General features: G+C 36.3%; 1 protein-coding gene across 1 annotated transcript; it reads left to right on the forward strand.

Annotated features, from left to right (window-relative positions):
* The first annotated feature begins 17353 nt into the window (after positions 1 to 17353).
* Positions 17354 to 39783, forward strand: Isoc1 (isochorismatase domain containing 1). Its single transcript, XM_027949375.3, has 5 exons — positions 17354 to 17715; positions 27512 to 27631; positions 27729 to 27932; positions 29708 to 29824; positions 36679 to 39783. Exons 1-5 carry the CDS (start codon positions 17407 to 17409, stop codon positions 36823 to 36825), a joined length of 897 nt encoding a protein of 298 aa, XP_027805176.1. The 5' UTR covers positions 17354 to 17406; the 3' UTR covers positions 36826 to 39783.
* The last annotated feature ends 32306 nt before the right edge of the window (positions 39784 to 72089 follow it).

The following is a 72089-nucleotide window of genomic DNA, read 5'->3' on the forward strand; positions in this document are numbered from 1 at the left end:
GACCACCTTGAATAACAAGGGTGAGCCTCTTTTACTCACTTATGTTTAAAATTCCCTGGGATTTTTTCCTTTTTAAAACAATTATATATATAATTTTTTTTAATGTGGCACTGAGGATCGAACCCTGTGCTTCAAGCACGCAAGGCAAGCGCTACCTCTGAGCTACAACCCCAGACCCTGGGCTTTTTCCTTTTTAACTGTTAGTCCCCTTTTCTGTGTAGCATTCTGTACTTTTCCCTCAGCTCCTTTCATTACTTCCTGATGGTATGCCTTTTGAAATGTAATCACATATTAAACGACAACATCAATGTGTTCTCATTTAGAATTTATTTTTCAGACAAATGTGTCGTCATTTATTGAAAACAGTTGTGACGTGGTAGTTTCCTTCAACCAACACTTTCCCTCTTTATGAAAACAAAGTTCTTTCTCTTTATAGATCTATCTTTTGTAAGAAGTCTCAGTTGGGACAAAGCAAAGCAAAGAAGATGTCAGAAGTGCAGATATTTGAGTTCAGTCCAACTGAGCTCAAGGGCTGCAAATGAAACCAGTGGGAAGAAAATGAGGTGAGAATAGATGAGAAATGCATTTGCTAAAAGAGTCCTTGAGTTTAAGTTTATTCTGCACAAAAGAGAATTTAATTTTACATATCTAAGAAATAACAGGCAAGTAATAAATGTAAATTGTGTCACACCCTAGTGCCTCTCTGTCTTGATATATGCTACACGGAGTTTCAACTTTATCATATTAGTTTGGCAAAGTACTGAGTAGGGGAAGTTCCTTCTGTCTGTCTTTTCGACCTATCAACTCAGTCCTTGTTTTTATATATACTAATATATGTGTGTGTTTGGGGGGGGGGTGCTTGTACACATATATTGGAAGTTATTAACATGTCTTTTTTAATGCTAGATTTCCATAGCAAGAAGTAACACATTCAAATCGAGATAGAGGCTGATGAATTTAACACAGTGGTTCTCAAAATTGACTTATTCCGGCGACTAAGTAGGATTCTGGAGTTGTCTTTCGTGGAGCGGGGATAGATGCAATCATCGTGGAACCAATTGAATCAATATCAGATAACCAGAATGGTGATCTTTGGTAGTCACTATGCTATTTACAAAATATTTTAAGTTTATGTCTTTCTAGGCACATCATTGAAGGTATTTCAGTTCTCCTTAAAATTATAGCTGGCCATGATATTTGTCTTGAACAACCAAATATGATCAGAAATGATATATATCAATTAGGGGAAATTTTCTTAAGATCATGAATTTCTAATGATCCTTCTACCTCCTGAGTAACTACACTGGGCAAGGCCCTTTTCTGACCCAGGCTGAACATACAACATATACAACTAAATTGTTTGTTGTTGCAGTATAACTTAGCACCTCTTCTGGCTAATGCAGATTTCGTTTTGCTCAATCTCTGTAGTCTTAGTGGGTTCTGATTCTTCCCATAGGTCTTTCATCTCTCCCCTACCTCCTTCAAACATTAGTGCTCCTTTCAGTCTATATCTCATAGTTTGTGATGGACAAATAGGTTTTGGCAGAGGCCCTTAATGGTTAACAATATAAATAGCCACCAGTGTCTATTCTAAAGATCTACCCTGGTAGATGTCATACTGCTCAAATAGAATTCATACTGACAATATGAATTATCTCTGTGCCATCTGGAAATGACTCACATTAGCTAATGACTGGCCTTCCCAGTACTGGCCATATGTTTTTGTTGTAAATACTATTAACTGATGGACTGCAGCCATTGCCTAAATTAGCAGATATTTAAGACTAGATGAGCAGTATGAAAATCTCAACAATTGGCTTGCTTAGATTCTGTTGTCTTTAGCTTCAGGGAAGGTGAACTGTAAGAGCTCTAGGACCTTGTCATTCTTTGATCCATATAGAATATATATTTGCCTTCAGAAATCCCTTTAGTGAATCATATGTATTAATCACAATAAAATCAAGTTGAAAAAAGATTATAATTTGCCTCCAGGGTTACCAAATATTAGTTTGATTTTTAAACTTTGTTAAGCAAAACAAAATAGGCAATAACACATGACATTCTTATATCTTTAAATGAATTTAGTTTTGAGAACATATATAACTGTAAAATACATATGTGTGTGTGTTTAATCCCTGCAAATCATTAAATTATAGATAAACACAAAAAACAGAGGCAAAATAAGCAGTTAATATAAGACACAACTTTAATGCCCAATAAATATATGAAAAATGATTACAAATTAATTGCAAATATAATCAGTGATAGTAAAATTGAAACCACAGAGAGGTATCATTAAGCACCATAAGGTTGGCCAAAAAAGGGGAAAAAGTTTAAAAGAATTGGCAAAAAGATACATAAGATTGGATCTCATGTATTCCTTATGGGATATAAACCCAATAAGAGAATAATTTGGCAATATATAATATACCTCATAATATCACATTCTGTGACCCTGAAATTTCACTTCTGATAATAAACTCTAGTGAATCTATCACATACATTCACTAAGAGATGTATAAAGGAATGTTTATTATTTTCTTTGGAGTAGCAAAAAATTAGAAACACCTTAATATCCATCTTTGCTGAGTGAAACAATGAATGAATTATATTATATTCATCCAATGAAAGATTATGGAACCATTAAAATAAATAAATTAGAACTAAAAAAATCAATGTGGATAGATACTGGACATATAACGTTTCTTGGAAAAAATAAATCAAAGATAGATATCATTCATCAAATTTTAAAAGTTGTATATAATCATATATTTTACTTGCCTAGCCAGAGTATTCATCCTGATAGCTGATCAGGAAAGATATATACAAACTGAATAAATCAGATTCTTTGTGCTAAAGGGAGGAGTATCAGGTGAGATAGTAAAAGGAATTTCAACTATTTCCAATATTTTATTACTTAAGAAGTTTTTTTGATAAGAAACAGGATAACAATAAAAAGAAGGAGAAAAATAGTAAAATAGTCACTAAAGTTTCAAGATTATAAAAAGTAAAAAATATATATGGATAACAGTGGTGAAATTTTTGTTTTAACCTATTTAATATATATACTCTATAAAATTGTCTTTTTCATTTTTTGGGTATTTTTTTGGTTTTTTGTTTTTATTTGTTTGGTGTTTTTTTCTTAGCTTTGGGGATTGAATGAACACAGGGGTGCTTTACCATGCTACATACCTAACCCTTTTTATTTTTATTAATTTTGAGGTGTGGCCTCACTAAGTTGCTTAGGGCTTTAACTTCCAATCCTCCTGCCTCTGCCTCCTGAGTTGCTGAGATTATAGGCATGTGCTACAGTGCCCAGCTATCCTGCTTTTTAAGTTTGAAATAATTTATAAATATTTCCCATAGTATTATGTAACTTTGCAATAACTTGAATAGCTGTAGTATAGTTTGTTGAATGTGTATGCCATGATTAACTTACTGATACAGATTATTTGAGCTTAATAAGAATAATGGTAATAAATAAATTTGCATATAAAGTTCAAAATACCAATAATAGTAATGATTCATTAAATGATCACTATGTAACAAATAATTTAGTAAATGCTCTAAATACAATAACTGAGTTAATCTTCATCAAATGCTTTAGAGATGATTATCTGAACTGTAATATGCAACATTTTGTAATTTTCCAAGAGCCCCAGCCTCTGGTCCCTGACTGGCAAGGACTTGAAGAAGGTCCAGAGACAGCATTCAAACTGGAGTTCACCTGTCTGGCCCTCAAGCTTGTGTGCTCTCAGTACTGAGTCTACATTATCTTTGTACTGTGCTTTCAATGACACTCAGCTTATTTCTTTTGGAAGGTCTAGCTGGCAGAGATTGTTAATTAATCAACAAAGGATTCATCCTTCTTCATTCAGGACCTATAGCTAGACTTCCTTCTCAGGCTCTCTTACAGTTCACCAATGGGATGTGAGGGAATGATGGGTGTTACATCTGATTAAAGCTTTGAGTGAGTTTATCTTCCTCTTTGCTCTCTTTCCTCTTCTGTTTGCCAAATGTGGATGAGGTGGACGACAGGATGGCACAGTTTCAGAAGGAAGAATCCTAGTCTCTGAATCAGTATGTTGAGAAAATTCTCTCAAACAAGGCTGTGACATGAGAAATAAACCAGTATAGTATCTAAACAATTTAGAGGTTTGGGTCATTTGCAGCATCTTATACAGTAGAATTTATAATAGATTATTCTATTTTAAAAGTTCTTGATATATTATGTCAAGTTGCTATTTACAAAGAGTATGTGCTCACTGGAAATGTATGAGGCACTGTTTCATTCCATTTACCAACATATAATATTTTTATTATTTGATATTGTATTGAATTGATATAAATTGCATCTTTGCAATATTTAGGGGTTTTGTTTTGTTTTGCTTGTTTTATTTTTAAATTTTAGAAATAGGATCTTCCTGTGTGGCTTGGGATGGCATTAAATGCCTGGAATCAAAGTGATTCTCCTGCCTCAGCTTCCCAAATAGCTGGAGTAGCCTGTGGTATATGCCACCATGCCCAAATTTCCAGTGTTTTCAAAAATAGCAATGCTTTGTGGTATCCCATCCACTGTGGAATACTTAAGGTTATGTACTGAGAGCATGTGAAGTATTGTGCCAGTTTAACAGAGAGTGAGAGTCATATAAAAGGAAGATGTGACCTTCAAGCCATATAACTTAACCCTAAAATTGTGGTATTATGAAGATTTATGAAAATTGTTCTACTGATACTCGGAGAAAAACACAGAATGACTTTTAGGGATGAAAATAAAGAATGAATTGGTATAAATAATGTAGATCTGGGAAACAGCATAAATACAGAGCTGTCAAGAAGAACCCCTAAAACCTGCAATCAGAGGTGACCTGCCTGAAGTGCTGGGGAGTGATATTGGCCAAATTATATTGTCATATTATGTGCATGTATGAATATGTAATAACAAATCCTAACATTATGTGTGAGTATAATGCACCGATAAAAATGTAGAAAACAAAAAAGAGGTGACCTGCCTGATGAAAACAGTCTGTTCTAAGTAAAACGCAGAGATATGTAGATCAAACATTTCAAGGGGCAGATCCTTCAGGGATCCTTAGCTCAAAGGTCATGGATTGTCTGCCAGGAGTTTGACAAGACTGATGCCACAGGATGCTCAGTTTAGAAAACTCTTTCCTGGTACCTAGGGGATGTCAAAAAATGTTTTAAGTACAATGGAATTTGGGGCACATAGAAGTGCAGAAAGCTGTTCTAGAAGGTTCTGTATTTATAAGTAAAAGGTGATAAGCACCATCTAAAAAGACTTGTTTATTGCTTGTTGCCAACTTCAATGTGTTCTTTTGATGAATTGGTTAAAATTTCACCTCAATCAGCAAATATCTCCACTGCACAGAGTTTATACAGCATGCTTTTCTCATATTACTCTAAAAGCTCTGTCCTTACAGTGATTGTGTTTGTATAAGATGATAAAGTACATGATGGAACAAGGAGCCCTGCCAAAAATGGGAAAGTAGGAAGAGTCCATCACCTAAGGGGACTGTTTTTTTTTTTTTTTTTTTTTAATTTGTTCTTTTTAGTTACACATGACAGAATGTATTTTGACATATCACAGGTACATGGAATATAACTTCCTGTTTTTGTGGTTGTAGGGGACTGCTATTAATGAAGAAATTCTTTACATTTGACTTCTATCTTGGCACACTGTGCTGGTGAGTTATTCTATATGAATTATTTTTCATTTACTTCCAATGGCAAGTAGCTTTTCTAAAGGCCACAACTTTTCTCGGTTCAAACCCAGAAACTACTAGTTAATAATTCTTTGATGTTGAATAAGTTGTATAGCCTCTCTCTGTCTGTGTTTCCTCATTAGTAAATAGCAATAATCATCATACTCATCTCAATGGCTATTTGATTATGTGAGATGTAGGTATAAAATGCTGCAGTCAGCTGAAACACAGCTCCAAAGATATCTGGCCGAAATCCCTGAAACCGATAAATGTTACTTTATATTTATAAAAGGGCCTTTGCAGATGTGATTTAATTTAAAGATCTTGAGATGAGAAAATTATCCAGATGAGTCCTAAATGCAATCATATGTATCTATCTGAAAAAGAGGCAGAGGGAGATTTCACCACAGACAGATAAAAGGTGATGTGAAGATGGACACAGGGATGGGAATGATGTGATCACAAGACAAGGAATGTGGGCAGCCTCCAGGAGCTACAAGAGACAAGAGGCAGATTCCCCTCTCGAAACTCTAGAAGGAGCATAGTTGCTGACATCTTAATTTTGGCCCAATGATACTCATTTTGTACTTGTAGTTCCTAGAATTGTGAGAAAATAAATTTCTTTCCTTTTAAGTCACCCAGTTTGTATTATTTTGCTATAGCAACTAGAGGAAACTAATACTAATATTTAGACCCAAACCAGCAAAGTTTTAAGTATTAACTATTAGCATTCCCATGAAAATGGCCAGAAGTTCACAATCTGAATTACTGAGAACTAGGACAACTCATGGACCATTAACTACATGTTCAAGGAACTTTTATGGTTGAATATAGGGGGAAGTTCCAGATAGAAAATTATTTTGATGAGGTATGTGAACAGAGCATGCCATAAGATGATTCACCACCTTCCACCAGTAGAACTATTAATCAGATGAAGCAACGTAAAAGCCACTGTAGTGTTAGAGGGAGGCAGCAGCCAAATCCCAAAGCACTCTCCTTAATTAAGATATCATATATCTTTATTAAGATATATATATATGTATATATTACATATAGGAATATATAATCTATTTCTCTTCTTTGTGCTTCATATATATATTCATATTCACATATCTATCTATCTATCTATCTATCTATATTCCTGAGCAATGGAATCTCTGGAGGTATTATGTAAGATATTTTTCAAGCCTAGAAAACAGTGGCCCTAAACAGTATCTGAAGTAAATAGTTGCTTCCCCAATACAAAATATATAAGCAAGAGAAGGTCGCCTACTATAACGATTAAGAGCCTTTGGAATAAAACTAATGTCCTCTTGAGTAACTGTGGTTACAAGTTATATGAATCAAGTAGGCCATTTCACCTCTCTGAGCCTCTATTATCTCTGTAAACTCTATGTGTTCACACGTGTGTGTGTGTGTGTGTGTGTGCGCGCGCGCGCATGTGTGTGAAAGACAGGGTCATTGATTGCCTTGCTGGATTACTGTATGAATCAAATAATGTCTACACACTGCTAATTCTTAGCTTGGTTAACAGTAAATAGGCAATAAAGAGTATCCCCAAAAGATGAGCACTAATTTATTTAGAAAAGTAAAATATTGAGTAGATAATTGAAGGTCAAGATAATGTAAATTTGTGCAAAATAGGCCCTATTAGATTTTGTTTGTTTTAGCTCCAAAGATTATTTATACCCTAAATCTGAAAAATTTAGTAGCACAATGTTTAGGTTTTAAAAATCTTGCCTATGAACATAGATGCTGGCATCAAAACCATATTAATGATAAAACCTGCATTTTTGCCAAATTTAAGTTGCAGAAAGGAAATTCTCAGAAATCATTTAAACTCTTCTCAGCTAGATTTTAAAACTTAATAGAGGGGACAGAATTTACAAGATAAAATGGCCACAGAAGCCATACAGAAAAATCAGTCATGTATTACTTTAGTAGAGAACATGCTAGGTCTCCTATACTTTTAAGTATCAGGGTACACTTGTGACCTACTTCTGGCCCATGACACACTAGAAGAAGGTAGATGTTTCTGGAAAATGTATGTTCACTTCAATAATGGAAAAAAGCAGAGAAAGTTTCTCTCATTTGTGCTTCCTTTGCTGCTAACCTCTGAATCCAATATCTGATGCTTGGAACTGCAGTGGCCACCATGGGATTGAAGAGGAAGAATAAATAGAATGAGATGCTAACCTTACACTATGATATTGTTGAGCTGCTAATCGCATCGAAGTCATCTTGCTCCTCTGGACTTTTGGTGATATGAATTTAGATGTTGTAGCAGGTAAATCATGGGAATATTTCATATTATTTAGGGACAGTGGGTAGAGAAAGACGAAAAGAGGACTCAGGACTAAGTCCTATGACTACTGACATTTAAAAGGCAGATAATGGAAGAATAATAAGGTTAAAAAAAGAAAGTAAAAAACTGGTGAAAGAAGTGAGTGAGGGGAAAATTCATGGGATTATAATGCAAAGGTAGCTATGACAGAACAGGATTTCTTACACAAAGAGAGTGTCAGAGGTGCACTGAGTATCTTTGAATATTCTAATAAGTTGAATGGATAGATACAGCCCTTAATTGTAGACATGATCATGATACTGGGTAATAAAAGGTCATCGGTGACGAGAGAAATTTTAGTGAACTAAGGAATGCAAAAGTCATACTGGATTGATGAAGGAGTTAAATCACTTTTTTCAAGATTTTTTTTTAATGGGGAGCATAGAAATGGGTCGATGTTTGTAAAAGCGAGAAAATAGAGTAATTTTATTATCTTATCATGAGAAAAAAAATGCATGCCTGATGAGAAAAATCTAGTAGAAAGGGAGAAATTTCTTATGTAGGAGAGGCATAGGGATAATTGCAGAAGAAAAGCCCTTGAGCGACCGAAGCATCCAGAGTCCAAGTAGAGTCTTCAGTGGGAGCAGGGGTGATTCATCTAACTCTTGATGAGGGAGGGCATGGACGCTAAAAATGCTGTGTTAACCTGACTTTCAGACAAAGAATGACAAATCACAAAAATGAGTTTACTGAGGGTGACATACTCACCTGCAGCAGTGCAGCAATGAGAGTTACATTGTGACTAGAAATTGCAAACCAGTAAGAGCTGACCCAAGAGAAATTAAAGCCAGGCAAAATGTGGTAAGAGAAAATGTTGCTAACCTGTCTCAGGCTGTATAATTTCAAGATCTTAAGATAAATTTTGGAGACAATGGGAGTTCCCAGTTTGGGAAAGAGTTTATAATTTTGTCTCTTTTCTTTCCACTCTAGGAGTCCATTTATTGAAAAATGAACCAGACGGTCCTGGACAGAAACTTCCTGATGAGATCCATGGAAATTCTGAAATTCAAAATATAATAAATTATAAACGTCTTTCTATCTCTTAATGATGGTCCTGGTGAAGTGAATGTACTAAAATAGAAATGTGTCTTTGGAAGTATATTCTTTTTAAAGAAAATAAGACTGAACCAGGAATACCAGAACAGGTCAAAATTATGGCTGCCTTGACTGTAGTGATGCATATATAAATTATACTGAGAAATAAGGATAACAGACAGTTAAAATGGTATCCAAAGTTAAGTAAACAAAAAAGAAAACATAGACAACTTCATAATTTTCATGTTCGAAACTTAGTTACAAACCTGTAACTTCACTCCCATTGTCTGCTTTTCATTTTCAATGGAAAAAATGTCCCTCATCCTTCAAGAAGCCCAAACTCTCTCCTGTGCTCTGGATTGTGTCCTTTTTATCATTCAAAGACTGAGCTCTTTCAGTTATCCTCTCTCCCAATATACCAAAAATCTCTCCCTTTCTTCGGAGTAATTTTCATCAGCACAGAACACTACTGCTTCTAGCATTTCCTATTTTTAAAGTACTTTTTAAGTACTTCTAATTTAAAGATTTAGTTGACTCACTTCTTAGTAGCAACTTTCTCATTGAATTTGGTAAAACTGGGCTTCTATCCCCTCTGTTATACTGGGACTGCTCCTGTCAAAAGCCACCAACAACCTTTATGCCAACATATTCTCTGTGGTCATCCCATGGTCTTGGATCTCTCAGAAGCAGTTGATATAGGACTATTATATCTACTAGTTTGAAACATAAAATTAATTATATTGTAGGTCTAAAATTATTTAGGCAATTTCACTTGGCTCAATTTAAGAGTAAGATTTTTTTTCTTAAGTTCTCTGATTCCTGGTGTTTGGGTTTTTTCAAACCTCAATATCAACAGCTTCTCCAACTCATTTCTACCTTTGCCTCCCTTATTCAATCTTAGTTCTCTGTAACTAATTCTATATTCTACTCTATTATCTCACACCAGATGATCTCATATGTTCTTGTAGTTTAAAGCTTCTTTGTGCCAAGGTCCTTTATATTTATTTCTTGAGCCACCTCTCCTATGAGGTCCACATTCAAATATGAAACTACCTACCACCATCTGCTTTTGATATCTAATAAGTATTTCAAACTTGACATAATGGAAACAGAATTCTTTGTTTTCACCCCCACATGCTTCTTTCCTATTACTTATCTCAGTAATGACACCATGGGACTGCCAAAGACTCAAGCACAAGTCTAGAATGCATACTAGGTTTCTGTCTTTTCCTGACCTCACACTTCAAATCTCTAGAAAGTCTTTTTCTTGCTATTATATCTGCACTAATGACACATCCATTCACTATTCCCACTTATAGTCCCAATTACTTAGAGTAGTGTTTTTCAACCTTGGTACAAATGATATTTGGGGCTGAATCGGATTTTTGTTATAGAAAACTATCTTGTGCATTGTTGGGTTTTTAGCACTATGCCTGGTCTTACATAGTAGACATCAATAGCAGTCCTGTTCCCGATTGTGACAACCAAAAATGTCTCTAGACAGTGTCAAATATGCTTTAGAGTAAAAAATCAGTCCAGACTAAGAACCACTTTCTTCAGCAATCTTCCATCACCTCTTGCTTATAATAGCTAGCCAACCAGATCTCTTTTCTCCTATTTTTACACACTACATGCAAGTTTCCATATAATAGTAAGATGAGTCCTTTAAACTCATAAATAAGTTTACCTCATTTCCCTGATTAAAGCATGTCATTCAGAATAAAACCAAATTATTTACATGGACTTCAATGCTTTCTGCATGATATGACTATTGCTTACATCTCTTGTCTCAAGTCATGCATGTTCCAACCCCAACATAGTATGTTTCTGAAACATACTAGGTTTGTTGCTAGAATAAATAGATGAAAAACTCAAGCAGTTAACTTTTATATTAAAGCAAGTTTCAATAGCAGGATGCATGACAGTTATAGCTGGATAGGCCAAAAATCAATGGTAAGATCTTTAGTATAATAAAACAACCCAATAAAATAACAATAGAAATTCCTAGTAATAATTTTCTGGTATATGATCTCCACTTGATGATTATAAGATCTTTCCTGGTTCTAAAATGTATCAGGTAGTTCTTCAAATCACTTGATTGCATCACATGCAATCTAATATAAAATTTAATCTTGCCTCTCTTCCCTGCATTTAAAGAATATTGTCAGAATTCCCCATGGACATGAATGTGAAAACCATTTTGATACTTGGCTTTCTTTCCTGCCTTATCACAGAATTTCAGAAAATACAAATGGAATTAGACAATCTAGTTTGGAACCTGCTGGGTAAATCCAATAATCCTTTAAGAATAGCTACCCCAGTATTAATTCACAATGAAGACAAAGAATTTACCTTGAAATAATCACATTTGACTGAGACTATTCCTTTGATCTTTTTAATATAGTTAGCTTGAAGATATATTCAGTGCAACAACTCTTCCAGTATTTGGAGTGTCAGTGTTGCAGGATTTGTGACAGCACTGAGCAAAATAAGTCTCTGCATTCATGATGTACACAAATGGTGAACAATGTTAAGAGGAAGAAGAAAAATGAAGCAGGAAGTACATATAGGTTGTGATTATAGTAACTGACATTTTAGGTAAAACTGTAAAGGTAGACCTCTTTGATTACAGGAAAATATTTGAACAGAAACCTAAATTAAATGAGGTACCTAACGCTGTGTGTGGCTATATGAGAAAAGTATGTTTTCAGGCAGAAAGAATGGCAGGTACAAGGGATGAACTGCAAGAGGCCAGTGGGGCTGGAGTACAGAAAGTAAGTAGCAACATTTAGAATCAGAGAGATGAAACATTCTTTTGCCAGGTCCCTGACTAGCTGGTCAAACATTTTCACTGCCCATGAATTTCTGTATTTTCTAAGTTCAATTCAGGCATCTTTATTTCCACACAAAGTAAATAACCAGGTTACTGCCCCAAAACTTTGTCCACTGGGAGGATTTCCCCTCTTTTCTGTCTTTTATGGCTTGCACCAACATACTGAACCAATCCACTTGTGAATCAAGCTCAAATTTTTTCCAGTCAACTGGTAATAATGGATCCGCCCCCCCCACCCCGTAACCCAGGGGAGAGGCACTGGTCCTTATGTCTTAGAGGGTCTTATAGTAATCATCTCAGGATGGGCATTGCCATCTGCATGGTCCCTTGCAAAATAAATTGCTGCTGAAGATGGCATCACCTTGTTCTAAAACTGATGGTGTCTGTGTTGTAATTCTTGTCTCAGGGCTTGCCATATTCTAGTGGCATTTTTTTTTTTTTTGTATCACTGATATTTCCAGTGATTATCAGGTCTGTCAGGTTATGTGGCCTAATTGGCAGGGCTGCTTATACCATGAGCTGGTTCTACTGCAAAATGCTTTCTGTTGTTCCAGGCCCCAGTCAGAGCTGGCAGCACTTCACGTCATACAGAATGAGTCATAACAGTATTCTCAGTTGTGGTAAATGTTGCTTCTGTGATCCAGAGGTTGCCTAAACATTGTGCTTCCTTATTCACGGTAGGAAGTGAAAGTGTTAAGAAACAATCATTTGTCCTAGACTTAGGAGGAAATGTCTTGGAAGGCCAGGGCGGGGGGGGGGGGGGGGGGGGGACATGAATTCCTAAAATTATGCTAATGTGGTATTTCCTTGAACCGTAGAGATTACCTCTCTCCTCTAGAATGCTTGTGTCTTAACAAGGCCTTCCATGAATAGTTACTTTTTGACATGACATTTTTGGGATAGTGGTCAAATGTGGTGTTTTACAGGATGCCCAGCTAGTTTATGTCTCTTCAGAATATATCATGACAGAAGGCAAGACAGTTAATATAACTTATGGGTAAGAAAGTATATTCATGACCCCTTTAGGAGCATCCCTAGAAGCACTGTGTTCAGACCATCTCACTGTAGCCTCATCAGGGTGTAAAATCCTATATTCTATTAGAGTGTCCCTGAGTTGATAAATTTATGTTCCATATCCTTGATATGCATGCTCAGAATTCAGTGCCATACATAACCTCTCAGCTCCTCAGCTCCTGCTGGTGAGTACTGACAAGATTCTGTAGTTTCTTTGAGAGATACACCCTTTCCTTTCTTGTTAGCTCCAGTATATCTATAGCCAGGTTTTGTGGTTATCTAAATCTTCTCATGGTCTTAGGTACCATGATGGAAAGTGTGAGAAAATCCTAGACAAGCTAATGTCTTGCTGGGAAAAAGGCCTGTATTGTTTTCAAGAAATCAGGTAATGCTAGTCCTCAAGAGAAGACTAGGCCACTTCTGCAAACCAGATCAGTTAGAGGAATCTGCAGACTCCTACTATCAGCATGATCAACACTATCTCATGAGTCCTGGTCCCATTTTCCAAACAAGGCCCTAGCAAATATACATTTATCAAAAGAGCTTACCCTTCTTTGGAACTCTGCTGCTCTTATTAAATCCTGGTCTTGATTTCCATTTTCTCTGTCCTCTCACTGAAAGAATTGAGACAATCTTGTGGTGCTTCCAAAAAGGCCTCTGGCTGCTTTCATACTTGGCTTTCAGTTGTCAATTTTCTTTTCATCATCTTTTTTTCTAAAGCACCAGTCAAGCTTTTCAATTGTCACCCAGCTCCTGTCTTCTTATAATTAGCATTTGCACATATTTTTCAAATGCTTGATAAAGCTAAGATATTCCATTCCATTAGTATTTGATCCTGATTCACCACTGGTGAAAGTTTTAACTATTGCCAGAAACAATCTGTATTCCACAAATATTGGTGGTAAGGTAGTCATTATTATCCTGACAGTAGGTAATCCGATTCCAAAATCCTATCCACACTGGCTATTTTGGCTCTTTCCTGGCACCAAATGTGACAGGTGAGTTAAAAATCAGCATGCTGAAGACTTATTAGGAGGTGCTATTTTGGGTCACTATTTCTTCAAATACTCATTTTACCTCATTCTGACTTGCTTTTCCCTCTTAAATTCCAATTATTCATAGATAAGATTATTTGGTATTATCCTAAAAGTTACTAAAACTGTCTTTCTACTTTTTTCAATATCTTTCTGTTCTTCACCTTGGATAATTTCTGTTCATCTACTTAACAATTTCAATAATAATTTTTCTGACACCTAAAATCTGATGTTTAGATCATGCAGGAAGTTTTTTATTTTGTACATTGTACATTCTAGTTTTTAAAAGTTACCTTTGGCTATTTTGTCATTTCCATTTCTTTGTTGATATTTCCTATTGAATCTTAGGGTCATTCTTTCTTTTAAGCCTTGAATATACTCATAATAACTTCATCAATTTCCATTCTATTAATTCCAAAATCTGTATTTCTTGGGGCCTGTTTCTGAATACTAGAGGATTGTTATCAAAGCTGTGACTTGCTCAAAAACTTACGTTTTTAAAGTACCACTCTGATTTCCATGTGGTAAATGGGGTATAAGAGCCAATGTAAATGGTGTAAAAAAAGAAAATAGAGGTGCCCAAGTCATTGGCATCATTTATGATTAATTATAGTCAGATGGATGGTGGTGGCTTGGTCTTGGGAGGTAGAACTGGTGCAGACGAAAGGAAATGAATTCTGACCATAAGGTCTTGTTAACAGATTAGAGGTGAAAGAGGAAAAATAGGAGAAAAAGTGTAAACCCATGGCTATTGGACTCATTGACTAAAATGGAGTTGTCATCTGCTTAGGTGTTGACAGGGGAAGGGAGATATTTGGCAAGTGGGCAAAACCAAAAGTACTGTTTGATCATGATGAATGCGAGATATCTAATAGATATTAAAGCAGAGATCTTGAATAGGCACTTGTATGTTAGCCTGGAATTAGGGGTCAGGTTCTGGATGATATCAGTTTGGAAGTCAAAGGTACATTTGGAAGTCAAAGGTATATTTGGAAGTCAAAGGTATATTTAAAGCCATGGATCTTAAGAAAACAGATGTGAGAACTGAGTGTTGGAGTACTAAAATGTTTAGAGGTTTGAGAAATGAGGATAAAATAGGAAAACAGCATGAAAATAAAGAAAAATCAATTTGAGATAGTGAATCTAAGAGTGGAAGTGAGGAATACAGCTCAAAATAGGAGTGATCAGCTTTTCAAATATTGTTATTCACTAAGAAAAGTGAGAATCAAGACTTTGTTTAGCTAATCCACTGAGAAATTTGGGGTTTGTTTCTGTAGTATAGTAACACAATCATCAATACTGTAAAATTTACATCTTGAATTGCTTGGAATTTAAAATGGGAAAGTAAGTGCTTAACTTTTATTACTAAAGCTCTTCAGAGTCCTATATGAGATCATTTTGTACATTTTACCCATAATAGTGATTTTGTCATTTAGGATAGTTATATCCTACTTGTCATTGGAATATCCATTTATAGTTCTTATTCACTGACTCCTTCCAATAACATTTATAAAAGTTATTCTAATTATTACTCTAATAATTAGATTCTTGAGAAGAGTAATTTGTCAGTGAAATGAGCACTCAAGTCCCTTTTCTAGCATAGTGACACACAGCTGGTCTTCAAAAGATATGAATGGGCCCATCAAATAGCTACTTTATGAATGCTATTTGATGTGCCATTATCAGAGAGACTTCACCATAAATTAGGCTGACAACAGCCAGTCTCAAGTAGCACAGTGGATATGAAAATTGTTTTCCTTACCGTAAGTCAGAAACCTATTCAAAAGTTCTGAGGGGAATGAAGTTTGTTGACTCTGAGTCACCTCAGAAAGTTGCACAAATGAAAGAGGTTCTAAGGCCCAGGCCAATATCTAATCCCAATTTGCTCTATTTTAGAAGACCTCAGTGGGATGGAAGGAACACTTTATTAATGAGTTTATGCAGAGTAGCTTCCTTTATGAAATCAGTCAGCCTAGAGCATGTACCTTCATTTTATAAGTACAAATTAGCAATCTGCATACAGAGGACCTTGTAATGGGTTGATATATGCAAAAAAAAAATCTTTTGGAGGTTTTTTTTTTTTTGGTTTCAACAAGTTATAAATGAAATATTTCCAAATTTAATGAGGATCCAGAAATTTCCAACAGTTTGGGTACAAGTGAGCAAGACAGGTCAAATGACAGTCTTTGCATTATTATGAAGCAGGGTGATTCTCGACTGGGTGCAAACCTCCCTCTGGAGGCTGTTTGGCCATGTCTGAAAACATGTTTTATTGATAGGACTATGAAGGAGTATGGCCACATGAAGGTAGAAGCCAAGGATGATGCTAGATATCTTAAATATTGATATTCCCCCAGGGGGGAAAATGTTTCGATTCCAAATGTCAACTGTGCCAGTTGAGAAACATTGCTTTGAGTTACTTTATAAGAGAACATCTCCAATACCTCAAATTTAATGTTTTGTTTACATTCTGAGCCTATCACCCCAGGATCTGAAGTTAAGATCACGTTGTTCCAAGTGTATGCTTTTCTAATTGCAGTTAATTATGGTGGCAGTGTATTATTTGAAGGTGATCAATTTTACCTCCTTAAAAACAGAAATCCGGTTTGAATTTTTCAAGAATTATCAAGTTTTACTGTTAAGCCTTTTTAATATTTTGGAGTTCCCTGTCCAAGTCCTCCCAGAAATTAGGTGGAGATAAAGCGACTAAGATCTCAAATCCATTATTGGAGATTCTGTATTACATGGGACTGATTTTTTTTTTTTTTTTTTAGTTGATCCTAATCCTGCAAAGCATCATCAAATTGTACTAGTCTTCTTGGTGTACCTACTAATCTGTGCTATTGGCTTTCAGACACCACGACCATCCTCCAGAAGGACTGCAGGACTCTGCACAGGCCAACAGGTAACTCGTTCCAGCAGATGCTTCCTGACAGATCAAAGTCCCCAAGCACAATTCTAAACTCTTGGAGGACACCGCCGTCGGAAGGCTGGAGGAGCTGGGGAGCAAGGAGGAGCACAAACCCCTGTGCTAACTGGAACAACCGTGCAAGAACAATTAGGGCAAGAGAGGCAGGTCACCGATCTGCTAGATTACTGGGCTCTCTGTTGACGGTCCGAAGAGGCGGGCTGGCCGCGCACCTGGGGCTGCAGCAGCGCTGCTCCGCGGAAGAAAAGAAGGGGCGGCTGAGGGCGGCGGGCGCAGGCGCGCACACCCGGGTCCCGCCACCCACCCCTCCGCAGCGGTCCGCCCTCTACCGGGGCGGGGAGAGCGCTCGAGGCGGGGCCGCCAAAGCCCGCCCCTCCTCCTGGCCGAGAGGGCGAGTGGTTGAGCGGGCTGGCGGGCTGCGCGGGGAGGCGGGGCGCGGCGGCGGTCTGTGTCTGCGCCTCGGCGGCCTCGGCGCTCTCAGACGCTCGGGGAACATGGCGGCGGCGGAGCCCGCTGTCCCGGCGCTCCCTGGCAGCGGCGGTGTGGGCACGGGGGCGCCGTCGGGCACGGTCCCGGTGCTCTTCTGCTTCTCTGTCTTTGCGCGGCCCTCGTCTGTGCCGCACGGCGCGGGCTATGAGCTGCTCATCCAGAAGTTCCTCAGCTTGTACGGGGACCAGATCGACATGCACCGCAAATTCGTGGTGCAGCTCTTCGCGGAGGAGTGGGGCCAATACGTGGACCTGCCCAAGGGCTTCACGGTGAGCGAGCGCTGCAAGGTGCGCCTCGTACCGCTGCAGATCCAGGTGAGTCCCGCGGGAGGGCCGCGCGCCTCGCTGCCCCTCCCGATTGCAGGCAGTCCCGGTGCAGTCCTCGTCCCCGCCCCTGCCACGCTCCTCAGGTGCCCGGAGCTGCCAGGGCTCCGGGCCCTGCGCACTTGGTCGAGTTGGAAGCGCCGTGCGGTTATCGCAAGCCCCGGGGCCGGCTCGGAGAAAGCGCCTGTCCGAAGGTGACAGTCACCAGCGGGGGCGTGGGCCTCCCAGCTGGTCGCGGCGTCCGCAAACGCCCCCACGTGTATGGACCTCTGCCGCCCGCATATGCTTTTGTGTGCCAGCCTCCTGCGTAACCAAAGAGCTGTGCAGTAGTAGCAGTGTGATTATTTTAATGGGTGATGCAGAACAACAGAGAAGAGATTGTCGGGGGTATTGGCATTAGGCTTTGTTCCCGGAGTTGTGTTAACCAGTTGCGGAAACACAAACTTTAGTAGTCAAGCCGTTTCTTCTTGCTCTTCCCCAGCTTTCGCGTCTTTGGGCTTAAGCATCTCCTCTAAAGTGAAACAACCATTTGCTTAGCCTCCTAATAACTGCCAATTGATTCTGTCGAATACATCTGAGTTGCCTACATTGGAAAAGCCCTTTGATCCAGAACTGTAATACCCTCTTTAAAACTCAATTTAGGCAAGATCATGAATTCCTGGTCCTGCAGACTGAGAAAAGTTATACCTGAGGATTATTCCAGAGTTTATTATTTTTATGTTTTTAAAAACCGTGCTCTCATACCACACAGGCCCATCTCCTGTCCCCCTCCCCTTTTATATCAAAGGATACACTGGAGAATTTATATTTTTGGAAGGAAAGAATATAATTTATAATTTAGGTACTACACCATCCATATTTTTTTCTTTAGCTGAAAAAAACTGATAAGTCATTTCTTTGGAAGACCACACCTGAAAGTGGGCTAAGAGAGTAGAAAGAATTTTGATATTCAAGTGGCATTTTCTGAGGATCATTCCCTATTTTTTTTTTCCAGCTGTAGTTGGAGGATGAATTGGTGATGTTTCCCATCACCCCAACACTCATTCCAGGAGAGTCCAAACTACACACTTTGATCTGTGTGAAGTTCTAATATTCAGTAGTCTATAGGATTTTACTGTGCACCCCTGGAGAGCCTACTAGGGGTAATCTGATTCCTGTGGATTTGCCCTGCTGCCTAGATGGAGAATTGCTTAAGATTCCTCATTCTTATGTCTTTGACAGTTTTTCTGCCCGATAGCTCCCTGCAGCCCTCCTTGTCAGTTTATTTAGATTACTGCTGCCAGAATACCCAAGATGTTGGATGCACCTTTGACAAATCCACTTACAAGGCAAGACTCCAAAAATTGAGGAGGTCTGGCGCTACACTGAGGGTGAAGGCTTCTTTGTGAAGCATTTCCTGTTTTCCTTGGGAGGGCAGGTGGTGGGTTCTTAGCTAAGATAATGCTGTCCTGAGCTAGCCTCTGAAGTCTGTAAGCTTTATTTCCCTCCACAAGGTATGATTTTTATATTTTGAAAAATTTAAGTCCTCGATCTGAAACTCTTTTTAATTAATGTTTTGGAAATTATAACATCAGTGTATGTACGGGAAATATCCTACAAAAGACAATATATAATTCATGTCACTTGAGGGCTGTTCAAAAACGTTTTATGTAATTTTTAATTAATTTTTTGTAGTGATCTTTGAAATAACAATAATTCAAACAAAATAGCATTACTCTGTTCTATCTGTTAAAAAGGTTATTTTTTCTCACTAAACAGTCCAAAATTCTTAAAACATCAGTCATATATGTTTATACTTTTAATGTATTTAAAAATATTTTTCTCTTATGTTGTCTCATTTTAGTAGTCATAATACTTTGATTTTTTTAGCCAGGTTCCTCTCCCAGCATACAAGTAGATAATAGCAAGGGATATTATGCATAGATACAGGCATCATATGCCATATATACCTTTTGATACTTTTTGTATTTATATGAGGTGATCTTTATCTACACAAACGTAGTGTGTGTGAATATACTCTTGATATTTCTATACTATATTTTGTGGAACCCATCTGTATCATCATAATGACATGGACATCTTATGGCTAGAAGAGACCCTAGAGTTCATTCCACAAATGTTTTAGGGTCCAACTTTAAGTAAGTGATCATTGCCAAGAGAATGCAAACCTGGATTCAAGGTTTAGATACAATCTAAATTTTTCCTTTCACAGAAGAGCAGAACATATAAAGGTAAGGAATTTAGGAAATTGCTCAAGATCACATATCGTAGCATTTGCAAACCACACATAGGTAGGTCCTGAGTTGACATCTGCCATAGCATTCTGTTTTCATGCTTAAATGAGGATATTGAACAGTCTGGATAATAAGCCTCCAACTTGAGCTTTTGTTTGTTCATATGTCTTGATGCTGCTCATTGTTCTTTGGAATAAATGCCTGTCACTTAGAAAGACTCAAGGTGGCCATCAGGGTGGGCATGTTACCTGGGATGCAGAGATAAAGAGCACAAGTTCTGCCATGTGTAGTCCCTGGTTTAAATAATAGGATTTATTATTTCTCCAACCTAGTTCCTGGACCCTTTGTGGCCCTAGCTCACATTCTGGAATTTATAGGATCTGAGACCGTCTTATACTTGCTGTGAATGCTGTGGCTCGTGACCTTGTGAAACACAGTGGTTGCTTGTGCCACTTTGCACCTGTGTTTGATAGTGGTTCTCTGGGAACTGATCTTTAAGGCCTCCGTTGCTAGTATTAGGCTATGTAATTTTAGTGTCTCCTATGCCTCAATATTCTGTCAAAGTTACTGAGCATCTGCTGACAGTTCAGGTAGCTGAAGATGGGGTGTTTCATGCATGGTTTATGTGTCTGCAGCTTTGTCAGATGCTTCATGTCTGATGAATTTAGAGATGCAGAGGACAGAATGTAAATGAGAGGATTGTATAGTAGGAATTTAGGTCATTTTTATGACTTACAAGTTTTAATTTTAAAGGCATTTTCCAAGTTTAAACTAATGGAAACATTTAACCCTGGAATTTCCTATAAATTGGTGGTCATTTCACTACCAGTCCATTTTTAACCTTTGACTAGGGAAGGCAGAGGTTAAGCAAAAGACAGGAGGAAATGGGCATTGTGAGCAAGATGTCAGTAAGGAGATTTTGCTTCTGTACATGGAAGGGAAGATTTTGGCAGGAGAAAAGGACTTCCTTGTCAAGGTTATTTTGACCTTTTTGCAAAATGGTTAATTGGGGAGGGATGTGGATCCAGCTTTCATGTACTCAGAAATTTTTTTTTATTAATATTATGCTACATGGGAGCACATCCATTTTATAGCCAGAAGAGACGATAGAGTTTATAGTGAGAAGAGAGGAAAGACAGGGTTTGGAAAGAAGAGGGGAAGGAATCTGGTCAGCCTTTGCTTGCTAGTTTGAAGATGGGAATTTTAAATTATGGGACTGAAGCTATAGAAGCATGATGGGAGATGAGCTGTTCCTCAGAAATCTGGGGGCCATTGTGCTGCCAGGGGCACTGAAAGGAGACAGCTGGATCCTCAGGTTGTGGTATTGTCTCCAGTCCATTGGTTTGATGAGTGTGTGTATATGTCAGAAAAATTAACATTCCAGTATAATACCCAAAACATTGTGTTCTTTTTTCTCTTTGTAAATACATTAGAGGTTACCTACAAATAAATTGTATTTGAGAATGGGAACTATGACCTGCATTTGAAAGTTTTTTTTTTTTTAGCCAAGGGGAAACCTAATGTAGATTTAAATGTCACTGTGATCCTGGGCTCTGACCAGCTTCACCTTCACCCCAGTCTGAGGCATAGTCTTAAGAAATATCTCAGTACTCAGCTCTGAAGTGGGAGGAGATAGCTGGCCTTTCCTGGGGCGTTAGAAAACTTCAACTTTGATAAACTGGAGATACACTGTTATGCCAGTGACATCAGTGCTCATGGTAGGCACATATGTTGAGAAAATAAGAAGGAAATAAAATTCTCTTCCTGCCTACATGAAAGGGCCCCAAATCTGTTTTGTCAGGAACAAATTTTATAATAGTAAGTCTACTTGGTGACATCTGGACATCCACTTTATAAATAAATCACTTTTCTAATTCTGTAGACTAAGTTAACATAAATTATGTGGTATTAGTATTTCTCTATAGGTTTCTAAAGGGATATTATTAATAAATATATTTGACTTCATTAGAAAGTATGTTTTTTTTAAACATTGATTTAGCTGAAGATTGTAGTGTTTCATAGTGTTTTAGTCATGTTTATGATGGATTACATGAAGCTTGTTTGATCCTTGAAATAGCCTTAAAAGTTAGATACTGTTTTTCTTGTGATGCTGCTAAGGAAGGAAACAGCCTCTGGAGATGTTAATGATTTACCTAAATTCTATTGAAGTTGGTGAAATTGAAATTTGGACTCAGATTCTAATGACCTGACCTGTGCTTTGTAGAGAATGCTTGTAGGTTGGGGAAGACACCTCACAGCCCTCTGTTGTAAGTGAGTCAGTACTGGAGAAGGGCCTTCCTGTAGTTGTGGCAGTCCATGGGAAACACTTGGGAGTGCAGTACTGATACCCTTCCTACACTCATTCAAGAAAATCATTCCTATTTTCTGACTGTAGTAGACTACCATATTTTTTTTTAAAACATCACATTTTTAAAAAACTTTAATCCTAAATGTATACAGACTACTCAGTGTAGTAGTTTGCTAGGGAGCTGCTATAACAAAGTACTCCAAATTGAGTGGTTTAAACAGCCGAAGATTTTTTACAGTTTTGGAGGATAGAATCTGAGATCAAGTGCAGCAGGGTTAGTTCTTCTGTGAGGAAGACTCTTTCATGCTTCTCTCTCAGCTCTGGTAACTCGCTGGAGATTTCCATTGCTCCTGACATATCACTCCAGTCTCTGTTTCATATGCATAAAACATTCTCACTGTGTGCATGAGTGTCTCTGTGTGCCAGTTTCCCTTTTGATAAGGACACCAGTCATATTGGATTAGGTGCCCATCCTACTTCAGTATGACTTTATCTTAGCTAATGATATCTTCAGTGATCCTATTTCCAAATAAGGTCATTTTCTGAAGTACTAGGGGTTAAGACTTCAACATGTGAATTTTGGGGGACACAAGTCAACATATGACACTTACCACATATTACTTTTATGGAGGGAATGAGAACTGGCATCACTAAGGTAGGCTACCTACTCTGTGTGGGATCTGGGCAAGGTAGTGCAGATTCCTTGCAAGTGTAGTAGCCCTTGTTGGAAAATGGTCAGAGTACATGCAGTCATGAAAAGGGGTAAATAGTGTCATAGCAGGAACATGAGTCTTGGAGTTGAAAAGTCTGTTGAATATTAAACCAAAGGTTAGATCCCAGCTCTGAAAACTCTTAACATGTTGAACAGAAGTTTATACTTGAATTTGGTCTTTTAAACTCTTGCTTGATGGGGCCATTGACTATGATCAACTTTTTATATTTAAAAATATATCTTTTTATATTTTATATATTTATATTTTATTTGTTTATGTGCAGGAATATACATAGATATATAGATGTATGGAGGATACATACATATATGTATTTATATGTGATTCTTCATGCTTATTGAATATATTCATATCTGTAATTGCAACACTTAACTGGTGACTACAGGTTCAAGTCCACTTTAATTTGCTGCAGCAAGAGTGGCAATCTTGCAGTTGCAACATGTCAATGTTTGACTGCTTGTAATTTTGGTTATCTGAAAATTCATAAGTTAAAGTAAGAAATCCCTAAATTGTATAGAGTGCTATTATTGTAACAACAGTATGTTGGAATTTGTGTGGGGAGTAGAAAGGATTGGTTAGAATTTTTTGTTTTTTTTGGGGGGGTGGGGTGGGGTGGGGGTTGTCTCAGGACTTCCTTTCTGGCCTATCAGGTATGGAAATTATTGAAAAAGTAGCATTTTTCCTCTGACTACCATAGCATTGGGAGGCTATTATTTTTATTTTAATAACTTTTTATTTTATATATTCTATATATTTAATTTATATATTTTGCTTTAGATTTGTATTAAAATTAAAGAGATAATACAGAGAGTTCCTGTGTGCCAGTCTGCAAATTCCTTTATTAACATCTTATTTTACTATGGTACATTTGTCACAACCAAGGATCCAACATTGGTATGCTACCGTTAATTAAATTTCACATTTTATTTAGATTTTACTAAGTTTTCCCTAATGTATTTTTTTTTTTTTTTTTGTTCCAGGATCCAGTATAGTATACCAGTTACATTTCTATGGCTCCTGGGATTTGACATTCTCATTGACTTTCATTGCTTTTTAATGACCTTGGGAGTTTTGTGGAATTCTGGTCAGATATTTTGGTAGAATGTCCCTCAGTTTGGGACCATCTGAAGTTTTTCTTGTGCTTTTGACTGGGACTATGGGATGTTGAGAGAAGATTGGGAAAGCCGGTCTCATTGCATGTACACTTTATCAACATGACATCATGAATTAGGTTAGTCACGATCATCTAGCCAAAGTATGCTGTCAGGTTTCTCCTGTTTGTCAGGTAAAGTTACTCTTCCCCCTGTATGCTCTGCTCTTAAAGAAGCAAATTACCAGATGCAACCCTGTTCAAGGGAAAGAGGAGAGGAACTAGGCAAGATGGGCGTTTTTGATGCACAGAATCTTAACTGGTCATGTCTGCATGCAAGTCTGCTTTGTTGCTGTATTTTCTGTGCTTGCTTTGTTTACTGAGAGTTCCTATTCTAAAAGGTTTTATAGGGTGCTGGGGATTTTAGGGCTGCATTTTCTGACATCCTCAATCTGGATCTAATATGACATATACCTGATGTGGTCCCCACATAACTCATAGCTAAAATGAGATACAGGGAAGCACCAAGAAACAAGAACCCTCAAAGACCACAGCTCTCTGAATAGTTAGGATTTCTGGCTAAAAAAAAAGGATTTAAATTTTTAACTTAAAAATATTTTAGTCTTTTCCTATTGTAGTCCTTCTGAAATTTTATATAATTTAACATATAATGAGTGTGCTAGAAGGATGTTTTCTTATTTTTTATGTTGTAACAGTGTTGTTTTCCTTCACCTAAGGCCTAGACTACAATGGAGTTTGAGCTGCTTTTCTTGGATTTTGAATCTTTTCTCTGTCAACTATCATTTTTTGCTGCTCTTAGTTTGCCTCCCTCTAGCAGTTTGCTTTCTAATTTGCTATTTATATCCTTCTGTGAATTTAGAATCCAGACCACTAAACTTGCTAGGGATGTACACAGACTTAGTCTGGATAGGCTGAGATAGAATGTGAGAGCTGGTATTCCAAGCAAGTGTAAGCTGTAAGCATGTTAGTGAATGGCCACCAAGCACTTATGTTAGTGCCTGAGAGCTTTATTTTGCATACTTGCTGGCAAGAAGAATGATAAGATTGACTGAGTTGTGTTAGTATAATTTCAACAAGGCCATTTGCAGGCATACTACATTATATAGTGTTCTCTAATCACATTGGGGATGACTAGGAACCCACAGTGCAAGTATATAAAAAAAAATATGTAGATTTTTCAGTTGAGATTTAATGTTTACTGGAAATTTAAAATGCATAGTCGTAAGTACTGATTGCCTTTTAAAATAGTACACTAAATACACAGATTGGCCTCTTGGCAGTGCTTATGTATGCACATCATATTCATTGCTTTTGAAAATGACCAAAGTGGAGGCATAATTCTTCCATTAAGCATGAAGGAAGGAAATAGCCAATGCTGGCGTATGTAACTGAAGATGTTTGAATATTTAATTTAATAATACTTTATTGGCAAGGTAGAAAAATCCTACACATAGTGTTAGAATGACAGATGGCTCTCATTCTAACATGAATTTGGCAGATTATATGTGGTCAAATCAGTACACATCCTATAGACTAAGCACCAGTGGGAGATTAAAGTGCTAGAGTCCCACGGACAAGGGATTAGAGAAAATCGAATGCAAACCGATTAAAACAGCCATAGCATTAAGGATAAAAGATTTGTTTTAATGATTCATTTAATTCATAAAGGAATTGTTTCCTGAGAGTCAGCTGCATGCAGAGACACTAAAGTAGAATCAGGCAGCACTGGTGGTAAAGCCACCAATGTGTAAATGGCACACAAACTTCTCTAGGAAATTATTAATAATTGTTATCTGTGGGTGTTTTGGGGGGTGCAAAATGAGATAAGAGAGGAATTTTAAGGGGTGCCTTGTAAGAATGGTGGTTCATTCAGGACCAGTGAGATTAAAGTCTTGTATTCTGCAGTGAATTCTGCTTTTTCAGTAGATGCTTATTGTGCTCAAATTGTTAGAGAAGATCATTGAAAACCTTGGAAATCTAATATCCAGTGTTGCTCTTAATTCTTTGATTTTTTTGATTGTGATAAATACTTTGAAGAATGCAGATATCAAACTTGAGTCTGTCCCTCTCTTGGTTCTGTGCAGTTCATTTAACAATGGTGACAATGGAATTTTAAGGGGTGCTGTATGTGCTTGGCATCATTTCATTGCTTTTTTTAAGGGGTGTTGTATGTGCTTGGCATCATTTCATTGCTTTATTCTTAAGTTAAAAATTACTCTTAAGAATTGCATCTGAGGTCTGGCATTGTAGCCCAGTGGTAAAGTGCTTGCCTACAATGTGTGAGGTACTGGGTTTCATCCTCATCACTACGTTAAAATAAATAAACAAAATAAAGGTATTGTGTCCATCTACAACTTAAAAAAAAAAAAATGTATTTGAGCCAGGCACCATGGTGCATGCCTATAATCCCAGCAGTTTAGGAGGCTGAGGCAGGAGGATCATGAATTCAAAGCCAGCCTCAGCAGAAGTGAGTTAAGCCACTAAGTGAGACCCTGTCTCTAAATAAAATACAAAATAGGACTGGGAATGTGGCTCGGTAGTCGAATGCCCTTGAGTTCAAACCCTGGTACTCCCCATCCCCCACAAAAATATAATTTCATCTGAGCTTATCTATCTTGACAGCAGTAATTTTGTATTTGCTCTGAATTTGTTTATGGAGTGCATGTGTTTGTGTGTCTTTAGTTTTTAATGTTTCATAGTCTCTGCAACAGATTATTTTGCTCTTTTATCCTCTTATTTTCTTTACACAGATTAAGTTTTTTACTTTTTGTACTTACAAGCAACACCATCAAATTTAAGCTTTTTATATTATGAATTTTTCTGGTTGTAAAAGTAAAATGCTTTTAAATAATACTCAACAAATGTGTTTAAATGAGATTTGAAAAATAAAGTATTCGAAAAAAATTAACAATAGTTTAGTTATGTAACCATTGTTGATGTTTTTATATATTTCACATTTTCTCATTATTGGAAGACTATTGAACTATGCTCTTTTTAAAGTTAACATTATACAGTGAGCATTTCTGTTTAAATGGAACCAGTTCTTTGTGTGTGTGTGTGTGTGTGTGTGTGTGTGTGTACACACTCAAATATGTTTTTTAATTGGCTAAAATGTTTTGTTATGTGAATGTGCTAAAGTTTGTTAACCTATTTCTGTATTGTTCATTCTGGATTTATTTCTAATTTTCACTATTAATGGAATTCAGAGAATTATCTATGTGGAAATATTGGGTTTTTTTCCTCCATAATTCAGATAATTTCTTTTAGATAATAGATAATACTTGTAGAAATTGACTTACTAGGTCAAACAATAGAAGCACTTTTCTTCCTTTCTTTATGTCCATTGCAAATAAATGTCATGGTTTAACAAGTCCTAAATCATTGTTTTTTCTTTTTTCCTCAGCTCACTACTCTGGGAAATCTTACACCTTCAAGCACTGTGTTTTTCTGCTGTGATATGCAGGAAAGATTTAGACCAGCCATCAAGTATTTTGGAGATATTATTAGCGTGGGACAAAGATTGGTACACTTATTTATTCATTTGCCGAAATGTGATATGCATTCATACATATGCTCATGTGTATATTGCTAATTCTTTTTGTGCTTGGTTATTTTTTCAGTTGCAAGGTGCACGGATTTTAGGAATTCCAGTTATTGTAACAGAACAGTACCCTAAAGGCCTTGGAAGCACTGTTCAAGAAATTGATTTAACAGGTGTAAAACTGGTACTTCCAAAGACAAAGTTTTCAATGGTATTACCAGAAGTTGAAGCAGCATTAGCAGAGATTCCTGGAGTTAGAAGTGTTGTACTATTTGGAGTAGAAGTGAGTACCTATTATATTTGGGCACAATATCATTATGGAAAACTCGGTATTTTCAGAATGCAGGTTTATTATAGGATACCTTGTAGGTAGTAACAGTGATGCAGAGTAACCACCACTTATTAAACATTTCACTATTTGCATGGCACTGATCTGAATACTTCATAGCAGCAAACTCATGAGCTAAGTATTCTTACTGTTCCAGTATTATGAGTAAGGAAACAAAATTACAGAGACTCAGTATAACTTGCCCAAGGTCAGACAGCTAGTAAGGGATGAGGCTGGATTTGAATCTCACCTGACTGATTTGTAGACCATGCTTTTAACCCCTACTTTTTAACTACTACATTCTTACCAAAGGATTATTTTTATTTATGTGTTATAAGATTTCACTTTGGTCATATTTTTATGCTAGCAAAATCTTAAAGGTCATGTAATTTGTTTTTCAAATTTGAATCATGTACATACTCTTTTAGATGAAAAAAATACTCATAGGTTTCTAATGCTGATTTCAGTTGATTTATTACTTTTTTATATACTGAAATTTTAAAAATTATAAAGAAAACTATTAAAACAATGAAATCAAAATAATAATTGAATATGGTTATGATATTTGATAGTAAGTTTTTTGCTAGTAAGTTTTATGGGTTTTAATAATAGAAGTATTATTTCTACTATTAGATGTTCATTTAGCATTTCTGATGTTTCTGGTTCAATAATGACAGTATAGGAGAAGCCCATTTGTCATACCAAATGCTGTTGCTTGATTTTGTACATTTATTTTTTCTTCATCACAATTAGACATGCTTAATCAAAATTGGCTTTGAGTAGTCCTCTGTGGCTAATTTTAGTGAGGCGTCAGTTGATAATTCTCCAAAGCTGTCTTGTCATATGAAGATGAAATTGACATGTGGTATTACCGAAATCTGCTTTCATTTGTTTTATAATTTGGTTATTGTTGGAGTATGTTTTTACTCTATATTCTCTGATAATCAATTGTTACAAGTTACTATTTACAAAGATAGTATCTATATAATAGGATTGTCTACATAATACGATTGCTGATGCTATACACTGAGTATCCATTCCTGATAGTATCCATTCCTGATTTTACAAATGATTAAACCCAAGCCAGAGATGCTGAGGTATACTCAAGATCATCTAGCTAATTAAAAGTAAAACTAGATGTGGAACAGGTCATTACATTCATAGTGCTCTTTCTGCTTTATCATATTGTTGTATGTTTACCAAATACTTTTTGTTTGCCATGTTTTTAAATTTTTTTTATCATAATTTGTTTTGACTTGAACTACCTCTATGACGAGGTATCTTGTAATAATTCAGTTTTCCCAATACTTTTTGACTTTGTAATACATCAGACTCATTTTGTTGTTGTTGTTGTTGGGCACTTGGTATACATGCAGAAATAAATCCATATGCAAGTGGCACCAAAATTGAGTGCTAGTCAGCTATCTGAAGGTCACTCAAAGGATGCAGATGAAAATCTTCAAAAATTTTACACAAAACTCTTTAAGAATATGTAAGGGTTCCTAATATGAGAAACTGATAAAATCTAGTTCTTAACTTTTGCAGATGAATAAACCAAAGGCAGAGATGTTGATTTATGCTCAAGCTTACCTAGATAATTAGATGCAAAACTAAATATAGAACAAGGCCATCTTATGTGGTCTCTATTTTATCATGGTATCATACATGTGTAAAATAGTTTCTGGCTGACCATGTTATTACATAGGATTTTTTTTTTGCTTTCCTGCAAGACTCATGTATGTATCCAGCAAACTGCTCTGGAGCTCATTGGCCGAGGAATTGAGGTTCATATTGTTGCTGATGCCACTTCATCAAGAAGCATGATGGACAGGATGTTTGCTCTTGAGGTAATTGTCCTGCTTGAAAATAAGGCACTTATCAAGTTTTCCACATAAAGTAGGAATATTAAACATTAAGGATTAATGAAAAATTTACCTCTTAAATTTAAGCTTAGTCTGAGAATATCAGACTCATTCATTTCCTTTTTTTCTCTTTCCACATTTTTTATTGGTGCATTATAGTTGTGCATAAGGGTGGGCTTTTTGTGACATATTAGTATGTACACACTATATAACAGTATAATTTGGCCAATATCCATCCCCAGAACTTTCCCCCTCCCTCTCCATCTGCCATCCCAGGTCCCTTTCCTCTTCTGATCTCTCTTTGACTTTCATGAGGTCCCTTCCCTCACTCTCACCTTTCCTTTTTCCTCTCTGGTTTCCACATATGAGAGAAAACATATGACCCTTGACTTTCTGAGTTTGGCTTATTAACATAATGTTCTTAAGTTTCATTCATTTTCCTGCAAATGATATAATTTCATTTTTTTAATGACTGGATGAAACTCCATTATGTATATATGCACCACGTTTTTTTTTTAATCTATTCGTCTGATGGAGACATCAATGCTGGTTCCATAGTTTGGCTGTTGCAAATTGTGCTGCTGTAAATATGTGTATGCATGAATCATTGTAGTATGATGACTTTAATTCTTTGGGAATAAATACTAAGGAGTGCAATAGCTGGGTCATATGGTGTTTATATGCCTAATCTTTTTAGGAACCTCTATAGTGATTTCCATAGTGGTTTTATTAATTTACAGTCCCACCAACAGTGCAGAAGTGTTCCCTTTTTTCCACATCTTCTCTAGCATTTATTATTATTATTTGTATTCTTGATGACTGCCATTCTGACTGTTGTGAGAGAAAATCTCTGTATAGTTTTGATTTGCATTTCCCTAATTGCTAATGATGTTGAACACTGTCATATATTTATTGGCCATTTGTATTTCTTTCTTTGAGAAATTCATTTGGCATTTGTTAATTGGGTTATTTTTTTGGTGTTAATTTTTGGGGGTTCTTTATATATCCTAGATGTTAATCTCTGTCAGGAGAGCAGCTAGCAAAGTTTTTCTCCCATTCTGTAGGTTCTCTCTTTACATTCTTATTTGTTTCCTTTGCTGTGCAGAGCTTTTTAATTTGATTCCATCTCATTTATTAACTCTTGGCATTTTTTCCTGCGCTTTAGAGGTCCTATTGAGAAAGTCATTGCCTGTGCCTATCTGCTGGAATGTTGACTGTATATTTTCTTTTAGGAGTTGCATAGTTTCTGGTCAAATTCCTAGGTCTTTGGTCCATGTGAGTTATTCTTGTGCAGGTTGGGAGATAAGAGTGTAGTCTCATTCTTCTACATAAGAATATCAATTTTCCTGGCACTATTTGTTAAAGAGGCCTTTCTCCACTGCATGATTTTGGCGCCTTTGTCAAAGATCAGATGACTGTAGATATGTGGAGTTTTCAGACGCGTTAATTTCTAGAGACTATTATGCACTGACAGGTGTTTAAAGTCTTACCACATATCCTATTTTATATTTCGTTTCCTCCTTGGAGTTAGATCTGTAGTGTTGCAAAAAGTTCTTTTCCCCGTTTGATTGTTAACTTTGCTCTAGTTTGTTATACATGGGCTAAGAGATTTTCAAGAAGCATAACCTGAACTGTCTAGAGATTTAGAAACGGCTCACTTGGGTTTAACTCAGCCAAGATCTAACTGAATACTAGGGCAGAACAGGCCCAAGTCAATTTAGCCTTATATTAGATTTCCTCAGACTTAAATTTCTGGGGCTAAGAGGTGTTTCACTGACTGAACACCACTCACATACAGAGTTTTATGGCTTTCTAGCATGAGAGCATTATGATGTCCCATTGAGTCAAGGGATCAGTGATTCTCAACATTCCTAATATTGGTCTTAACCTAGCATTTTCTACTTGAAGATGGTTGAAAATACCACAATGGGAAACTTTCATTTCATAGTGTGTATGTGTATGGTGTCTCTTTTATATTTAATTCTGATTCTCTAGTGATTTTAGAGAAATATACAGGTAGATTTAAGTTCTGACTAGGAAATATGGGAGGTTTTTTGTTTTTTGTTGTTTTGGGTTTTTTGAGGTCTTCCAGTGTTTGGTGCATGTCCCATGAACAACTTCCCCTATAGGATTGCTGAATCATCTCTGTAGTCTAATGTGTTCTTCACGGTGGTAAACTGGAATACATGAAAAGGGAAGGGCTAGGCAGCAGGCGGGAAAGAGAAGATTAAAGGGAGTAGGGAGGGCTAAAGTGGAAATAGACCCTGGCTGGCAGCCTCAGTTGACTTAAGGCCCTGGTTGGCCATCCCTTCCCTCTTATTCCTCTCTTATTCCTAACGCGGTGAGTCCTGTATTAGGACTCAATAGGTATAAATAGTTTAATTTATTTTTAAAACTGTTTTCAAGTCCACTGATATTGTGGATTTGCTGGTAGTTATTAAGTGTTGTGTATTCCAATCTCAGCAAATACCTGTAAACCATCTTAGTCTTGAGTCAATCAGCTTCTACTGAAGTTTCCATAGAGACCTGGGTTTATACACTTGGTCTGTCAGGTCCTGACCACCTCATCAAGTAGCTGTTTTCATGTGTACATGAACTTTATTTTCATGCTGGAAGTATTTAAAAGGACTCAACAATAACAAAACCAGAAGATACAAATAAAATGAAACTTTCCTTATCTGTAAAGAAATTTCAAGGACTTTCATGTCTGAAATTACATATCCATTCATATATGTTTCTTAGCCATGTCTTTATCATGGTTAGATAAAGAGTTAGATTAAAAACATTGTCAGTTAATTACCATCCAGACCTCAATCTTTGACAGGCTGCCTGTCTTCTCAGTGATTAGGAGTATAAACAGTGGGGCAGTAATGTAGGTTTGAATGCAAGGATGGCGTTTCATAAATTTGTGTCCTTGAACAAATTTTGTGAACTCTGTGCTTTAAATGTCTCATTGATGGGGAGGAAGTAATAATAGCAACTAATTGGTAGCAATAATGTGAAAATTGAATGAGATCATGTGTCCTGTTTTTTTTTTTTTTTTTAAATCTATTGTTGTTATTTGTTGCTGGCTTCATGAGGTTAGTTTTACCAGAAATATCTATCTAAGCATATGAAACCCAAGACCCCAAAGGGACTCATTCTGAGAAGTTCTAGAAGGGAAGGAAAATACTTGTTGTCTGTGGTAGATTTTAAGAACCTTCCTGGGGTTCAAATGTTGAGATGGTTAAAGGGAGAAAAATCATAGAGCAGGTCACTGGTGATGGGGACACTTACCCAAATTGCAGAATTTTCCTCTTGGTCTGGGGATACTTACCCAATTGCAGAATGTTCCTCTTGGTCTTATTTTGGTGTGGATGTGATACAGTTCATCCCTAATTTTTTTTGAGAAATTTTGTCCTTGCCTCCCACCATTCCACTTCCCCATTTTTTTCTCTAACTCACTCTGAAAGTTAAAATAGCAATGTGGCTATCTCCTCTTTTTCTCTATTCCTTTAGAATATAACTACTTATAATTCCTGACATTATCCATATTGCTTATTAAGATTATTATACTAGTAAGATTTATAGTTAGCAAGTCTCAGAGTTCTTTATTCAATAATCGATGTTTTCAGGTCTGGGGCATTGGAATCAGATCACTCTGTGTGGTTTGGGCTGGTGGTGAAAAGAGCGCAGGGACATGAAAGGAATTCTTTCACAAAGTGGGTGGGGATTGTGGACGGCTCTATGACCTCAAGGATCCTCTTTCACACTGGAAGACAAGAGAGAGAGTGTACCCAGAACCCCCCCTATTTATTAGGGAAAAGACATTCAATAGAATACTCTACCCAAATAAGGCAGGAGATAATGTTTCAAGGGGGTGGGGGGTTTGCCCAATCCAGAGCTGACACACTTCTTTGCCGAGCAAAGGTGAAGGCCACTTGCTTTGCACAGCGCATGGCGTGTGATGCCAGTCCAATAGCCCCTTTACTCAAAGCTAAGAGGGGGTGCTTGGCTCCTAGGCATGGTGGCCTCCCATAGTGGACCTCTTGCCTAGCATACATGAGGCCCTGGGTTCAGTTCCCAGCACTATAAACCATCCATCCATCCACCAATCAAATGCCTCCTGAGTACCTGCCATCTGTCAGGCATTGTTTCTTTCAACTAATAATTAATTATACAATAAATCTACAATAAAACAGGATTAGATCCTCACTTGAATGTGGATGTGCTTATACTTCTGGGTAGTTTTTAGTAATGTTAAGGAATTTGGTGGGCTTATCCTTCCCCTACACCTTCTTTCATGACTTTGTGTACTTTCATTTTGGGGTTTGTGTGTCAAAAACCTTTCTTTTTCTTTGGCCTAGCTGGACTGTTTTACAAATGTAAGGGGAAACTCAATGCACATTTGCCGAGGGGAGAGTAGGGCTGGAACCCTGTTATCAGGTGGTGCCCAGGAATCTGCCACGTACATCCAGAACTGCCACTGCCTTTCTCTGCTCAGTTGCCCTCAGGCTCCTCAAGGCAGATATTGTGCTCAGGTCTACCTGCTGGAGCTAAAATCTATGCTCTTTGCTCTCTGCCACAGCTTCTTTTAACACAGGTTCTTGGCTAGATTAAAAACCGGATCAATACTGGCTACATCTCAGTCTCCATGCCAGCTAGTCTTGTGTAGGTGTCAGTTTACCCAAACATATTTCTGTGATGAGCATCCCAGCCTGCTCCTGCCCCTATATACCCTGACTCTGAGCATCTCTGAGAATCATCCTGGCAGAATGGAGTGGGCTCTGGCCAGTGGAGCGGAGCACTAGAAAGCTGCACATCATCCATAGGCTCTTTCCTGGTCGCCAGCTATCTTCCTTGGTCCTAGAAACTGTTTCCTTCCCTTCCTGCCTCATTAAGGAACTAGAATCATGAGTGGGAGCTGACCTTTGTTGACAGTGTGGCTCTGTGTAAAATGCTTTCCCAGACACTGAATGTGTGATTCAGGCAGTCTGAGTCATTGGAAGTCCTTTGGTTTGGCAGTGATCGATAGGCAAGGCAGGGCAGACACTGGCTGGATGAGAGCTGGGCTAGAAGAGCGGACATTTAGTGGTGTTTCTCAACATCAGACTTGTCTTATATTCTCTGCCTTTCTGTCTGAAGGAAGCAGAAGATGTTTTGACATTGAGTTTTGATAATAATAATCAGTTGATTAAACATCAAGAAGTAGGAAATTAGAGTTTCCAGATCTTTAAAAAAACTTACACCTGGATTTGTCTGACCTCAAGAAGGGCACCCATGGGCCTGCTTCTTCCCCACTTTCTGCATAACTCGTTGATGTATATATATATATTTTTTTTTTAGTCTGGGCAGCCACTCTGCACCCTGTTCTATACTGGCTGTTGAGAGCAGAGCTTGCTTTCTAAGTAGGTTATGGTTTATAGTCCTTTCTGTGTCCTTGGGGATAAAAAAAGAGGAGTCTCTCAGTGGAAATGTTGGGTCTGTGGTTGCATGATTGTCTGAAGGAAGATTTGTATACTCCACAGGGATGTCCTGGCTCTGCCAGTGCTTCCTCCTTTACAGAGAGAGCCCCAGTTGGGTCTTTCCTCTGATTTGCCTAATGACTTCCTCTTCTGTGGTTCTTAAAGTGGATGCTTCCTGGGATGGCAGTTTGCCTGCTTTTTTCCCAGGGTTTTTGATGATAAATCCATGCAGAAAATGAATCTCTGCAATGGAATCCTCCCTCTGTTCCTCTTTCTACCTTCTTCTCCCCTTATTTTCTGTTCTTTTGCCCTCTCTCCCTTTGCTCCCCTCTCCCTCTTCCCCCTCCTCGAGATTTCTTTCCTAGTTATTACGATTGCAAGGGAACAGTTTGTCAAGGGCATTCTTTGACCTGTCAGGGAAACTTTATACAACCTTAAATTTTATACTCTTGTTTAGTGATTCTGAAATGTTTATGATGGCAGCAGAGGTGATGGCTCTTTTATCACCCCAGGGGATACATTCTTAAACCTCTCACGGGGCTCTTTTCTTCTTCTGCCAGTTATCTCAAGACAGGGCAGCTCTGACTTATGAGAAAAACTGTCAGATGTTTGGGGGCTGAAAAATTATGAACCCTCATTTTAATTCTTAATAGTAGTTTGCAATTACAGACTTTAGTTATATGAAATGGGATAGTTAGTTGGTAATGAAATATTTTAGACAGCAACAGTAATATCTGTGGCACAACCAGTGTTACCCATCCTCTCTGCCATTTCTTTTTAAATAAATTGCTACCACATGCCAGGGATGCCAGACATAAGTACTAATACACATCATAATCTATTTTGTTATCTCATATTATTTGCACAGTGGGAATGTGGACAGAGGCACCTCTTTTTATCTCAATGCTGGAAATAAAAATTGAAGAGTTTAATGAATATAGGAGTAAAACAAAAATAGTTCTCATTTGATAGAGTGAACAAATGAATGAGAGATGAAGCAAAAATCTGCAAATAGTACTTAGGAAATAGCAGCAATGAAAGGTGTTCAGATAATCAATGATGAAGTTCCTCTTGCATTAACCTTTTATATGTTTTATAGCATTAGCCTCAATTACTCTCCTGTCCCTGCACCAAAAGGTTATAACAGTGTCTACCTGTTTTCTTTTACTTAGTTTTAGTCCATGTTACTAATATTGAGAAGAATAACAATGAGTTTGTGGTATGGCTGGTTTTGAAAATTTTGCCCATCGCTGAATTTGCTGGTTTGGTCAAGGACCATGGTTGTAATAGAGGACACTAACTATTGTGTCCTGGCACACTTTTGCTGTTTTCAAAAGTGTTCATCGTCACACTGTCTTCTCAGTTGTGCTTATTGGTCTATCTTTTCTCTTAAAGCGCCTTGCTCGAACTGGGATCATAGTGACCACGAGTGAGGCTGTTCTGCTGCAGCTGGTCGCAGATAAAGACCATCCAAAATTCAAGGAAATCCAGAATCTCATTAAGGCGAGTGCTCCGGAGTCCGGTCTGCTGTCTAAAGTATAGGACATTTGAAGGACTGGTACCCTCCTCACCACCAGGTGAAGGATTGTAAGCCCAGACAAGCTCTTGTTTCTACTAAAATTAAAATGTTAAGTCAAAAATGGCTCCTTCTTTGTGGCTCTTAGTAACACGTAAGCGGCTAGACTACTTGGTACTGGCATTTAGTTACCAATGTCAAAGGCTTCAGGTGCTGCCCACCTTCTTTTTCCTTAATGTGCTTTTATTTATTAAAAAAAATACAATGGAGGTGCCTGTTTTGTCTATATTGTATACACTATTATACCTTTCAAAAGTGCACACTCTGGTGAAGTTTTCTTAAATTGTGCACTTTAGAGAAAAAAAAATATGTATTGATGATGATTTGACTTTTATATTATTGTAAGATGTATGTTATAATGTTAAGGTGGATTCAGGGCTTTCACATTACAGGTCAATTGAAATAGGATTATTATACATGAATTTAAAAAGAGGACTCTGGTTCCCATTGTCCACTTCTCATAATGTTATTGAATTACTTATTGAGTGAGTTGCACTGATCTAACCAGACCAAATTATGTTGAATAATTATTTGTCTTGATTGATTGTACTGATTTTCTCATTCTGATCCCCACCACTAATTCTCTTTTCTTTTTTTTTTTTTTTTTTGATGAAATCTTTTATCAAGAAAGATTCATTGTGTCATTGCTTATTTTATTTCAATTTTGTAAACAGATGGAATGGTTTGCAATGCCATATCATTAATGGAGTATGTTTTTAACATCTCTTTAGTATGACTTTATCTGAATTGTCTTTTCAATCATCTTGAGTATACCTTTTAGTAGGGACAAACAAGATTTAGCAGAAAGTTAAAGGGTGGGTAAAAATGTAGCTTTAAAATATACATTTTCCATTTCATATTTTCTCTGCCTACCCTCCAAATGTGGTTAATGCAAAGGCATCAGTAGTGATTGGGAAGTACTAATTTTGCAGTCATTGTTACCCTTCAATAAATTTATTTTTATCAAATACTTATTTTAGTGTTTTAAAATTGTTTTTTTAACACTGTGTGAAATGTGGAACAGTGTTTTTATATTAAAGTAATTAAAGAAAATGTATTATGTGAATGAAATTATTTTGTCCCCCATAAGATGGCTCTGTGAGTACTAGTCCATGGATTCTAATATTTATTCAAAGGTAATAAAACTTTGACATTTATAATCTTTCAGCTCATGGGCCTTTTAAAGGAAAATTCTTTGCAGGTGAGAGCAGATGGATTTTACTGAAGGACCTTTTCATTAAGAGCAGTAGAAAAAATTTTTTTCCCTTTTGTTCATGTTAACAAACAGCAGCTGAGCATTCTTTTTGTCAGTATGTTTAAGTATGTCTTCCAGATATTTGTGAGTCAAAAAAGAAGAATTAAAGATTTCTACATGTTTTAAAATAGCTTTTAATACTTTTTTCCTTTTTTAAAATTTTTTATTGGTTCTTTTTAGTTATACATAACATTAGGATTCATCCTGGCATAATTATAACAACATGGACTATAATTTGCTCTCATTCTGTTCCCAGTATTTTCTCTTTCCTCTCCCTCCTTCCTCACTGTTTCCTTCCCTGTACTTCTCCTGATCTTTCTGCTATTTACTTAGTTGTTTTCTTTTCTTTTTAAATTAGTGTCCTGTGGACATACACAATGGTGAGATTCACTGTGGAGTATTCATTTATGCACATAGGAAAGTTAGGTTTTTAATAAATTTAGTGCTTCTCAAACTTTAATTTCAATGCAGATTATCTGGGGGTCTTGTTAAAAGGCTGGCTCTGGCAATTTTTGCATCCCTCTCAAAACACACAAACAAACAAGCAAAAAAACCAACCCAAAAGCAAACAAACAAAAAACATGTCCAGCAATCTCCCACCAGGGTTAATTAGAAGGGACCACACTTGGAGTAGAAGGATTTAACTCATAAACAACTGTTTCCCCCATTGCTCCCAGGCCTATCATGTCTCAACTGATAATGCTTTGGTGGTGAAGCCTTCTCACAGCTGAAACCAATTCTGTAACCTGGTATAACTAGTTTCTTATGGCTGTTGTAACAAATTGCCACAAATTTTTTGTCTTAAAACAATAAACTGTTATCTTACAGTCTGTAGGTTAGAAGTTTAAAGTGGGTCTCTTTGGACAGAAATCAAGCATGGTGTTGCAAGGCTGTGTTATTTTCTGGAGCCTATGGGGAGGATCTGTTTCCTGCTATTCTCTGCTGCTGGAATCTGCTCACATATTTTGGTTTTTGCAGCCCTGTTCCTCCATCTTCCAAGACAACAAAGGAGGATCTGGTCCTTCTTAGTCTCATCTGTCACGCTCTTCTCCCCGTCTCCCTTCCTAGCTTAAGAGCTCATGTGATTTAAGGTCCACTGATCAGCAGCCTTATTCTATCTGTACCCTCAATTCAGTTTTGTCCTGTGAAACATAGGCTCCAGGGATTGGGATGTGGACATCTTTGGAGGCTGTTTTGTAAGACACATTTGCCATGGAGTGATTTAGTATTTTATTTCGTTTTATCATTTGTCCTGTTTCCATCATTTCCATTTGAAGCAAGACCCTTGCATTATCTATATTTATCTAGAAACACTTTGTACCTCCTGAGTTTTAAAGATGTACTATGTGCTGGGCATAAAAAGATGCCCCTAAATACTTATCGTGTGACACAAAATCAGACATATCATAACCTTTCAGTAAATGTGAATTGAATTATGTCAAAAGTCCAAGAATGTTAATACAGTAAAGTTCAGAATAATTTAATTGTGAATTCTGCCTTCTCTCATCTTTTTTTGTAGATAATGCCAAGAAGGTGACAAAGCTTTATTTTAAAGGAAAACTGAATTGATTTTAATATATTAGCCTTGAAATTGGAAGCATCTGTGTAACTTTGTAGGATAATGAAATTCTTTTAATTGACAAATAAAGAACTGGAGAACATAAGTAAATCAGTAGTCTTGTGTGTTGAATTGCTAGGAGGCTGGGGGCAGGATCAAAAGGCTTCACTTATTGAAATGCTCAAACATCGTTGTAAATTTAATCTAAAATCAAAAGTGATAACTTATTCCAACCAGGACCAAACACCCTGTTATAGCTATTAAATTATTCAATTTCTCTATTTAGAATATTTTCCCTTTTAAAAAAGTTATTATTTGGTAAATATGACTTTATAGCTGTATAGAATTTGTAAAGAACATGGTTTCAAAGGCCCATTTCAACTTGGAAGGTCTAGAATGGCTTTATTTTATAAATGCAGCTAGTGGGACCCAGAGATAAATAACTCACCCAAAGATGCACAGAGAACTGAAGTTACTTATCTCCTTATCCTGGAGTTTCGCATAATCATATTAGAAATTATCAGAAGAGGGAAGAGCAGTAAAGAAGAAGATACATTTTACAGTTTAACAGTATACTGTTTGATTAACAAAGCCACTGCAGTGTACTATGAGACTATACTGGTATGATCTTCAATCTAGTCTTTCTTCCTGGATGGTTTTCTCTATAGCAGTTTCCTACCTAATTTGGGGGAATGGCTGACAGAATTAAAAAGAGTCATCATTTTTATTATTAAATAACTGCAAATCAACTTTCCCTCTTCATTAACTTTATTAGTGTTCTTTAATTCTCCATGGAGCATTACTGTCACTAATCCTTGATTTAAAAAAAAAAAAAATCACGAGGGTGTATTTATAATAAGATATAGTAATTACTTAGATATGATTGAAATAAAATTTTAAAACACTTGAAATTGACTCTTAGAATTCTTATGTCTGTTGTTTTTCTTTATTTTTTAAAGCTGCTTCTTAGTTTTTTACTTGTGGCTGAATAGCAGACCCTCCTATCAGAAACTTTTATTTTTACAAGACAAGATACTTGAAATTTGCTGAGAATATATCTTCAATGCTCCCTATCCCACCCCCACCAAAGGTAACTGAGATAATGGGAATATTAGTTAGTTTCTGGCTACAATCATTTCACACTGCATATACATATCAAGAGACCACTGAATATATTCAGTTTTGTTAATTATATCCTAATAAAGCTGAAAAAATCAATATTGTATTTATAGGCTTTAAACTTTTTCAATTTGCAGTATATAAACAATCTACTAATTCCCATTGAAGAAATTATAATCCTGAATTTCTTACTGTGTGAAGCAAGTCTGAAATGGCCCCCTGAGATTCCTACTTGGCTGGTGTACACGTGCCTTCTTTCAGATACACAATCCTGGGTACAGCTGTGGAGTGTTACTGTAAGTAGAATTTCAAAGCAGTTTTAGATAGGGAGACTACCCTGGTGGTTCTCATTTAATCAAGTGAGCTCTTAAAAGGGACTGGCCCTTCCTGGTATGAGACAGCCAATGTGGGAAATCATTTGTTACTGACTTTGAAGATGGAGGGAGGCCACATAGCAAAAGAGGTGGGTGCCTGCCTCTGATCTGAAAGCTGCCCCCTGCTCACAACCGCAAGGAAATAAGGCTCCATGTCCTCCTGCAGTCACAAGAACATTATTTAGCAATCAACCTGAAGGAGCTTGGAGTCAGATTCTTGTCAGCCTACAGAAAGGATAACTTGATTCCCATCTTGTAAGACCTGAGCAAAGAATCCAGGCATGCTGTCTCACCTACAGAACTGTAAGTTTATATGTTTTATGTTTTAAGCTGATAAGTCTGTGGTAACTTGCTAAACAATAACAAAACTAATACTCTCAAGTTCTCTGTTGGCTTTCTTTGGTGGTTGTTAACTTAGCAGTCATGTCTGCTTAGAGTGTTTTATTAAACAAGTAACTTCGGGTGTCTATTAGGCTTCAAGGTTTATAATAAAATGAACTTTTTAATTTCCCCCCATAAAATAAAAGCATTGTTTTGGAAGTCGGATAGTCCTTGCTGGAGAGCTGGGCATGTCCATTTATGTTTTTAAATTTTAATAGCATAATAGGAACATGTTGTCTAAACCACCAACCAAGCAGGGTAGAACTGTATTCAAAGAAGTCATTTTCTACTCCTTCCACTCTCTGCTCTTACAGTTCTTTCTTGAAAGAAAAATACTATTAGGTTTCTTTATTTTTTTACTCTTTGTACTGTTGCTTCCACAACTGTGAATAATAAGCATATGTAAGTCTTCATTTAAAGTTTTAATTATGACTATTCTCTGTGGAAGATGATTTTAGCTTAGTGGCGTTACATACTGTTTCTATATTGCTTGGTCCTCTACCGTAGTTAGTCATATTTTCCATTCTGTTTTTGTTTCCTGGCAGAATCTGTCCTTGTTCTGTATATCTTTGTCAAGGATCATTCCTTTGCCTAACAGATGCTCACTGAGGTCTGTCTAAAGCTTCGGGTCCCAAACTGTACTCCTCCTTGCTGTCTTCCAGGCTTGGGCCCCATTCTCCTTTACTTTTGAAGCCCTGGGTTCAGAGGGTCAGAGAAATGTCAAAACAGGTGACACGTGGCTCCAGGACAAGAAAGAGCCGGCAACACCTCCTCCCTTAAAGAGGAGTAATTGGCATCTCAGATGTGTATAATTGTGCTTCCCTCTCTAACTTTGCAGTTTTACTTATGTGGAAAACACAGCTCAACATCATTTCAGAATTTTTTCAGCTTTTGGTGGAAGTGCTCATTAATTGGAGACTTATTTGCTGACTGAGCCGGCTGGCTTTTTCCAGACTGAAGCCTCCATGGGTTTCTGGTTACAGACCTTGTCAGTGCTTAACTGCTGTGCCCTCTGGGGCTCCCAGTTTCATACCTACAGAGCTGTCTGCCCCCCCCCCCCCCCTTTTTTTTTTTTACTTAACAACAAAACCTTTCAAGAACTAGCCTTTTCTTGGCCACGTTCAAACTTAAGAACTTGGAAGCCTTGGAATTGTCTCTTAAACCAACCAGGAGCTCCAGGAGGCAGGAATGGGCATGGAGAAGGTATGGTGTGCAGCAAAGGTGTCTCTGAGGTCTCTGTCTCTGCCAGGTGATCTTTCCCAGGGACCCTAATGAGAATTGAGACACTGAATCTTCTCTGAGTCTCCCCTAATGTTTTGGGTATTTCCTCTTGCTCTGTCCCCAAGTGTTGATTAAAAACCATCAAGGCCCAGTGACTCCCGAGAGAGGCAGGAGGATCTCAAGTTCAAAGCCAGTCTCGGCAAAAGCAAAGCAAAGCACTAAGCAACTCAGTAAGACCCTGTCTCTAAATAAAATACAAAATAGTGCTGGGGATGTGGTTCAGTGGTTGAGTACCCCTGAGTTCAATCCCCAGTACTCAAAAACAAAACAAAAACTTATCAAGCTCAATAAGAGAAATAAAACCAGTAGTGTCCCCATATATTTGGCTTATATATGTATACATATGTATATAGTTGTATATGTATATACATACATACACCTACATACATACACTTGAGATTCACTCTAAGAAATTGGTTTATCTAAATTCAAGTTTTGGGGGCTGGCTAGATAAGCCTGAATTTGTAGGACAGGTCATCAGGAAGGGCAGACTAGAACTCTGGTAGGAGTTGAGACTTCCATAGTAGAAGATTCTTCTATGCAACCTTAGTTCTGCTTTTAAGACTTTCCAACTTGTGAAATAAGACGCACCCAGATTAACAAAGATAATTGCTGTTACTTAAAATCAACTGGTTATGAACTTTAGTCACATTGACAAGATACCTTTGTAATAATAGATTAGTGTTTGAAGGGCTGGAGATTTAGAGCCTAGCTGAACTGACAGATAAAGCTGACCGTCAAAGGAATTACTCAATAGCAATCTCTTCCTGAGAGATTGTTTTAGACTATGTGGGATGTTATAACAAAATACCATGAGCTCGGTGGCTTATAATCAACAGAACAACAGAAAGAAGTTTATTTCTCAAAGGTCTGGAGGCCGAGAAATTCCAGATCAAGATACCCGCAGATTTCAGTGTCTAGTGGGGGCTTTATTCCCCTCCCCACTTGATTTATTAAATTTATACTCATGCATTCTTACTTCATTCCCTGATGAGCAGACATTTACAATTATCTTAAGACTATATCTATCATGTTATTCATGGAATCACAGACATTAAGAAGTAAAGCCAAGCTGACTGGCTCATGAGTACAGTGACATTGTTATTTTGATGCTTTTGTTATGATCATTCTGTAACAATGAAGAAAAATAGGGAGGAATCAAGAAGCAGAATGCTACCAGGAGAATAAAATCAGTCTCTTACATCTTAATTAGCTACTGATGTGCTTCCAGAAGTCCAGAGAGGGGAAAAATATATGTGCTGTATTCCATTGTGTTAATAATATAGTATTGTTCATTGTATGGTTGGCTTTTTGTATTTTTTATTGCAGAAAATAGTCAACTTAGAGCACACCTGTCATATCTGAAGCTTCATTTCTTGATATAATTGTTAGTTGCACAGTATATTTTACTGCTCACCACTAAAAGTCACTTGGCTTCAGATGTGTTCATTGTTCTCGCAGCTGCTTCCTTGTTATATTGTTCCTCCCATTTTAGACAGTAAATGCAAGAAATGAGAGGTGATGTGTCTCAGAACCCATAGTTAATACACAAGTGCTCATTATTAATGTATATTGAATACATGCTGCTTCAAATTGGGCTTTTGGAAAATGCACATTGCACTTTAAAATAGCCTGTTTGGCAGCCCCAATGAAAAATATGGTAGGCTTTATAAATTGAAAAGTTGGAAATATTAATACCTTTACAAAAAATGCAGACCTTGAAAAAATAACATGAGGTATTTGAAGAATGAAAGTATAAATTTTTAGTCACTAGTCAAATTTTTAGCATCTCTTTGCATTTTTTATATGACAATAAATGCTTTATTCTTTTAGAGAATTTGGCTAAAGTTAAAAACCTTGTATACTATGATATCAGTTTTGGTTCAGCATTTCATTTCCGTAGGTAGACAACATGGTTTAAATAAAACATGGTATAGCACATGTGTGTATATATTGATATGTACACATATAAATATGTATATACCAAACTTTACCTTCAAATAAAAATGGTTGGGGTTATTGAAGGGAGTCGGCAGGGAAGACAAGAAAAATATTTTTTCCCCTCTTTTATGCTGTAGAAGGGACTGGTACTTAGTTGTGTGATGTGCTTTATAATTTGGAAGCACTCTTGAAGTAGCAGACCTGGCTTCATTCTTAGTAGTTTTGATACTTGGGGAAATTTCTACAAGATGAAGAAATTAAATTGCATTATGTCTAAGATCCAGTGTACTTCTAATTTCTTTGCATCAAAATTTATTAACTGGATGAAATTTGTTTATTGAGTGTCCATCGTATTAGGAAATATTCGTGAGCTATATTTACTGTGTGCCAGGTACCTAAATGCTTTCTATCTTTTAACTTTATCACACTCATAACCCTATGATGAAACTGAAGAACAGGGTGAATAAGTAACTTGCCCAAGGTCATTCAGTTGGTTGAAAGGAGAGAAGCTAAGATTTTTAACTACAGATTTTAAGCTGGAATTTTAAAACTGTGCCTGTAAACATTAACACAGTACCTTGTTCCCTCCTGCCCTCCAGTGAAGTGGACACCCTGTCAGACTCTAGGCCAACCTTGGTGAACAAGTCAAGATGCAAGAAGCACTTAACCTGGAGCTCTTTAATCCCAGGTGTTTTCTTGCTATATTTAGACAGACCTTTCTGTAATATCAGATATGCTATAAATAGTTTGATATTTTCCCCACCCCAAGACTTAGATTTTTGCATTAACTAATTTCTTTAGAAAACTTAATGAGAATTATACAAGTTCCACCAAATGCCAAGTTTTTTGCTTTTTAAAAGGTTTCTTTAAATATTCATTGAATTTCTTTAGATTTGCATTCAAATATGCAATTTTCTTATTTTTTTCAACTCACTCAACCTTTGTATTCAAATCTTCCAGTGATAAGTGGAAGCTTATCTATGAATACTTATTGACTTTGACAAATTGCTTTCTGCATATTTTATCTTATAAAATAGCTCAATACTTATCTAAAACTCAATTCTTTAACTCTTCTGAGTATCTGAATATATTAGCTTTAAGGTCAGTGAAATATAAATACTTCAATGACATGCTAATTTTGGTCAAAATCATTCATAAGAGTTTATTAGAATCCAAAGAAATGGGAACATATACTAAAGCTCTGCTTTTCTTCTCATGCTGAACAATTATAATTATAAACAAGTCAGCTTCTGTAATGATAAACTCCAAACATTTTCTCATTTTCAAGCTAAACGGAGAGCATGTCAGGCCTAGGATGTGATTTTTTTTTTTTTTTTTTTAAAAAACCTTCTTATGAGCTAATAAAAAAGCCTGTTAACTGTGGATGCTTGCAGTAGGCATGAAGTTCCCGGATCAAAAACAAAGGACTGTTACCCGTGGCACTGCAAACAGCATGAGCCTCAGCATACTGGCAGGATTCCTCCTGCCACCTAATCCCATGGGGTGATGGCCTTGCTTGCCAGGTGGATGCCAGGCATGCAGTGGACTCACTCTGAGCTCTTGTAGAGAGCAGGAAACGAGCCTGATCTTTGTCCAAAAGTCCAAGTACTGGAGTGACAGGATTTTGGTTATTGTTCTAGTTGTCTCTCTAGTAATACTTGGTAGATGTCTCAGAGTTGTCTGTAGGCTTTCTGTGAGAAAATGAATGACTTCACGAGAAATATCTATCCTTTGAAAGTTAACTATTGATGTTAACTCTTAAAAGCCTTCATTTAAAAAAGACTTAAAGCTTGCCTAAGGCTAAAAATAGGGCCTTGGAGTTTTCACATAAACAACACAAACAATATGGCTGATTGTACTAAATGGATTCTTAGAAAATGAACCATTGTAATTGATTCAATTATTATTTCAATCAAGGATACCCTTTATAAATGTAACAAATATTTTAGGATATGCAAATACAAAATTCTAAATTCATTCATGAAGAATGTTACCTTATTTAATTTTGATAACCATAAAAAATCCACTGATTTAGATGAGGCATGAAGATGTTTACATTTTTAAAAGTATCTTTTTGATCTTTTTGGAAAGTTTGAACTACTCAGATATTTCAGATCAAGTATTTTTTTTAAATGCTTATTTTTTAGTTGTAGTACAACACAATACCTTTGTTTTATTTATTTATTTTTTTATGTGGTGCTGAGGATCGAACCCAGGGCTCTGCACACACTAGGCGAGTGCTCTATTGCTGAGCCTCAACCCCAGCTCCAGCTCAAGTATTTTAATATTTCTTCTTCATGAACCAGTAAATGAAAGTTCATTGCTTGTTTTTTAGCATATTTTATAGACTTTCATTTTGATAGTGTAATTATTTCTGTTAAAATGTTTTCTAAATACTTTATTTAGGTCAGATAGGTTGGTTGATCCTTTTTTGGGCAGATGGGGGTGGTTCTGGGGATTGAACTCAGGGGCACTCGACTACTGAGCCACATCCTCAGCCCTATTTTGTATTTTATTTAGAGACGGGGTCTCACTAAGTTGCTGAGCACCTCACTTTTGCTAAGGCTGGCTTTGAACTTGTGATCTTCCTGCCTCAGCCTCTGGACCTGCTGGGATTTCAGGCTTGCACTATGTGCCCCAGTTGGTTGATACTTTAAAAAATATATTTAGCAATTTCTGTTTACCTTTGAGAATATTTACTGTGTTGAAACACCTAATAGATACAAATCAAAGATGGTGGGGTAGGAAATGTATGAAATTATTTCAATCCACATTAAATGGCAAAATTCCAAAGTACAGGTCTAGGAAAAAAAATCAAGGCTGCTATTATTATTGATTAAAATTTTGGTTCTACACAAACTATTTTGGCTAGTTAGAATGTGGAAAATATATTTCATCTGTACAGGGATTTATTTATTTTAACAGCATCCAACAATACAAGATTTTCTGTCACTGATAAAACTATGGTGGCATAAATTTTGAAGGATTTTAGCATGTAAGAAATATAATGTAAGCAAACCTTAGCTACCAAGGGTTCTTTGGATTGAATATATATGGTTTCACTTGTTAATTTTCTCAGTACTGCTTTATTGATTACTTATATAGTGAAAACTTCTCTGCTGGGGACAGTCTAAGGAAGCCAGAGCTACTGCTTCTGATGGAATTCAGTCTCATGAGACAGATGAAGCCAAGGCCACATGGGGTGGTCAGTGCAAAGATGGCATATGAGATGCAACTAGGGAATGCCAGATGACAAATTTTCTCAATGAATTAGGGCTTTGTGTTAGTAAGCTTTTCCATTACTGTGACAAAATGCCTGAGGTAACAAAGAAGAAAAGTTTATTTTTGACTCATAGGTTTGGAGGTTTTAACTCATGGCCAGTTAAACCCATTACTGTTGAGTCTGTGGTGAAATATCATGTGATGGTAGGAATACATGGTGGAATAAAGTGCTCACTTCATGGCCAGGATAAAAAAGGAAAAGAAAGTGAAAGAGACAGCGGTCCCAAAATCCTTTTTGAGGATATACCCCCTGTGACTTAAGTAAGATTTCCACTAGGCCCCTTGAAACTTCTTCAAGTTTCTACCAACTCCCATGCTGATGAACAAGGCTTCAACATGTGGGCCTTTGAGGGAACATTTCAGATGCAAACTAGCTTTTTAAGCCCAGCAATTTGTTATTTGGTTTTGGTTTATTATTTTCTGTTTAAAATATTTCTTTTTTTTTTTTTTTAACAGAATAGGAAATATTACTCTGCATATAGTGTCTTGGAGAGTTTCACTTCATTTGGGCAGCTGTTCCACCTGTGTGAGGCAGGCCCAGCTCCTATATGCAAGCAAAGGGTAGAGGTGCCAGATGAGCAGTAATAGCAGATTGACGTTGGTTGAACATTTTACTGTAAGCCAGGCACTTGGACAAGTGCTTTCTGTATGGTATCTTATTCTCATAACCTGTTAGGTAGTTGCTTGTATTGTCCTCAAACACAAGCCAAGCACCTAGAGTACTGGCTGACGAATGGTAAATATGGAAACTGATTTGTGGGCCTCACTACTAGTTATGTGGCCTTGAATATTTCTGACTATCAGTCATGAAAGACAATTTGTTACTGCACATAACCATGGCAATGTATAAAAATTCTATTGAGAAGGCGAATAACTCACTTCATGTACAGTCGTTTTTAATTAAAGACAACTATGATGGGGAGTTGCTAGTCACGCCCAGGTGACCTGGAGTCAATGTGCAGTAGGCATTGCATAACCCATAGCTTTCAAATCCAATTGCCCAAGGGTAAAATAGGTAATATAAATAAATGAAGTGGAACAGATGGTATCTAGCATGGGGGAAAGTTCAAGTACCTTCTAAAGAGGCAGGCCCTACTCAACTCCACAAGGGAAGTGCAGAACCCGTAGTGTCAGAGCTTTCAAATCTCTAGAGGAAATGAAAATCCTGAGGTGTTGATCTGTGATACTCTTCTAATTCTCATTCAGAGTTTACTGGATGGTCTTTGCTATTTTGGTCTATATAAGCCCCTGAGGCAGTGACCTCAAGTTTTTCTGCCATTAGAATCACCTGAAGAACTTTAGTGCTTCAAAATCCAGATCAGGTCCCATATGAATAAAATCAGTATTTCCATGGGTGGGACCTATATATAATTTGTCTATACTTACCTTTGTCAATACTAAGCCTCACCTTAGTATTACTGAGACAGAACTGACAGTTTAACAGAATCTCTAGGTGATTTCTATGCAGGTTAGTTTGAGGAGCTTTGCATTATAATTAACAAGTGACAACTGAAACCTCACTTTTAAGCCTTGGGACAATGATTCTTAATCTTGCTATATGTTCAAACCACCAGTGAGTTTAACATATGACCATGCCTAGGCCTATCCCAGGAGATTCTGAATTAATTGCTATGTGCTGTGTCCTGGACATTAATGTTTAAAAAACTGTCCCAAAGGGAGTCTAATATGCTCTGAAGATGGAAAACAACAATTGCCTTAGTTTTTTCCCCACTCTTGTTCTTGAAGAACTTTTCATTACCCCACCAGTCTTTCCACCATGGAGTTATCTGATCACTACTTCATATTGAAAAATGTCCCTGGGAGAATTTTGCTTGTTGTTAAAACAATGTTAAATCTGGCCATAGATGTTTTCTGTTGATTCTAATTAACTCTTCAGCTACCATTCTTAAAGATGTACTTAAGAGTTAGTGTACCTATGAAACGGGATGGTTTTCATGATGTCTACATTACAAAATCATCTGGGGACTTTTCCATAAACTAAGGATGCCAGAAACGTGTACACTTAACATATGTTCAGAGATCAGCAGACAATTCTGATGAGGTGTAGGGCAGCGCCACTGCTCCAATCAGCCACTCCAAATCACTAGCCCAAACATGGATCCAAACTATGCTTTAGCAATGGCTCAATCAGATGTCTTACTTGGAGAAATTTAGACACTGCAATTATAAAATGGTATAAATTGGTTCTGTAATCCTCAGTCTGTTCATCTGTGGAAAAGGAGATCACACTTCTTGTGTTGCTCTTTGTGAGACTAATTCATGTAATGTTTATGAAGCAATTAGCACAGTGTCAGTTTTCAGTACTTAAAATATTCATCTGAGAGGGCAGATCTTTTTCTGACAGAATCAACATTCATTTCAAATGGTGTGTGTCAAAACCCTTGGCTCCCCTTTCTTCAACTATCAGCCAAATAAGCAGTTTTGTTTTGTTTTGCTTTTGTTTTAAATGGGGCACGTCTTTTAATCATATAAATGAGAATACTGACTTTCCTCTGAAGATGGCATGGCTTACAATCAAAGACTAGAAGTATCCTAATTATTGTGAAAATTAAGCTTTTGGTTTTTTTCTTTTATTTCCCAGACAACTAAGCACTTCGGTTTATTTGGCTTTGAGAAACATGCTGGAAAGCTAATATTTGTGGATGAGCCTGAAGTCAGATGCCCTTAAGATTCAGACTAAGGCTCTTTTGTCAGAGTGGCCAACAAATCACACCTATTGCTGAAATTTAACAGGCTCATTTATCTGTGTCATGTTCTACTATGGTTTCAAATCTTTTTGTCATGGAAGAAGTAAAAAAGAAAAGCTATCTCTAGGGCACTTTGGAATAAATAGATAAAGCTAGTCCAGATGAGCCAATATGCTCCAATGTCTGGTTTTGCAGAAAGATCCATATTTCAGTATGAGTGTACCCCCACCTGTTTTTACTTTGTTTTCCCTTCTGTTTGTAGCACTGGGGATTAAACCCAGGGCCTCATGCATGCTAGGTAAGAAGTCTACCACCTCAGCCCTTTTTAAAATTTACTTTTAGTCAAGGTCTCACTAAATTGCTCAGGCTGGCCTTGAATTTGCTATCCTCCTGCTTCATACTCCCAAGTAGCTGGGATTACAGGCTTGAAACCATGCACAGGGAAGAGCACACTTCTAACACACAGCCTATTCACAGAACACCATGTTAAAAGCTCTTTGGCGCCCCCTTTGGGCACACTATGGGAATAAAACAATACGTATCATTCCCCAGCAGCTCAGCATTGGATTTTTAAAATTTAGAAAACGCTGTAGCCTCTTTTTGTTTATTGTCATTGAAAATATTTATGGAGTACACTGTAATAATTTAATATTACTTTTATATATTGTTATTATCTTCAACATAAACCTTCATTTGCAGAAAAGTAAAATACATGCCCTTGTGGAGCTTATATTCTGGTAGTATAGTATCTCAGCTTGCATTTTATAAAAATGATATCCTAAAAACCATCTGGGAAAAAAAATGAAAGGCTTTCCTGCTACTGGTATTTTTTATAGTAGTTTGGGAATCTGTTTTAATAATTCTTATGAATTTCCTCCCCCCCCCCCAAGATCTGTTCTTTTATTGCTTGTAGAAAGGTATATATATTTTGTAATAATAATCCTTAGATAGTGATATATACTGAGAGATTGTGAATGCTTAATTAGAAATCTAAAGATATTTTCCAGCAAAATGTAACCTTCAAAGTTATCTAAGCCAATTTTCTTTGCAGATAAGATGCTGAGATGTAGACTTAACCTTCTCAGAGAATGACCTGTTCACTTGGCTTCAATGTTTTATGAACCGGCTCCAACAAAGATTTTTAGAACTCCCTAAAGTTTTGAAGTGATGGAGCTGTAGGACTGTCAACTCGAATATAGAAAAGCTAAACCATGGGGCTGGGGTTGTGGCTAAGTTGGAGAGCACTTGCCTGGCACATGTGAGGCACTGGGTTCCATCCTCAGCACCACATAAAAATAAACAAATATATAAATAAAGGTATTCTGTCCATCTACAATTTAAATTTTTTTGAAGTTTATATGAGAACATTAAAAAAAGCTGAACCAACATGAAAAATTAAGGACTCATTACTTATAAAAATGTGAATTTGTTTGTCAGAGAATCAACTACTTTGGAATTGACATGCCTCCCTTTTTTGACTAACATGAAACACGTGCTATTTAATGTAAAGACCTGAGATTTTGGACTATTCATGTTATTTATGAATGTATAAATTTAATGAACATTTATATCCAGCATCTATTCTGTACTGTGAATACAGTGAAGTCTCAATAAGGAATGTACGATGTAGGGGAGAGGGACCCATAAGTACATGAGAAACTGCAGTATAATTCATTCCTCTGCCAAGGGTTTTGCTAAGCATACCTGTTGGTTTCAGTGTTGCACACTAAGTTGATCTCTTTCTTTATTCCAAATTATCAGAAATCTGTCTAAAATTGGGGCTAATTTTTTCCTCCTTGGGTATGTCTGTCTTCAGTCATGTTTCTTTCTGAATATTCATTAACTGAACATCATCTTTTCATGTTTTCATCTTGTCAGATGAGTTCTGAAGTTGCAAAGTAATAAATAGGAATGGATCTATCTTATGGTGCTTATTTAGTCTCCATGAAATTCTAATACATCCACAAATCCCAAAGTAAAATCTATAACAATTCCTAAAAATAATCAATAATGCCATATGTAATAAACACTCAATTTCTCACACAAGCAACATAAATGAAATGAAACTAAATTGTTAGCTTCAGGTATCCTGAACTGTTATGATTTTTTAAATGAAATTGGAGACTGCATCAGTATATAGAATTCTAGGAAACAAATTTAATCAAATAAGACTGGGAAAAATATATTTTTTTTCTATCTAAATTCTGGGGTAGTTCTATCTTAGATTATTAACAACAATGATAAATCCTCATTATATATAACTTAGGAATGATATTCTGCAAGAACTCTATAAATTTCATTTATTACAAGTTATTTTTCATGTATTTAAATATAAAAACTAAATATTCTTAGTTTAATGAATTGACAAAAATGATATTTTTATGTTGTAAAACATGTTCATTATATTAGTATTGCAGTATGGTTACTTCAAGCTAATTCATGTTTATATATGAATCATCTTGAAGTAATATATACATCTTTTTTGTGTGTGAGAATGCTTAAAATGTACTCTTAGCAAATTTCAAATATATAACATTTTATAAACTGTAGTCAACATGTTGCTCAATGGATCATCTCCTGATTTTATTCCTACTGTACACCTGGAATTTTGTATCCCTTGACTAACATCTACCCAGTACCCCAGCTCCCCAGCCCTCTCATCCCAGGGTAACCAGCGTTATACTCTTTGCTATTATAAATGAATTTTTGGCTTTCACGTGTAAGTGAGAACATGCAGTGTTTGTCTCTCTGTGCTCAGTTTATTTAACATAATTGTCCCCCAGGTTTATCCGTGTCATCCCAAAGACAAGTTTCCTTCGTATTTTGAGACTGAATGAGTGTTCCATTGTATATTGTGCCACATCTTTCTTCATTCTCCATTTGATGAATACTTGTTGACTGCATGTATTGGCTTTTGTATGTAGTGCTTCAATAAACACAGGAGTGCAGATGTCTGTTCGGTAGATAATCTCCTTTCCTTTGAATGTATACTTAGTAGTGGGATTACTGAATTAGATGGTGGTTCTGTTTTTAATTTTTTGAGGAACCTCCATACTGTTTTCTGTAATGATTGATTAATTACATAATAGTAAGTGTTCCCTTTTTCCCACATGTTCACCAACTCATCTTTTTGATAACAGCCATTTCAAGTGGGAGGAAATATCTCATTGTGACTTAAAATTTGCATTTCCATTATGATTGGTGATGTTGAATTTTTTTTTTATATACCTGTTGGCCATTTTTATGTCCTCTTTTCAAAAGTGTTTTGGTCTTTTGCCCATTCTTTAATGGAGTTGTTTTCTTTCGTGCTATTAAGTTGCTTAAGTTCCCTGTGGACTTATATAGTTTGGATTTTATCAGATGTATAAATCGGCAAGTATCTTCACCCATTCTGTAGATTTTCTCTTTACTCAGCTGGTTATTTTTCTGTCCCATTTTAGAAGACTTTTAGTTTGTGATCTCATTTTTCCACTTTTGTTTGTTCCCTGTACTTTGGTGGGGGGAGTGGGCGGTGGTCATGTTGAAAATATTCAGACCAAATGTCATGGAGTTCTTACCATATGTTTTCTTCATGCTTTAAAGTTTCAGGTCTTTAAATATTTTACTTAAAGTTGATTTTTTTTGTACATAGTGAAAAATGGGCTCTTCATATCATTCTTTGTCCTATGAATGTCCAGGTTTTTCTAACACCATTTATTGAAGATATTGTTCCCTCTTCACTATCCTAAATTGGTTCTGGTTTCTATCTAGGTCATTTAAAAAAGCCTAAGGGGCCAATTCTTCTTGTCCCTTAAAAATAAATAATAAATGAATTCAGTTGCACTCTCATGATGGCTGATTTTATTGTCAGCTCTACAATGAGGACAGACAGGAGTGAGCTGGTAAGTTCAGGAACATCCAAGCTTTTATCGATAGCCTTTAACTGTTGTGTTTGTACTCTCAAGGGACCACACTCAGAAGTTAGTTGACAGTGTAGAATAGGCTTAGACTTAAAGTTCACTCACAACTGGGAGAAGGACAGAGTGGGAGATTGAGAATATAGGTCAACACGGCAGATTTGAAAGGTGGCCACTAAGACAAGAAAGTGATCATTTTTTAAAGCTTATCCAATCTTCAGGAGGGGAAAATGATAATAAAATATTAGACATTAAAAGGACACATTGTAAAAAATTATTCAAGATCTTCATGTTTATTTCTTGCATTTCTCTTATCAAATATACGAACACTAAATCATCAGTTATTATATTTAATTGTTGGTAAATTTCTCATAAGTTTGATGCTATTGCAGTTTTATCCATTTATAATTTAATGCAATAAAGGCAGATGATCAAATAATCTCAGAATTCATACATGTTCACCCAGGCTCTTATTTAAAGTAATGATCTCCTAAATGCAATGTATAGATATGCACCTCTGATATTTAGCTTATATCAGTAGAACATAAATTAAAACACTAAGAAATGCAGACATAAATTATATAAAATCTTAAAATGAACAAAAACCCCATAATACTAAAAGCAAAGATCCACTGGGGACAATTCTGCAATATTTAAATTAAAAATATATTTTTACATAAAACATTACCAATTAATTTTTTAAATGCCAGCTTTGTTTTTTTTTGTATTAGAAATATGAGAAATAGGAAATCACCTGGCATTTAACAAAAAATACAAAAGACAATAGCATCAAAAAATGTTCAGTTACATTATCCATCATAAAAGCAAATAAAAATAGGAAACTACCACTCTTCACAGTACTTGCAAAAGCAAATAACCTATATAATATTGATATATCAATTGGTATAAGCTTTCTGTAAGTCAGTTGGAAATTAAAGACCATTGAGAGTTGTTTAAGTTCTAGTATAACAATCTGGTTTAAGGCTGGAAATATCTAAGTATTTATATAAATTGGTGTTTGCTGTTTGTGAGGAAAATACATGGGTTAATGTAAATGGTTGAAAGGAGTTTCCTAAAAATATATTATCACTTTTCAGTTACATTATACAAGTATGTACTGAATGGTCAAGCTATGTACCAGGAGCTAGTCAAGGTGCAGGGGCTGTAACAGTGCCTACAACAATAATTCTTGATAGAGCTTTTGATTAACTGATATTTAATGCCTTTCATCTTAACCCATGAGCTTCTAAATATTTTACAAATCTCTGCGGTGATGTATTTTCTTACACTGTTAGAAATTCAGGTTATTTAATTATCATAGAAGGATAGTTATTTGTTTAGTCTAAATATCTATTAGATCAGACTGAAATATGTTGGCTAAACAAACCATTTTCTGCTGTGATCCTCAAAGGTTTTTAAATAAATATTGAATTAGACTGCAAAGGCCTACCAGTATACAAACATAAGACTCTATATTTTTCTGTTTACCAATATTATCTTGTTCAACTAATATTAGGTTTTTGATAAAGCATACTTTTATCAAATTTCTTTTGACAATGAAATATTTTGACAATAAGAAAATATTTCTAGAAGAGTTCTAGAAATATTTTCCTTATCACTAATACCCCGGAAAATAATAATTTCCCTCAGTTATACCTGACATTTTTACTTTTCTAAATTATAGTTGACACATAATATTTATACATATTTATGGGGTATAATATAATAATGTATATAGTGTGTAATGATCAAATCAGGGTAATTAGCATTTTCATTTCTTCAACCATTATAATTTCTATGTGTTGAGAACCTTCATACCCTTATTTTCTAGTTAGTTTATAATATAAGCTGTTGTAGATGTAGTTTCTGTGCTGTGCTATAGAACCCCAGAACTAATTCCTCCTATAGAATCATATTTTGTCACTTGTTATCTAATGTCTCTCTATCCCTCTTCTACTTCCTCTTCTCTGCTTCTGGTAACCACTGTTCTACTCCCTGCTTCTAGTGAGATCAACTTGTTTAACTTCCACATGAGCAGGATCATTCTTTTGTCTTTCTGTCCCTAGCTTATTTGACTTAATTGTCATTCTGTCATCTATGTCAGCATTTATTTATTCTTTGATTGCTGAATAAATATTCCATTGTGTGTGTATATAGCATATTTTCTGTATTCATCCTTTGATGAACATTTTGGTTAATCCCATATGTTGGCTATAGTGAATAGTGCTGCAGTAAACTTGGGAGCACAGTTACCTCTTTCTTTCCTTCGGATACATCCCCAGTAGTAGAATTGCTGGATCATGTGGTAGTTAAGAGCCCTCCATACTGTTCTATATAATAGATATACTAATTTATATTCCCTTCAACAGTGCATGAAAGTTCCCTTTTCTCTATATACTCAGTATCATTTTTAAAAATAATAGCCATTTTAACCAGGTTGATTTCCATCTCCCTGACAGCTAGTGACATTGAACATCTTTTAATACTCCTTGTCCATTCGTGTGTCTCCTTTTGAAAAAAAATCTGTTCAAATCATTTACCCATTTTTACACTTGTTTTTTGTTGCTGACTTGTTGGAGTTCTTTAATATATTCAGTATATTAATCCCTTGTTGGATATTAGTTTGCAAATATTTTCTCTCATTTCTGAAGACTGGCTCTTCGTTCTGTTGATTGCTTTCTTGGCTGTGCAAAATCTTCATGATTTGATACAATCCCATTTGTCTATCTTTTAAATTAAATTCTAATTTGTTATACATGATGGCAGAATGCAATTCATTTCATATTATACTATAGAGCCATTTGTCTATCTTTACTTTTATTGCCAACACTTTGGGAAGCTTTTCCAAAAAAAATTTTGGCCTCTAAATGTCTTAGTGTTTCCCTTATGTTTTCTATAGTTGTTCTATAGTTTCAATTCTTAACATTTAGGTATTTATAAAAATCAACTCAATTATATCAACAGGAGTTGATTTTTTTTTTTATACATCGTGAGAATATTCTAGTCTCACATATATATGTTTTCCCAGCACCATTTGTTGAAGAGGTGGTTCTTTAATGTATATTCTTGGCAAGTTTGTTAAAAAGAATTTGCTGTTAAGTACTTGAATTAATTCATCGCACTTGTCTAAGTGTTGATTTTTTTTTTATGCCAATACTACACTATTTGGGCTACTATAGTTTTTAAAGTCAGTAATGCACTTTACTGTGATGCATCCAGCTTTATTCTTCTTGCTCAGAATGTCATTGGATATTCAATGTCTTTTGTACTTCCACATGAATTTTAGGATTGTTATTTTTTCTGTTTCTGTAAATGTCATTGGTATTTTGATGGGAATTGCATTGAATGTATACATATTTTGGGTAGTAATGACATTTTAACAATAAGAAATTTTCCAATACATAAACATAGACTGTCTTCGCATTAGCCAATGTTTTATAATTTTTATCATAGAGCTCTTATACTTCCTTAGTTAAATGTATTCCTAAATATATTAGGTTTTTTTTTGTAGCTCTTATGAATGTGATTTTTATCATTGTATAAATTGCTAATTTTTATGCTTACTTTTGTATTCTATAACATTACTGAAGTTGTATATTAGTTATAACAATTTATTTTTCTTGTACAGCATTTAGTTTTTTTCTATATATATTTTATTGTAGCCTCTGCAAAAAGGGATAATTTGGTTTTCCTCCTTGGATGGGGTGTGTGTGTGTGTGTGTGTGTGTTTTATCTTGACTACTTTTTCTGGCTGATTTACAATACTACGTTGAATAATATAGTATTTAAAATTGGATATATTGATTTTAAGTTTTTTGAATTTTATATATTCTAGGTGCTAGTCCTCTGTCAGAAGAGTAACTAGTAGATTTTCTCCTATTCAAATAGCCCAATTAATAAATGGGCAAATGAATTAAACAGACACTTCTCAAAAGAAGAAATGCAAATGGCCAACAAATATATGAAAACAATGTTTAATATCATTAGCAATTAGGGAATTGCAAATCAAAACTACACTGAGATTTGACCTCACACCAGTCAGAATGATAGTCAAGAATACAAATTATATTGTGTGCATGCTACAGAGGATGTGAAGAAAAGGGAACACTTTTACACTTTTGGATTATAAAAAGTGTAAAAAAAAGTGTACGACCTTTATGGAAATCAGTATGGTTGTTCTTCAAAACAGTAGGCAGGCAACCACCATATGACTCAGCTTACCACTTTTTGGTATTTATCCTGAAGAATTAGTCATCATACCATAGTGATAAATGCATACCGATGTTTATAACAGCACAATTCATGACAGCCCAACTATGGAACCAGCCTAGGTATCCATCAATGGATGAATGCATAAAGAATATGTGATAACTCTCTCTCTCTCTCTCTGTCTCTGTCACACACACACTCACACTCACACTCACACTCACTCACACTCACACTCACACTCTCACACTCACTCACACACTCACACACTCACACTCACACACACACACTCACACACACACACACACACACACTCACACACACACAATGGAGTTTCACTTAATCATAAAGAAAAAAATGAAATCATGGTATTTGCAGCAAAATAGATGGAACTTGAGACCATTATGTTAAGTGAAATAAGCCGAACTCAGAAGTTCAAGGGTCATATGTGGAAGCTAGAGAGGAAAAAATGAAAGGAAAAGTGCAGAGGAAAGGGATCTCGTGAAAGTCAAAGGGAGGTCAGTAGAGAAAAGGGACCTGGGGTGCCAGGTAGAGAGGAAGGGGGAAAGTTCTGGGGAGGGATATTGGCCAAATTATATTGTGTGCATGTACATATCTGTAACAAGAAATCACATCATTATGTAAAACTCTATTGCACCAATAAAAAATGTTGAAAGATAAAAAAAAAATTAAAAATTTTAAAAAATCGGTGTTTTCCAAAATGGGGATTATACGTTCTTAATACGTTCTCCATGGTCTTTTTAAAATTTCATTTTGAGACAGGGTCTCACTAATTTGCTTTGGCTGATCTCAAACTTGTGATCCTCCTGGCTCAGCCTCCTGAGTAGCAGGGATTATAGGTATGGTGCCTGACAAGTCTCTATTTTTATCAAGTTGTTCCAAATGATTCTGATAATAGTAGCAACATTTTAGGAAACACTGAGAGTAAGCATCTCTGGGTTCTACAGCCTATAATCTAGGAAGATTTGAGAAATATCTTCCAATTAATCTCCAAGGAAACATTTTCCTTTAGCTTTAGCTTTTGATACATATCACATTTCTTTAGTGGGTTTCTAAATTATCCATACAATTATATTTGGAGCATTTCTTCCAGTTCCATTTGCAATGCTTTAGAAACCTACTGGCTCTCCTTAGCTGAGTCAGATTCAAATGGATTGAAAATGACTAAATCATGTTTAGTGGTTTTCTTTGTTCTAGTTTATTATTTGTTTCTCAAATTCATGTGAACTGTGCTCAAGGGGGGAAATCTGTTAACAGATTTCTGTATGCCATGTTTGACAAATACAAACTTGAGGACCGATGCCTTATTTTCTGAAAGTATTTGCCAATTGAAATCTTCACTGCAAAAGATAATTTTGGAGATTTTCAATTAGCAAAACAAAATTTCCTTGCATTCACCATTAAAAACATGAAAATTTAAAAATTTTCAGTTTAGGAACCTCAAATATAATTGCAAATTTCTGTGGATCCTGAGATACAAGTTTAAGGTAGATTTTAATTCAACTTAAATGGTGATAGTTCAGGAGTGTTCATGACCTAACCTTCTATAAAATGATGAAATATTTTTACCTTTGCTCTGTTTCCTTTAAAACTTAAAGCTAATAACTCAGCTATTAAAATTAAGTTTAAATATTTTTAAATATTTTTAAATATTTAAACTTAAAGCTACTTCTATTTGCAGTTAAATAGATTAACTTTTTTCTGAGTGGTTTCCATATTATAGTTTTGCTATAGTCAGGGGATTTCACAAAACATTCACGCGGGGCTAAGAGATTTTCTCTGAAATTAAGCTCTTAATCCTGTTCTTTTCCTTATGAAACCAACACTAAATTTTATATTCCTTAATATTTTTATAATTTGAAAGTAATAGAAATCCATCATAATCATAAACACTAAAATGTGTTTGAATACATACATTATTTTTATTTTCCATTTAGTTTCTTAAAAAACACATTTAACATTAATGTGTTTATATGGCTAGATATGTGTGTGTGTACGTGTGTGTGTGTGTGTGTATAATTATTCCCCCCATATTTCTTGTAAGCTATGCAACTTGGAGATTATTTTTAAACACTCTTGTATGGACTATTTAAATTGTGAAAGAATGGTGTTCTTTGTATCGCTCATGGAGACATAGGATAGTAGAGATAGTTACCATGTTGAAATATGCTGGGACACAAAAACAAGGAAGCAGCTGTGTTAGTTAAACACCAGAGATTTGGTTTGTAAACATCAGATACCATTGGACTTTGATTTTTTTTTCTTTTTAAAGACCTAAGCTAGTTTTGCATTTCTATTTTGGAAGTTTTTATTGACAAGTGAGCAATAGAATAGATAAATCACCTTTAGTAAATTTAAAAGTAATTGTTTTTAATTCAGAATTGAACATATTGTGTGGGAGACCAACCTAGCATGTGAATTGAATTAACTCCCCTGTTGGGCGATATGGCGTCAGGCACCCATGCTGCTAGACTGCCCCGCTCTTCTAGGGTTCAAGTGACTGACTTTGTGTCTGGACATGTCCTCCTACATCCCCCGGGGTGGAGCTATGCTCACCTGTTCCTTTGTAATATAACCCTCTGCCACGCAACCACGAAGCATAGAAATTAACTAGTGAGTTTTAAAATTAAAGAGACATATTCTCATTACCTTTAATGCCCAGCTCCAGAGACGGCTTCTCCTAGCTCCCACCTCCAGCCGAGGTTAACACAAGAGGTTAACACAAGAGGCTAGTGAGAGAGAGAGAGAGAGAGAGAGAGAGAGAGAACACACCAGGGAGTGAGCTTTTATTGGGGAACCAAAAATTCAAGGGAAAATCCCATCCAATGAAGGTCGAGTGGGGCAGCATTCCAAGGTCAGGGTCAGTGACCCTGACCAGGCACACCTACACACGGACAAGCCCTCGCACCTGGGACAGGGTGGGGAAGGCTCTGACACAGTTGTCTAAGCACCTCTCACCCAGCCAGGGAGGTAACTCAAATCACATGCGAGAATGGCTTCCCACATAACCCCCTGCCCCGTTTAGGATAGAATCTCCATGGAAGTGCCTTGTGTGTGTCCCCTTTTCTTACTGTGCCCTTGAGTGTGGCCTACCCAGATGTCAGTCAGCCTGCTGACAGTGGACATCATGAAGATAGACTTAGCCCCTGAAACCTGACCCCTTGCCTCATTTGAATAGCTTCTCCTCAATAAAAGGGGTCAGCAAGTGTTCTCTCTTTCTGCGGACCCTTAAGGTCAGAGGAGCCATCACAGCGACCCCAAACAAAAAGGTATTTGTGTCTCTTGTGTGGTTATTTTGTGCAGCCCAGTTAGCCCAGTTTACCTGGACTGACCCCTGAGCCTTTTAGTTGCGAGAACAGAAACCTGTCAATTGGCGCCCAACGTGGGGTGAAAAGTGTGAGTCTTTAAGCCGCCAGGACAAAAGCGACAAATGTTGGCTCCTAAGGAGACTTCGATTTAAATATTAAAGTTTAGTGAGTTTGAATTTCTCTCCAGAAGTTAAGCATGCTTTGGATTGCAGAGTGTTAAGGGAAAAATTGTAGAAAGTAAATGAATTAGAAGGAAAATCTGTGACGTTAAAATTTTTAATATTGGGGTGTAATTCTAGAGACTCTAAATATGAAGAGTCATTAAGATGATTAATGGGCTGTGTTGTTGAGTTGAGTCCTCTTCATGGAAAGAGTATTTTTATGGGATTTTTGGAATTGTTTTTGTAGATTTTTTGGGCTTTATGTTATAGAAGTTTGTGCTAAGAGAGTGGAAAAAAAAAGGGGGAGAAAATGTTGTGATGTTTACTTGGAGAGAAACAAATTTGAATTTTCTTCTTTTGTGAATATTCAAAAAGTTTGTACAGACCTCTTTGCTACATGATTGTCATATGAATCAGAATGGCTGTAACTCAGCAGCTGGGGACAAAAGACTTTAGCTGCTGCTCACTGCGCTATGGGGTCCTAACCCCTGCGGCCAACAGTGCTTTTAACTCTTAAATGACTTGACCTGAATGCCAAACACAGACTAGCTTAAGATCTGATGGTAACCCTGGCAACTGCCTCTAAAAAAAAAAAAAAAAAAAAAAAAAAAAAAACTTTTGGAACACTCATGTGCCACAGAAAAAAATGCAGAGTATAAGAGGTCAAAGGCTGCAACTGCAGATCATAGAGACAAAACAAACTGCTACCACTGTAAGATCTTGGCCAGGTGGGGGTGGGGGTGAATACAAACAAAACCAAATAAAATGAAATTGGCTAGAAAAACTCGGCAAACTTTTGCCCCAGACAATGGACAGCCCACTCCATGTTGTTTTCATCACCAGGGTAACCATGTGATGCCTGTCTGGAGGAGCAGGCTTCCTGGTCCCGCCTTCTACATTTTTGTGGGCTTCCCATTGGTTCTTCCACAGTCACTCAGACAGGACTTCTGGTCCTGCCTTCCAGCTGCTAACCTGTACTTCCTTTTTTCAGATTGCTACCAGAGCCTGTATTTTTAAAAATTCCCACCTGTAAATGCTAACAAAAGATACCTTTTTCAGGCAAAATTTAATTCCACAGGTTTCTACATTGCATCCCTAAATTTAAGTTAGTTTTGAGTTAAATAACCTGACTTTTCTCTATAGTTATGTTACTAAATAATGTTCTATTGATGAGAGATATCAAACATGCTTCTTTGTATTTCCCTTTTAATTCTGGAGGTTATGGGTATACCTTTGCTCGCCACAGGAACAAATGCCAGAAATGTTCCTGTGATGAACAAAAAAGTCCTTATTCTCATTCCTGACTATATAATTATAAGAAATAAATATATATGCACAAAGATCTTATTTCAGTTGCATCGAGATGTCACATAAAAGAGTATACTTATAATTAAAAATAAATTGAAATGGATCCAAGTATTTTAAGAACCACATGGTTACATAAAGTTAATACAATTAAAAGTTATGTCCTTATTCTTAATATATATTTTTCTAGATATTTAGATAACCTATAGTTGTTAATCTATAAAATAATTAGCACATATGTCTAATTGTTTAGTTAATATATATTTGTATAATTGTTTTTCTTCAACAGAAAACCCATAATTTATGTTTTATGTGTACATTTATCTGATACTCTGCCTTTTAGTTACCGATATTTGAGATAAATGTATTTACTCTCAATTTGCTTTCAAGAAAAAATAGTCTTCAAATAGTATCTAATTCTCAAGTTATTGTACAAAATTATAAAATAATTCTGTCTGCATAAATACCTAAGGATTTTAACTATATTTTTATTGATATTTCTTATCAAAGTACAATAATTTGTTTATAGATTCTAAGGTTATCAAAGATTGTTCCAAAAAATCATCTTTGGGTAAAATAAGATCTTTATATTCTAGATTTTAATGATAAAAGTATTTTCCTAAATAAAAAGATTTTTATATCATTATCAAACCAGATGATATAAAGAAAATTAAAACAATTAAAAAAGAGATTAATATGTACTGAACTGACTATAAAAATGTTAAATGATTAATTCAAGGATATTTCAGGCTATTTTCCTAATTTGACTATACTGATGTAAGCTAAGATTTTATCCATATTTTGACATGATAAAAACCTATTACAATGTTAAGTTTATTTCCTTAAAGATCTTTATTGCCTAATGATTCTTGCTGTTTAAGACAAAGATTAATTTTGTTAAATAAATTCACACCCTTGATTAAACACTAAGTATATTAAACTTCTAACTTAGATCCCAATTTTGACAATTGTCCTTTAAGACTAAATTTGATTGATTCTGAGACATTGTTGATTCTTCTATTTTGTTAGATAATTATGAAATTTGGAAGAACATTTTATTAGGACTAAGGTTGTACAAATTAAAATCTTATGTTAATTTTGAGCAATAAAAGTTATAAACTTTAAAAATTCATTGATATTATTAAAGTTCTCTGGCTGGACCTATTATCTATAAAAAATACAGTAAGATTTATATATTGCTCCCTATACTGGGAAATTACCTTAATCATATTTTAAAGACAATTAAAAGATACCTATTTAAAGGATAATATTCTAAAATATAAGGATAATTTGAGAACTTCTCAAAAAAGATTGAGAGTTCTAACTAAATTATTAGGATGGATCAACTAGTCTATATTGGGAAATTATAGGTAAATCTATAAAAGGTAAATCTATTCTCATCATTTAAATACTTGTATTACCTATGACTGAAAATAACGATACTATGACTTATGCTAAAACTTTACTCAATTTTATTAAATAAAGAAAAGGGGGAATACAGGACCCCAGAGATGCACACTAGATTTTACAAAATATTTTACATTTTTTTCTTAAATTGTAATATTGAGAGTCTTAACGTTACTGAATATGATTCAGTAAGTTAAATCATCTATCAAAGGAGAGTCTAAACCAGTCATCATAATAATGACTGAGAAACCTGGCACAGGAAGGTAAATTTCCAGCTATAGAGTTTATAGCCATGCAGCTTCATGAGCTTGTCAAGTAAGTAAAAACTATAAAAAGACTTGTATTTCCCAGGTCCACCTTTAATGTGTCTTGTGGTGTGGACTGGAAAGTCCACCCATGAACCTAGATTAATTGTCCTGACTATAATGGTCAGTTATACCTATAAATGGTAAACAGGCTGTCTGGAAGTATCTTTTGAGAAAAAGACAGTGTTGAAATAACGGATTCTCCCGCATCCATATGGATGGCGGCTACAGACCAGATATAAGTAACACCAACTACGAGCCAGTTCTCTATGAGGGATTGAGTCACAGCACTGCTCTCCTCTTTATCTATCTGTGTCTCTCAGCTTTGTCACAATATTAATGTTTGTCTGTCTATGGCCTGTCTCCTTCTTTCCTGAACGCAGCCTCACCAGCCCAGTGCTGTGAGCTGGGCCCTCCATGGAGAAGAAACCTGAGTTTGCCGATCTTAAGGTAAATGCTGGTGTGGAGCCCACGGGGGCATTATCTATAAAGGAGACAGAGAGCCCTCTCGGGGACAATGCCTTGCACATTCCACATCACCCTGTTTGGCCCCAGAGGATGGCTGGTTAGTCAAAGACGGGTAAGATTCCTCAAGGGAGGGACAACCTAAGACAGGCACAGTCGCAGAGGGGCCATCAGGAGAACACTTGGGGGCCAACAGAGGTGAGGCACAGAACCTCACCCCCCCATCTGTGCAAAGGCCTAATTCTTCACCCCTTCTGAGAGAGGTCTCCTACCCCCATGGCTGCTTTGCTCCCTACACCCAGCTCAGATCGGAACCCAGTGCCTTCCTTCTCACCACAGCAGGAAACAACTGCAGCTACAGGAATGGGCCATGTCTGGATGCTTTTCTTTCTTGGTTCTTTCCTGTTTTTTTTTTTCTATGCTTTTCCCTTTTCCTTTCTTCTCTCATCTTGCTTCTCCTTTAGCAACAAATTTAATAAAAGGGGAGGAAATGTTGGAATAGCCTTCAGTTGCAACTAGCAGCTACGAGCAGCTTGGAGTGCTTGAGGAATTCACATTCCTTCAGGCCTGACAGGAATACCTGCAGGATGGGGTGCTCTGTTCTAGTGAGCCATCAATGAAACCACATCCTTGGCACTTGTGGTTGGCATTGCCCAACTACCAGACCAGGAAACCGAGAGTCAGGAGCTTCAGGGCATGAAGTCCCTGACTCAATAAGCCCCTTCCCTTAGGGACAAAGACCCTTCTAGATTGCTTTCCACCACGACAGCAATATTTAGAGTTTCCTCACAGTGTGGTTATATTAGGCAGAAGATGATTTGCTTATGGATATTATCTTGCTTATGTATGATTGATGGGCATGGCCCACTTGAACCCTATAACAGTTGTGTGAATGCCAAAAATAAACTGAGCTACTGGACATTGACTTGATGCAAGACAGCATATGAGAAAACTAAGCCAGCCAATTATGCTGGACTTTAGTGACTAAGACTACATTAACCTATATGGACAATTGTTGGAAACATTATTAAAATAGATTTTTCCAAGAGTATTTTTATTACTGCAGACCTAATAGACTCCTTAAATGTGATAATTAAGAGAAAGGATGATAAATATCCTGTAGCCTGTAAGAATACAACTTATTGTATCATTAGTTAGAGCTATAATATGCTGAAGTTAATATTCAGGCTTTCAAGCAGGTGTATGTCAATTAAGCAGACCTAAGCAAGCTGCTGGTCTCATAATCCCTGAATTGACTACTTTAAATATTATTCCTTGCTTATTTAATTGCAGCCTTTGAGGCTATGTCTTAAAACTTACAATGTATGGATTTTCTTAGTGTTTGACTTAAGTTACTTCCAAAATCCTTCATGGTTAGATAAGTGCTGATGGAAGGATGAGAACTAAGTAACAATGCTCTAAAAGACAATGTAATAAATATTGTGAATGAGCCCTTTGCTCTGTGATTTATGGAGAGGCCTAAATGCCATGCGTTACTATGTCTACGTTACTATGGGCAAATGCAATGCATCCCAATAAAATTGGGAAAAGATTAAGACTCTTCTGATGAGTGTTTGGCAAAGTAATAATAATAACCTGGATCTTCCAAGTTGATTGTGTTATTAAATGATATGTTTTCTACTAATTCCTTTTGTCTTTCAATAGCAGATTGTGATGACCTTGGACCAAGAGTCAAATGACTGAAAGATAAAATTTCCCAGTTGCATTTTATATATATATATATATATATATATATATATATATATATATATATATATATATAATATATATATAAAATATATATATATATATATATATATATAAAATATATATATATATATATATATATATATATATATATATATATATATATATATATATAAAATATATGAAAGGTATGAAAGGGGGAATATGTGGATATGTGGGAGACCAACCTAGCACGTGACTTGAATTAACTCCCCTGCTGGGCGATGTGGAGTCAGGCACCCATGCTGCTAGTCTACCCCGCTCTTCTAGGGTTCATGTGACTGTCTTTGTGTCTGGTATGTCTTCCTACAGCCCCATGGGTGGAGCTATGCTCACCTGTTCCTTTGTAATATTACCCCTTGCCCTGTTTAGGATAGAATCTTCCATGGAAGTGCCTTGTGTGTGTCTCCTTCTCTTACTTGCCCCTGGGTGTGGCCTACTCAGATGTCAGTCAACCTACTGACAGTGGACATCATGAAGATAGATTCAGCCCCCTGAAACCTGACCCCTTGCCTCATTTGAATAGCTTCTCCTCAATAATAGGGGCCAGTGTGTGTGTGTGTGTGTGTTTGCACTCTCTCTCTCTCTCTCTCCCCCCCTGCAGACCCTTAAGGTCAGAGGAGTGGTCACAGCAACCCCAAAGAAATAGGTATTTGTGTCTCTTGTGTGGTTATTTTGTGCAGCCTAGTTAGCCCTGTTTACCTGGAGTCACCCCTGAGCCTTTTAGTCATGAGAACAGAAACCCGGCAATATTGCCTGCATGCATTCCATCCTTAGTAGGTCTTTCTTAATTTATTGAGCAAGTGTTTAATATCTACAAGCTATCTAAGATGGCCAAGTGAAAAGTACGTTGAATTACATTCTTCCCTGGCAGGTTGTCTAAGCCCAGGACTGTCATTTGCTCACAGTCACACTTATCAAATCATGTATTTGGCCAGCTTACAACTATTTAGTCATAAAATGTCCTAGTTGATAGACAAATGGCATATGATCTTACACAGCCTCCTTTTTAACAACAAGGATTTTGAGGCCCACAGAGGTCAGATAATTTGCCATAAGTAATTAGGAGCAAACTATGTCACTAATCATCTCAGCTCTTGTATGTTTTCATTGTAGCACTGGCATTTTTATACTGTGTAACATGATTCTAATTGTCTTGAACTCACATTTTATTCCCTCAAAAATTCTGTGTAGATGGAGTTTGATAATATTCCTGTTTAATGCATGTGAATACTTAGGAAATGGTGATTCACTTAGGAACAAACTTTGTAGAAGTGCTTTCCCTTTGACTCTTCATGGTGTGGCCTCTTGTTGAGTGACCAGTGCTTCTAAGTCCATAGTTTGCACTGTAGTCAAGCTTGCCATATTTGGAAAGACTTAGATTTCCCTTTTAATTTTCTGAAAATAAGATTGACTTCCATCTGGTTCTAAAACTTGGAGAGCTATTTACACACACACACACACACACACACAGAAAAAAAAACAAAACACACCTAGTAGTTAAAATGTCTGATTAAGGTCCTTTAATTTTAAGGCTTGTGATGAAGCCATAGTTGATGTCTTGGAACAAAAAGCTGATCAGTTGACATGATTTTTTTAGAAAATTTTATTAAAAAAAAGGAAAATATTTTCAAAATATAAACTAAATTTGATAGGCCAAGTGTTCAGAGCAGGTCAGTTTTTAAAGTGAGGCTAAGTCTTACCTTCAGGGAATGTTTTTTTCTTCCCCTCAAAAACATGTACTGTGACACCCAGGTCCTTGTGAGGAAATAAAGGTACAAAAGTAGTTGGATAACACAAATGTAGAATTAATATACCTCTCCAAAGTATAAAGACTCCTAGCTACTGTGAAGCAGAACAAATTCTTTCATAACAGTATGTAAGAATTTGTGTTCCATGAGAGTGGGGTCTTAAGATAATCATATTTTGATGCTCAGAACATGTACCAGACAAGACTATGTTTAGCTTTACATGGTGAATATAAACTCTATGGCATTTAGACTAAGAAAGAGAAGGTATTCATCAGTTACTCTCATTTTACTGGGGCGGAAATGAAGGCTTAGGGAGACAGGTGCTGTGTCTAGGCTTTTACATACAGGTGCAAAACCAGCACCAGTTCTCCTTCTTTGGCTTCCTTCCTGGGCTCTGGGTTACCAGAATAAACTGTGCTCATTGATAAGGTAATCAGGAGACAGAACAAATGCTTGGAAGAATACCACATGGGTCTGAGCAGGATGGACAAAGCTTTGTTTATGCCAAAGATCATAAATGTTCAAGCCACTGGGATCTCATTTTCAGAACAAGATGTGCTTTCATAGAACCCAAGGAAATAAAGATGAAATTTTCAGTCTAAGTAGTTAAAAAGCCAGCTTTAAAAATAGCAAGTGTGGCTCAGTTGGTTTTAGGTAAATAGTCTATGAAATGTCCACCAACTATTTTCCTAGATATTTAAATAAAGTGGGATAGGCTTACAAAAATACAGGATGAAGTTTCTGTGGCCCAGTTACCCAAAAGAGCAGAACCACTTTTAAACCACTGTAGGCAAAAAGGAATTTCTTTTCTTTTAAAGATCCCTGGAGAGGAGCTGAAGATGGCTGTGTTTATTTTGGGTATCTATTCTGTTCCATGGGTGCAATGTTTGGTCACACACAAATTGTAAGAATTCTTAAACCCAAAATATCCCATGATAAGGTCTAAGTCTGTTTGATCCATTAAATTGAGATATGTTGACTTGCTTATTCTGTTGACTTTATATTTCAGTGCTCTTTGTTTCCTGTCTTTCAGTTAAATGAGTTTTTATGTTCCGAGGTACTTATGTATGTGTATGACTTTGACTGTTGAAAGCTTACAGTTCTTTCTTTGCAAAATCTTTGGTTGCTTAGGTTTCTATTTATTCATACATTCATTCATTCATTGCACGTGTATTTATTGAATGTCTACTATCTGTAGGCATATTTTATGCAGGAGATAAAAGAGTAAACCAGGTAATTCCTGGTGTCAGTTTAAAATTCAAATAAATAATGAAGTGTTTTGAAAGTAAAATAGTATAACGTGTCTATAATAACAAACAAGAACATGCCTACCCCCTACTAGATATTGCATCCTTGTGCCTAAATGCCTGTATTTATTTTTAAAAAATCCTTTTATTATAGCATGTCTGGAAAGGTACATAAGTCACATGTAAACATCTCAATGAAGTCACACTGTGACCAAACTCAGTGACCAACACAATAGTAGAATATTACTAATTCCTCAGAAGCTCCCTTGTATTCTTTAAATGATGTCTGGATTTCTAATACTATAGATTAGTTTAGCCTGTTTTCCAGCTTGACACACTTTTCAAAAATCTATTCTACTAAAATGGACATCTGTATAGTGGTTTCAACTTTGGGCTGTGAAGAATAGAGTTCCCATTGAATAATTTTGTTTTTTTGTGTGTGACTTTGGCACATACTTCTTTTCTTTAATTATTTATTCTAATTATATACATATGACAGCAGAATGCATTTTGATTCATTGCACACAATAGCAGCACAACTTTTTCTTTCTCTGGTTGTACACGATGTAGTGTTGCACCATATGTGTAGTCATACATGTACCTGGGATAATGATGTCTATCTAGCTACAATCTTTCCTACCCCTATTCCCCACTACCCCCCCCCCCACTCCTCTTTGCCCAATCAGGGTTCCTCCATTTTTTCCCATGCTTTGCCCCCATTATGGATCAGCATTCACTTATCAGAGAGAATATTTAGCCTTTGCTTTTTGGGATTGGCTTACTTCGCTTAGCATAATGTGCTCCAACTCCATCCATTTGCCTGCAAGTGCCATAATTTCATTCTCTTTTGATGCTGAGTAATATTCCATTGTGTATATAAACCACAGTTTCTTTATCCATTCATCTGTTGAAGGGCATCTAGGTTGGATCCACAGTTTAGCTCTTGAGGCACACACTTCTTTCAGTATGTGAGTGAAATTGCTGAGCCATGGGTCATAAGTATGCATTGCTTTAGTAAAGATTACCAGATAGATTTCCAAAGCAATCATGTCACTTTAGATTCCCATAAGTAGTATCTAAGAAGAACCAATCACTTTGAACTGTTTGTTTTTACATCTCATGATTTATTTTTCTAAATATGTCTCTATCTATCCATGCTTTAAACAGCTTGTGACATAATGGTAGATCCGCTTACCCTACACTGTAGCCTATTTTTCTACATCTTCCTCCCAAAATTACTGTTAAATTATATCTTGTGTTGGTTATGCCTATAACTTAAAACATTCCTTCAAGTCTAACAGCAGTCTCCCTTGCCTTTCTACTATGTTAATGTAAATACAAGTGACTCTACCTTTCCTTGCCCTTAACTTCTAAGAAAACTAACTTCAAATTCTTAAATTATATTTGAAAGTTTTATATTATAGAAACACTGCAAAGATAGCAGTTTTCTCTATTGTTAACGTCTCATATAATCATTTGTAAGAACTAAGAAATCAATATTGGTATGTTTCTC

The sequence above is a fragment of the Marmota flaviventris genome, chromosome 5, assembly GCF_047511675.1.
Source record: "Marmota flaviventris isolate mMarFla1 chromosome 5, mMarFla1.hap1, whole genome shotgun sequence".
Classification (NCBI taxonomy): Eukaryota; Metazoa; Chordata; class Mammalia; order Rodentia; family Sciuridae; genus Marmota; species Marmota flaviventris.

Excerpts from the sequence above, each read along its gene's own strand:
- Isoc1 (XM_027949375.3), top strand. The coding sequence starts at position 17,407 with ATGGCGGCGGCGGAGCCCGCTGTCCCGGCGCTCCCTGGCAGCGGCGGT. Across the intron at positions 17,716-27,511 it reads TCGTACCGCTGCAGATCCAG|CTCACTACTCTGGGAAATCT; the intron begins GTGAGTCCCGCG and ends TTTTTTCCTCAG. Across the intron at positions 27,632-27,728 it reads TTAGCGTGGGACAAAGATTG|TTGCAAGGTGCACGGATTTT; the intron begins GTACACTTATTT and ends TTATTTTTTCAG.